The following is a 72,089-nucleotide window of genomic DNA, read 5'->3' on the forward strand; positions in this document are numbered from 1 at the left end:
CCATCTAAAATGGATCTTCCTATTTGCAAACACACTGTCCAAGAGTAAATACAGATGCCAGAGTAGATACAACGACTGATTACAAACCACAAACAACACCATTGCCTCCTGAACAGAAACAACGGTTAAACTATCCATTCACTGCCTAGTTCATATGGAAACTAAACGCTTCAGAACTTGTTACGGTTGAAGATTTCTACAATAGCAAAGTTACTGTTTGGTTTACACTTCATTATGCTTTGCTTTTCAACGAGTATTGTGATATTCTTATCTCGTAATTCTATACAAATACAGATGATGCATCGTTGGTAAAATGTCTGCCATTATTTTTATTCTACTTCGAACAATTAATTACAAGAAAATTATGCTAAACAGAACGATATAAGCCTAGTGATTTCTTGTGTTGTTTTCCATTCTCTGAAAGTGGTTCATTGCATTTAATACCTGTACATTGATGTTTCCATAGAATCATAAAAATACATACCATACCAGTAATTAAACATTGTAAAGTGTATTTCTTAACTACTCAAACGAATTGAACCCTGGGTTATTTTGAAACTATCGTTTATACTTATATTGTCATTAAACTTTCAGTACGTGTTCACATGATGCAGATCTAGAGACTTCGTTACATCAAAAAAAAATTGTCGTGTACAACTTAAATCTTTCTTCTACATATCTTCGACTGACAAGATTTTAAGTTTGGTAGTTTACAGTTACTAATACTACGATTGATAAACGTTGACTTTATATTTAGTTTTAACGATATCTTGGTAATAAATCTTGCAGGATTGTTATGAATCTTATGTGTCTAGTCTGATGTTGGTAATATGTGAGTGGTGTTCATTTGTATTCATAGTGTAGATAAAATGCCTCCTTTTATTTGTGTGTTCACTATCAGTGTCTGTATTTTAAATATGTAATTCGTTACAAAAAACGTTGTGAGAGACGTTAAAAACATCGTGTCACGCGAGTGAGATTCTATACACAGTCTGGTTTTGTGGTATCGTACAAACACTGTCGAGGTAATGCTTGGATTATTACGGAGAATAACTGATCATTGATGCTTATCGTCTGTTGTAAATTAATTTAGCTGATACATTTCATCATTCATCCTTATCGAATCGTTGTCATGGTTACCATAGTAGAAACATGGCATTGTAAAAAGTTAGCCTCAAATGTAATATTTTATTCAATTTTTACTTTATTATTCTGCTGTTTCACGGAATCAGCGAGTATTACTATGGAAACAAACACAATTCATTGAATTGTTTATTAATATTATGTTGTCATTAATATTATATTATATAAATTGTGAGATGCACCTAGCATTATCCTTGATATACTGTCTTTATACTGTGACTTTTTTACATTTTCAAGTTCATCTCTGATTTATACCAAAAAAACTGCGTTTTATTTCGATTTCCACTTAAAATTATTTAACTTTAACAAACAGTCAAATATAGTATAATGTAAATGAAAGTTTAGTTCTTAAACTAAAAAAGGTTTATTGGATTTGCTTAGTATGATAGAGGGACCGTGGTTTGTCCCTCAAAGTCTCGTAACAATCACTGAAGTTGTATTTTTGTATATAATACATAAATTAACGTCTTTTACATTTACCGACGCGATATCTCTCCATTCCCTGGTACATTTTACTAACCGGAGCAAACTTTTTTTGTCGGTATAGTGTCTCTGAGCACTGTCTATAAATTTGAGACACCTAGGACGGTCCGACGCCAAGCTAAATAGTTTTGAACTTCCTAACATGTACTAAATAAAGAGTTTAGAAAACGGCCCATTTGCATAATTGGGCCTTTTCAGCTCGACAAAACCTCTCAAATACGACATAGACTACGACAGCTGTTTGCTGTGACTTGTAATTCCTTTATTTAACCATAGACCATACACGAACCTTGCTATTTGATTATGTATAGCTCCTTTGCTACAGACACGGAGAAAATGTGGTAATTTGGGAGGGTCATGGAACGCGAAGAAAGGAGATACTCTTGTCAAGAGATAGAAACATGACTGTGTGTTTCCCGCAATAAAGATGTCAACATATTAATTAGTCCTCAATAGGGTGGAGACTCCATATATATTGGCTACGTTCTGATTTGAAGCCATATTCCTGCTCACGATCATGTATTAGGCATTGCTACGCAGTTGTTGTTAGTGTTTCGTTGAAAACACATAATCAAAAGTGAACATTTTCCTAAAATTAAATTCCCACATCACGACCGTACAACATCGGGAATTTTATACAAATTGTAAGTGAGTGTTACAAAACTATAAATAATGGTACTTGACGAACTCACGTCAACTATTTTCTTCCAGTCTATAGAACAGCCATTCACGACTAGTCACCTTGTGATACTCGTCCGGAGTCGTAGTTGACATTACATCATTTACTTAAACTACGTGTACCTTCACAATCTCGGTTTTATAACTTTAATAGACTTGTGGATCGCTCGATGCCAAATTCTTGACGGGTTTGTCGTTTAGACAGTGTCATCGTACGCAAAAATAAATAAGTCTTGAAAGATCTCAAACGGAACGAGCCGTAATAAGCCGATCGTTAGAGTCTGGTTGCCACAATTTATATGACTTTCACCCTAATTAATATAATATACTATGTGAAGAGGACGTTGTCAAAATCCACCAACAAAGTTCAAAGCTTGTCTAGGCTGGCTAAGGCCCCGGATAAAATCGTTTTATTAATGTAAACATCAAATGTTCGATCGGCTCAAACAATTCACCTGCAATACTGTTAGTTATTAGTTATATTTGTATTTTTTTTACATGCATGATACTTGAAAACCGTCATCTAAAAGATCGCCGTCGGGTAGAATGCTGTAGGCTGTACTTTAATTTTTTAACCGCTTGCACTGGTCAAAATCACCGTGCATATGTCCGGGTTGAAATTGGTGGTTTACATGCAAGGAGGTAGTTTATGCTTTTTTATTTAATTAACAACTGGTTTTATACAACAACCCAGCTGAGAGATTATGTCACGTCAGTCATTGCACAGAAGTCTTCTTGCAATGTCTGTTTTGCATAATTTATGTAAAGAACTCTTCTGTAATCAACAAACCTGTAGCTGTCAGTCTTCTTTACGTATGCAAATACTTGTACATAAACATTCAGGAATGAAACCATATGAAACACATCGTGTTAGAGTTCAAGTAATTGTTTTCCTTTCAAAGTTATTGATGGAAAAAATAAACGATTTTCAATAAATCTCAACCAAATGATGGAACATACCATGAAGCTTCATAATGAGCAAAAAAAAAAAAAAACTGAATGCCTTCCGTAAGGGTAGTCTTACAATTTCATGATTTATGCAAGAAATTTAGCTATACATCTGTGTTTATTTCAAGCCCCAGTGAAAGTTAGTTGTCAAAAACATTGCTCAAATGCCAGGAAAGCTTGTCATCCTCGACTGAACTCGGCTTTCGTGATCCCCAACCTACCCGGGATATGTACACCCGATTACAAGGCAAATAATAAACGAAATTGAAACCCGCATAACATTGCTATTACTTGTAGTTCTCTGCAGTCAGCCTTTCTAACGGCACCTTATTATCCATCATGGCAGCTCAAACTCTCTATTCCACGATAGCTGTCATGGCTACTCAGTTTTCAACAACTTCTGCCGGAATTGCATCCTTTCATATGGCACCTTGACACCTGGCCAAAAACTCTATCTTCTAGTATTACTGTTGCCCGACACTCCAGGAACATCGATCTTCACCTAACGATGGCGCTCTCCGTTGTTGCCTGTATAATGGGCGACAATGTCTGTGTCGATTGCAAATGCATTCTCTCGACCAAGTAATTTCTCCCGACCAAGCGCATGAAAAATAATTATAAATAAAATTCATCTAAAAAATATGGGCATTATAACAATATGTGGTTAGTCATCAGCACAGGTGAACAAATTGGACCTTTCACATCGTTACCATGCATTAGAGACTAATTAAATATCGCGTATTTATTTATTTATTTTTTCACCTTTGCATCGGTACAAAAAGAACTATAAAATAGAATAAAATATAGACAGCGAACAAGTACACATGACAATACAAAATCAAACAAAATCAACATGGAACAGAAATGGCACAAACACCCATGTAGGTGATTAATACCAACCAATCGTTCTCACTAACGAAGAGGTATGGCGACGTTTGTAGAGAACCAAAACCAACAAGACCCTGGGTTCTGATTTAATAAAACCCATCATTTTGAAATAATCCCCTGGACACAATGAGTGTATACTAGTATATGTACCATAATTAACCAGTCTCTTTAAGTGTAATATATCGTCAATACGTAAGACGTCATCATGCATAGTGTCTGTCACAGCGAATGGTTATGAACGATTATGCTAAGTAGCACTGCTCTTTTTTACAAGGGTGGAAAGGTAGCAAGTAACCCGACAATGCTAAAAACAAAATGTCATGTTACCTGAGAGGGAACAGGAAATGGGGGAGTGGCGTTGTAGAAATATGTGTTCACCCACACATTGAAATTGTACCTTGTAGAAACCTGTTAAAACATGAAATTGGAAATGTCATAATATGACGTGAACTCGTACGATCTCATGAAATGATGTTGATGTATTTATTTCATCGAACACTGTCAAAGTGATACCAAGATTAACACGGAGATGATCAAATGTTTAAAATTAATTCGTGATACATGTTGTTATTCATCCTCATCGAACCGGTTACAATTACCTCATAAAAAACTAAGTTGTTTATTTATGATTAATAAAATCAGAGAGCGTTACTATGGAAACAAAAATGCAATTATGGAATAGAGTATTGAATTGGGTTTTAACATTTATGGACATTTTGAGTGACCAATGTATCTTGTATTTTCCTTATAAAATACACTGTCGTAAGCATTTGGTCTTAGACTATAAAATATAAATACCATGGGGCGTCGCTCACACACTCGTCAAACACGAGGAATAAAAAAAAGTGTTAAAAAAATTCAATGTGTAAATATATTATTATGCTAGCCTACTAAGTAAGTGTTCTGTCAGTTACTAATAGTGCTCAGATTAATTTTACTAAATATTAAACCAAATGTCACTTTTTATTTTTAAAACCAAATTGACACACAAGCTAAAGACCTTGTAGTTGCGTCTTTAAAGAATAACTGTGATTCAATCAAATCGAAGAGACATCATGAATTCATTGTCTATAAAAAGAATGTGTGTTGTCAACATATTTTAAAGGTAATGTTATATTCAGTAAAAGGCCGACTTGAATTAATTAATTCGATACATGAATTAGAATGATACCGGAACTAGTTCCAGACATGAACTGAATCTCAATCAGGCCACTAGACAAGCAAAGAATAGTGCATTGGTACGAATGCTCTTTTAAGAACCACATTACAGATATGCGAGTGAGTGAGTGAGTGAGTGAGTGAGTGAGTGAGTGGGTGGGTGGGTGAGTGAGTGAGTGAGTGAGTTATTTATAGTGACTGAAATCAACACAGAACTGTTATCTATGCTGACTGAAATCAACACAGAACTGTTATCTATAGTGACTGAAACCAACACAGAACTGTTATCTATAGTGACTGAAATCAAAACTTAACTGTTATCTATAGTGACTGAAATCAACACTGAACTGTTATCTATAGTGACTGAAATCAACACAGAACTGTTATCTATAGTGACTGTAATCAACACAGAACTGTTATCTATAGTGACTGTAATCAACACAGAACTGTTATCTAATAGTGACTGGAACCAACACAGAACTGTTATTTATAGTGACTGAAACCAACACAGAACAGTTATCTATAGTGACTGAAATCAACACAGAACTGTTATCTATGGTGACTGTAATCAACACTGAACTGTTATCTATAGTGACTGAAACCAACACAGAACTGTTATCTATAATGACTGAAACCAACACTGAACTGTTATCTATAGTGACTGAAACCAACACTGAACTGTTATTTATAGTGACTGAAACCAACATTGAACTGTTATCTATAGTGACTGAAACCAACACAGAACTGTTATCTATAGTGACTGAAATAAACACAGAACTGTTATCTATGGTGACTGAAACCAACACTGAACTGTTATCTATAGTGACTGAAACCAACACAGAACAGTTATCTATAGTGACTGAAACCAACATAGAACTGTTATCTATAGTGACTGGAACCAACACAGAACTGTTATCTATAGTGACTGAAACCAACATAGAACTATTACCTATAGTGACTGAAACCTACACACAACTATTATCTATAGTGACTGTAATCAACACAGAACTGTTATCTATAGTGACTGGAACCAACACAGAACTGTTATCTATAGTGACTGAAACCAACACAGAACTGTTATCTATAGTGACTGAAATCAACACAGAACTGTTATCTATAGTGACTGAAATAAACACAGAACTGTTATCTATGGTGACTGAAACCAACACAGAACTGTTATCTATAGTGACTGAAACCAACACAGAACTGTTATCTATGGTGACTGAAACCAACACAGAACTGTTATCTATAGTGACTAAAATCAACACAGAACTGTTATCTATAGTGACTGAAATCAACACTGAACTGTTATCTATAGTGACTGAAATAAACACAGAACTGTTATCTATGGTGACTGAAACCAACACAGAACTGTTATCTATAGTGACTGAAACCAACACAGAACTGTTATCTATGGTGACTGAAACCAACACAGAACTGTTATCTATAGTGACTAAAATCAACACAGAACTGTTATCTATAGTGACTGAAATAAACACAGAACTGTTATTTATAGTGACTGAAACCAACACTGAACTGTTATCTATAGTGACTGAAATCAACACAGAACTGTTATCTATAGTGACTGAAACCAACACTGAGCTGTTATCTATAGTGACTGAAACCAACACTGAACTGTTATTTATAGTGACTGAAACCAACACTGAACTGTTATTTATAGTGACTGAAATCAACACAGAACTGTTATCTATGGTGACTGAAACCAACACTGAACTGTTATCTATAGTGACTGAAATCAACACAGAACTGTTATCTATGGTGACTGAAACCAACACTGAACTGTTATCTATAGTGACTGAAATCAACACTGAACTGTTATCTATAGTGACTGGAACCAACACAGAACAGTTATCTATAGTGACTGAAATCAACACAGAACTGTTATCTATGGTGACTGTAATCAACACTGAACTGTTATCTATAGTGACTGAAACCAACACAGAACTGTTATCTATAGTGACTGTAATCAACACAGAACTGTTATCTATAGTGACTGGAACCAACACAGAACTGTTATCTATAGTGACTGTAATCAACACAGAACTGTTATCTATAGTGACTGGAACCAACACAGAACTGTTATTTATAGTGACTGAAACCAACATTGAACTGTTATCTATAGTGACTGAAACCAACACAGAACTGTTATCTATAGTGACTGAAATAAACACAGAACTGTTATCTATGGTGACTGAAACCAACACTGAACTGTTATCTATAGTGACTGAAACCAACACAGAACAGTTATCTATAGTGACTGAAACCAACATAGAACTGTTATCTATAGTGACTGGAACCAACACAGAACTGTTATCTATAGTGACTGAAACCAACATAGAACTATTACCTATAGTGACTGAAACCTACACACAACTATTATCTATAGTGACTGTAATCAACACAGAACTGTTATCTATAGTGACTGGAACCAACACAGAACTGTTATCTATAGTGACTGAAACCAACACAGAACTGTTATCTATAGTGACTGAAATCAACACAGAACTGTTATCTATAGTGACTGAAATCAACACAGAACTGTTATCTATGGTGACTGAAACCAACACAGAACTGTTATCTATAGTGACTGAAATAAACACAGAACTGTTATCTATAGTGACTGAAATCAACACAGAACTGTTATCTATAGTGACTGAAACCAACACAGAACTGTTATCTATAGTGACTGAAACCAACACAGAACTGTTATCTATAGTGACTGAAATCAACACAGAACTGTTATCTATAGTGACTGAAACCAACACTGAACTGTTATCTATAGTGACTGAAACCAACACAGAACTGTTATCTATAGTGACTGAAATCAACACAGAACTGTTATCTATAGTGACTGAAATCAACACAGAACTGTTATCTATGGTGACTGAAACCAACACAGAACTGTTATCTATAGTGACTGAAATAAACACAGAACTGTTATCTATAGTGACTGAAATCAACACAGAACTGTTATCTATAGTGACTGAAATCAACACAGAACTGTTATCTATAGAGACTGAAACCAACACAGAACTGTTATCTATAGTGACTGAAATCAACACAGAACTGTTATCTATAGTGACTGAAACCAACACTGAACTGTTATCTATAGTGACTGAAATAAACACAGAACTGTTATCTATAGTGACTGAAACCAACACTGAACTGTTATCTATAGTGACTGAAACCAACACAGAACTGTTATCTATAGTGACTGAAATAAACACAGAACTGTTATCTATAGTGACTGAAACCAACACTGAACTGTTATCTATAGTGACTGAAACCAACAAAGAACTGTTATCTATAGTGACTGAAATCAACACAGAACTGTTATCTATGGTGACTGTAATCAACACTGAACTGTTATCTATAGTGACTGTAATCAACACAGAACTGTTATCTATAGTGACTGAAATCAACACAGAACTGTTATCTATGGTGACTGAAACCAACACTGAACTGTTATCTATAGTGACTGAAACCAACACAGAACTGTTATCTATAGTGACTGAAATAAACACAGAACTGTTATCTATAGTGACTGAAACCAACACTGAACTGTTATCTATAGTGACTGTAATCAACACAGAACTGTTATCTATAGTGACTGAAATCAACACAGAACTGTTATCTATAGTGACTGAAACCAACACTGAACTGTTATCTATAGTGACTGAAACCAACACTGAACTGTTATTTATAGTGACTGAAATCAACACAGAACTGTTAACTATAGTGACTGAAATCAACACAGAACTGTTATCTATAGTGACTGAAACCAACACAGAACTGTTACCTATAGTGACTGAAATCAACACAGAACTGTTAACTATAGTGACTGAAATCAACACAGAACTGTTATCTATAGTGACTGAAACCAACACGGAACTGTTATCTATAGTGACTGAAATCAACACTGATCTGTTATCTATAGTGACTGAAATCAACACTGATCTGTTATCTATAGTGACTGAAATCAACACAGAATTGTTATCTATAGTGACTGAAACCAACACAGAACTATTATCTATAGTGACTGAAACCAGCACAACTATTATCTATAGATAAGAAATTGAAATTATGAAAACTACAGAGAAAGAAAGATAGTCAAACAAAAGGAACTAAAAAGAACAATGTATATACTTACGAAGATATTTCTGTTTAGAATGTTGCTGTAAGTTGTGCAAAATTTGCTTTGGTTCATACTGTTCTAAATGTTGGGATATAAAATCATCTCCCCTATGGCATACGTTCCTAGTACTGAGACATAATGCGAGAGATCTGATTTATTGTGAATGTAGTCTGTGCTCGCCTTTAAATTCAACTTTTCATCTAAAATGTTTGCTAAATATCTACATTCAGTCACACGTCCTACTTTATCTTTGTTAATACAAATATCGTCCAAGTGAAATCCTAATCTATCCAGAAATGATGTGATTCGTGTTTTGACGTGATTTCAAACCATGAATACGTGTTTAAGAAATCAACATTTAAAATTACATGTTACTTAGGAATTTAGTGTTTAGGGTGTTGATATCGAAATTCGAACATTCATTTTTTGAAACGCAATCAAAATCAAACCACTAACAACGTTTCACGTTTCGACGTTTACTGGAAAGTTAGGGGGCACCTTTTACTCGTACTATCTGAAGTTTCTTAAAGTTTGCAGTTTGGCGCCTTGTTTATTTAAAATAATATGAAAGCAAAGATCAAAGTGAAAACAACAAGAAACATATACCGTCCGAACATGAACATATCCTGTTGGACGTCCTAAATGTACAAATAAATTTAATTTGTAATAATCCATGTCTACAGCAGGACCTTATTTCAGGCGCATATTGACTGACTGACACCATCCATATCCATCCATCCATCTATCCATCCATAGAGTGACGGTTTTTTGTACATTAGAAAATAATTATTTTAGATATTGAGTTATTGTCAGCGTTATTGTTAAAAATAATCAAATGTATTTTTGTGATGTCATTCCGGCAGTGTTATTCGTTTAAATATGTTTTGTGTCGTGTGACCTAGACGGAAATTCGAACATTCCTATTACAACCTAGAAAAGAATACCTTTTCTCATAACTAATCAGCACAAAAAACACCACCCCTTTCCAGCACATCATTGCTGAATCGACCTAACATTACGTTTGTGTAATAACTGTTAACGAAAGCAAGGTTGCCGTGTCGCTGGACTTCTCTGTGCGATCGACCTGTTAACAGGGCCGTAGCCTGACCAAATTGCCAAGGGGGGCAGCACTTTGTCTTGGTGCAATCATACATTTTAAAATTTAGAAAGGTGCTAATTTACATAAATTTGCATACAATTTACATAATATCTATTTTAGCACACGCAATTAAATATCATATGTAAGGAGAGAAAAAATAAAAAATGCTGGTCAACGGGTAACCTAACCCATCACATTGGGTAGGTAGGTCGATTTCATTTTTTCACAATGCTTGACAAGAATAATACAAACCATATATAATGTTAGCAAAATATTTCAGGTCGAGTTTAGATAGAACTTATTCAGTCATCTTGATACTATCTCATGCAATCTGTCCGCATAGCTACAGTTAGGAAATGTACACAATTTACGGTTAAATAAATGGTGTAGTTCCTCTCACTCTCTCTTCTTAAAAATGACAAGCCCGCCAAATGAAACTCAAGCATTATTTTAGCCACCTCTTCTGATATAAAATCATATATATGGTACAATGATGCATAAGAGATAGCCAACTACAATAATACTCCGAACGAGATTAATTTACAAAGGATGTGGATTGCACATGCATAAAGAGATGTCTCTAATTTGCTCTACCTTTACAGGGAGGTACTTAGCCAGACACATTCCATCTTGTTTTGGGGAAAGACAATTATCACGTGCACCTTGATTGCTACTGATTGGAAGGAGACAACTCCAAGGGTGAACAAAAAATTAAAAAAAGACAGTGTAGGAGCCCATTTAGAGGCATAAAGTATCAAACCATAGACATAATTTAAAGTCTTCCAATGCATGAATATGGTAACAAAATACCAGAATTGAAACAATTATGCTATGTATTACATATTATCTGGAAGTGTATTTTGTTGTGGCTAAGCTGAAAGATATTATGCGGATGTGCACTTTGTAGATGACTTCTCCTGAAGTTTAATTTCGTTCCAAAAAATCCAAAAGCAAAACATTTCAAAACATTCAGACTTTTGATGGCCCAATGACTGCTAAACCCACTGCAATGGTGGTAAACTTTTGTTCAATTCGTTTGAGTGCACATTGGACATGCAACAGCTTAATTTAATCCCAATTCATGCTTGTATGCATCAGCAGAGCCAAGTAAACCACTGTATAAGATATAATATAATTTGAAATAGACTCAAATGTGTATTGTGTATATGAACTATTGCAATATCCTTAATTTTGAAAAAAAATGCAAGCCCGCAAGAGGATATATTGCCCATCACCAGAAAAAATATATGAGTAGGTTGAACAGCTTTTTCATTTTTTTTCTGGCCGAATGTCGTATCTTTCAAAGTAGTTGCCGAAAAGATGTCACATTCAAAGAATAAAAATGGATTTTGTTTTCTCAAATAAGTAACACAACAAAATAATCATTTTCTTTTAATACCCAACTCCTGAAACCTTTATGGCCGCGTTTATGTTGGAACTCAAGGGGTGAACTCAGTTGATTCTCCTTGTCATCATTATAATGGAAATGGAAGTTTGATTTTGATGTCGAAGGTACAGCTCTGTTTACAAATTTAGGGCCATACTTTCCATAGCAAATTGTCGCTTCAAAATGAATTGGAGAATAACGGTAGTGTCAGTGTGTAGTGAGATAATTATATCAAACATTTTAACCAAAGACAACGTCGAATACACTTATTGAAAGTGGATCTTTAAATAGTTGATCTTAAACTGCGTACCTAGTTCAATAGTTTTTCAGGGCCACCAAATATTCCAAAAAGAGATCTGCCGTTTTATCAGTATGAACTCTTTAAATACAAGATCGAGCACACCTTCGAAGTCACTGCATACAGCATAGCAGGCGACCTCACGTTGAACGGCCTTTTCCGTCTTTTTTGAGTTCCACTCGCTGACATTATAATTGCGACTTGCTATCTTCAAATGAAGGAGACCTTCAAGACTACTGTTACTCGAGGAAAATGCACAGTGCATGTGCGCACTTCTTTTAATTTGCTGCAAAAAGTTACAATGTTTAACTGGACACATTTTAGTCAAAGTAAAGCCACCGTACAATAGAGATATAAGATACATAATAGCGAGGAGTCAGTGTACAGTCAATAGTGACCCATCAATTTAAATCGCGCATGCTAGGAATCGTCACGTAGCTAACGATTTTTACTAACATCGCTATGTATTCAAAAAGTAGCTTTTTCCTTTCTTTTTTTCCCCAAAATCTCAGGGGGGCAGCTGCCCCCCTTGCCCCCGCAGGCTACGGTACTGGTTAAGGCTGTTAGTACTACGAGCTTAGAACACATACTAAGTCTAATAGACTTGACACAGTGTAGCGAACGATCAAATTTTATTACAATACGTTTAACCCTTGGTTGAAACTAAGTCATTCGCCAGCTAGTAATTAGTATTCAGTTCTTATCCTAAATCGCACAGATCAGTCTGTGATGTTAGACTTCATAAGGCTGAGCAGCAAAGCTGACGATGCAAATTCGCATCGACAGGGAGGTTTTCGAATTGAAAGTGACACGTGTCGGCTGGTAAAACGCACGACAAGACATCCACTTGTGGAAGAAAATACGTTACGGTGAAATCAGACAGGTCTTGTAGCAGGAGGACGCTATTTTCACAAGCATAGAACTTTTGCAAGATGGAAAACTTATGAAGAATATTATTAAACCAGTATTCTGACATAGTTTATTATATCCTAGGTGTGATTACGTCGTACTCAACCTGGACGGTTTTCTATCGATTTATCGTGCCACGTCATACCCGATGATCGACGGGATATTAAAGAAGACGTTGTTTGGTTCGCTTCCCTGTGATCTCTCTTTGATTCGAGCCTAGTGGCACAAATGTTGCAATAATGTAGCGATAAAATGTGCCCCCCCCCTATCAGCTCAAGAAAGTGAAACTTTGTTCATGTTTTGATTTGCGATGAGCTTCGAAATATGAATGTTCAAAAATTGATATCAACATCCAAAAAACAACTTCGAAATTACATGTATTTCTAAATATTGATTCTTAAAAAAACGTATTTGGGTTGTCGGTGGCCGAGTGGCTAAACCACTTGCCTGTTATCACTGTGGTCAGGGTTCGAACCCCATTCAGGGTTCGATTAAATTTACCACGCTGTAAGTAAGAAGAGTGTCGTTCAGTTTGACTCTACCGAACAACGCAGGTTTTCCCCGGGTACATTAACACTGAACCCATGAGGGATGGCCCTCACTGGACTTCTTGGGAGACAAGTTTTTATATACTTAAATACAGATTATTAAAATACGTCAAAAAACGAGTCATATCATCTCTGGATAGATTAGGATTTCAATAGGACGTCGTTAGTCACGCATCAAAATAGTTTATTTTAATAATTAAACTTAAAGTAATACATAAAATAATACAATATAATAACAAAAAAATGCAATAATTATTGTCATTTGTTAACAGATATATATAATAAGTCAATGAAATGTTTATTTAAAGTTGATGATTTTTATTTTAATTGTCATTTTTTTTATAGATGTGTCAGCTAGATTACAGTATTTCGATACTTTAATGACGAATGCCGATGCCATGTCTGACTGTGAGAGTAGGAATATGATACTAGTGAAAGACACAGACATTGTCAAACATCAGGAGATTGCAGCCTTTTTGATGAATACCAACTACTTTACCACACATAATGGGGGCGGAGGTTGGATTGATGCAAAGGTTGATTGGGATGATGGTACAGTAACCACTAGTGATAATCAAATTCTGACCTATACACCCTTTGATGACACCCACAGCAGTGGTATATATTGTATATATATGTAGTAAGTATCACAAATGTAAATTGTTGATAAATACATTACATAGAATCAGTTCGCCTGTATCATTAATTCTAATCGTCACCATGGTGACAGTCAGTATTAACATATACATACTTTAGTGTACTTACTAATTTGAATCATTTACAAGAATCTAAAAATATTACATACTAACAAATATACAGTATGTGAACAAAAATAGGTATTAAATAAATATATACTTATATACTAGCAAATTAATACAAAGGATATTAAATATAAAAGTTGTCATTTTGTGTATCTAACAAACGTGAAATATTTACCTGTCAGTTGACTTTATAAACACTTCATCATAAGGCGTAAAATGGTGTAGTTCCGATTACATTCAATTTTAAAATAGGTGGGGTAGGTAGATTCTTTTATTTCATTTTTTCATATTTTTTTTCATGTGTGAGTGTCTAGTTCATGTTTTCCATTGTTTTCCAAATGGTCTTTGTGTTGTTTATTTCTTCCTATCAGATGTACAGCCATTACAGACTGGAAGAATAATTTTATATTGTCTTCTTAAGTCTCTATATCAGTTTCCGCACCCACTATTTCTTGCGATTTTATTATTATTTTTCTCGAATACGTAAAATAAAAATTAGCGTCGGCGTGAAAAACTAGGTGGGGGTCGGGTAACTGGAACCAAAAAACAGTTTTTATTTGGCCTAATTACTAGCATATACAGAAGGCATATAATCACGCACAAGCACACACGCAAACACACACAGAGAGACACACACAGACAGGCACACAGACACACAGACACACACACAGACACACACACACATACATACATACATACATACTCACACCCACACACACACACACATTACTACGTTAATGGTGCCGCGACATGTCAATGCGAGCTCTTGTTATTTTGTTCGTATTAGTATTTGTCGATAATTTTATGAATAGTACCCCAACATTTTACAGATATGATCGCGAACAGTTACTGCATATTGGGAAGAACGTTGGTGAGTTGCAGTTATAACCTAACCCAGTTTTCAATATAAATGAAACATTTTCCGACGCCACGGAAGGTAGCTGTACAGGTAGTAGGGCCAACTACACACGGCGGGAGTGAAGGTGAGGTAAACAAGAGCCAATAAACTACGTCGTCGAAATCAACGACCTCCACTACGAAGTATCTTCTTAGCCAATGTTCGTTTTATTTGCAACAAAGTCGACGAATTTACTTGTTGCATACAGAAAAGAAGAGACTTTATTTTTGTTTTACGGAAACATGACTCCATTCTACAATTCCTGACTCAGCTGTACAACCACCTGGGTTCACAACATTCCGATCCGACCGATCTTTCGAGCATCCAAACAAAGTGAACGTGCACGTGGTGATGTATGTTTCATGGTAAATAATTTGTGGTGTAAAGCCGTCAAAGTACTTCAACACACATGTTCACCAGAATTGGAAACCTTAACTATCAAATGCAGACCATTTTATCTATGAAGAGAACTTTCATCTGTCATCCACACCGCCGTATACATTCCTCCTCGGGTAAACTCTGTCTCTGCCATCAACCAATTGTCGGATATCGTAGCCCGGAACGAAAATCAGAATCCAGAATCTGTATCAATCATAACTGATAATTATAATAAACCTAGCCTTATAAGTGATCTCCCAAAGTACATCCAACATATAAAATGTGTTACTAGATGAGAGAATACATTAGACCATTGCTATTCAACTATACAGAATGCATATGAGTATATACCACGCGCACCTTTCGGTTCCATCCTACCGATTCGTCAGTGGTCAGACACCGATATCGAAAGTTTGCGTGCCTGCTTCGATGCTACCGATTGGGATGTATTTCACTGAAGAATCTGCAACCAACATCGATGAGTACACAGAGACTGTCGTCGGCTACATTAAATTCTGCGAGGATATGCGCATTCCACTTAAAACGGTTACCAAGTATCCAAACGACAAACCCTGGTTTGACAAAATTATAAAACATAAACTGATAGCCAAACAGATAAATAGCCCACAATTCAGGTAACAAAGAAAAATACAAACAAGCCAAATATGACGTCAGAAAAGTCACATTGTCAGCGAAACGGAAGTACAGAGACAAACTCGAAAACGAGTTAATATCGAGTAATCCATCTAAACCTACATCAACGATGACGAATAACAAAAACCTGGCTGATGAACTGAACACTTTCTACAGTCGTTTTGACAATCAAAGTAACAAAGTCAGTACTCATGAAATTAATATTACCGTTGCTAACATTTTGTCAATGTCTGAGAACGATGTAAGCCATATTTTTTTCGCACATGAACATTTGGAAAGCGGCTGGCCAGGCCCAGACTAGATATCCACGTTATATTCTCTTGTTACTCACTATCGCGGGGTCCAAGTTGCTTTATGTACCCGCTAATATAAGTGGCAACCACTCCAATAAATAACCAACCCCAGTGAAACTGTATAAGAAATACATAGGTAACACAAAGTCAATACAATACCTTAAGGGAGGACTTTGTGTAAGAAACTTGATTAAAAACACGTAAATGGTGATAAATACTGGATAAATCTTCTTCTTGTATAATGTCACATTCATCAGTAATAAGGATTATATGATAAATAGAAAGTAACTTACATCGTTGGGGCTGCTTCGACCGAGCGTGAAATGGTCCGTGTTCAAGTTAAAAAGCCTTTGTCTCTACCGAGTAAACTTAATAAGTATGTTACGTAACAGTAAAAAGAAAGAATCTAAATAGGATCAAAGTGTGTTTGAGGGCGCCATAAGTATAGGCCGAATGAGGTCAAAGTAAAGAGTATTTGTATTCATGACACTCACGATTGCGAATTAAGTGAAGGATCATTGATAGACAAATTTGCAGATGACACAACCGTAGCAGGCTTTAATCTGAATAACAATGAGTCAACATATCGAGAGCTGGTGGACAAACTTGTTGACTGGTACTGTTATAATAATTTAATTACAACTAAATGTCAATAAGACAAAAGAGATGATTGTAGACTTTAGAAAGAATAAGGTTGATCATATTCCTTTGACAATTCTTGATAAGGATGTTGAAATAGTTCACACTTTCAAATTCTAGGTACGATCCTTTCTAATGACTTGCATTGAGAAAGCAATGTTAATCATATTGCCAAGAAAGCTCAACGATGCCTTTATTTCCTCCGACGTCTAAAAAGGTTTTGTTACCAACAAAATTCGACCACCAGACTGTCATTGAGAGTGTCATTACATTCTTCATTACAGCCTGGTATGGTAACACCACTCAAAGAGATCATTTTAAACTTAATAGAATAGTTAGGACAGCAGCTAAGATTATTGGCGGAGAACTTCCAACCTTAGAGTCTCTTTTTACAACCCGCACTACCAGGAAGTCAAAGTCTATCATTAGTGACATTTATCACACGGCTCACCCCTTGTTGGATGTGTTACCGTCCAGTACACGTAATAGGTCTTTTAAAACCAAAACCAAAACCAAAACCAATCGTTTCAAAAACAGTTTTTATCCAACAGCTGTTCGTATTGTAAATGAATCGTAATGTTGTTGTACTGTCCTGTTTTTACTGAATGTATTCTTTGTTTTAGTAATCTCTAAATATTGTTGTTTGAAATGTTTTTTTACTCGTTTTTCCGAGAACCACTACATATTTCATTGCCTGCCTCGGTAAATTCAGGCACGCTAACAAGTTCCTACTTAATAATACGTAACTTTTTGTTTATATACAATATTGTGTACACACGGCAGTCAAAGACCTATTTGACTGCAAACACACCTAAGTAATAAAGCATGTAAAGTCAACGACTACAATATTACACGAGACGATCCTTCTGGAAGTCCTGGTGAAATGGTCCGTAGTGTAAATCCACAATGTAATAACGTACTCATCTTCTTTCATATATATATATATATATATATATATATATATATATATATATATATATATATATATATATATATATATATATATATATATAATTGACTGGATGTAGATAAAACCACATAAAAGTGCTCAATACGGGTAGTAGAGCGAATTATATACCTACCCCTGATGAGTGAGGACTACGCACCTCACAAAACAGTTCTGTAGGGTCTATAGCATATAATTTGGTTCAAATTTTCAAAACCTGTATATATATATATATATATATATATATATATATATATATATATATATATATATATATATATATATATATATATATATATATATATATATATATATATATATATATGAATGTAAGTGTCTCGCTGGAGAGAAAGGGGCTCGATGCACATATTAGTATAAGAGCAGTATAGACTTAATTCAAAAGAATAAGGATGTAATAAGTTGTTACTCTGAATGTCATGCTTCTAGCGATCTTCAGACAACTAAATTGGTGACATGATACGCTAGCCACGGCCAAATTTAGTCGTGATGAACAGCATCGTTGCAGATTTGAGAACCAACATTATATTGAACATCCGTGTCACATCTTTACACTAAACATTCAGTTCATTTTTACATTTCATCTCAGGTTTTTAAATTATGCAACAAGTGGTGAATATATCCAGGTATTGTATTTCAAGTATACTGAAAAATGACGAAGATCACACAATATACCGATTTGAGATTTATGCAAATTATGCAAATAAGCTTGTTTTTTATCTTTGGAAGTTGCTAATTATCAAATTAGTACTTAAAGTGTATTGTATCATTAACAAGTAGTTGTTTTCAAAATATATCCAGGTATTGCATTTTGAGTATATTGAAAAATGAAGATCACACAAAATACCAATTTACTATTTACGATATCAACCATAAAACCTTCCCTCTGAGGCAATGCACGGTTATGTTTAAAAAATGCCATCTGGCAACTGGACTATGTGGTAATATGAATATTCAGAGATTTTACCACCTATTTCGACGAAAGGAGACAGCGAGTTCAAGAACTACCTAGAGTAGTTTAAACCATTTAATGTGTGGGGGGCTATCAGTACCGTAGCCTGTGGGTGGTGGTGGTGGGGGAGCTGCCCACCCCTGAGATTTTCGAAAAAAGAAAGAAAAAACCCGACTTTTTGAATACATAGCGATGTTATTAAAATCGATATTTACGTGACGATTCCTAGCATGCGCGATTCAAATTGATGGTTTGCTAAAGTAAAAAGTGACTCCTCGCTAATATGTATTTTATATCTCTATTGTTCGCTGGCTTAAAAGTCGGTGATATCAATTTATTAGTCAATTTGTACAAACGCTATTTCATTTTTGGCAATCGATAATTCAATCTGGACAGTGACAATCCTTCCAATGCAGTTGAATCAACGCATATGTTGAAGTCTGCACAAAGCACCCCAGCACGCTTGGAAGTTTGGAAACCGTAATACCAATGTCTACTAAGCTAGGTATGCTCTTGACAAGTTATATGACCTAGGTCATGACCCTGCAGAAGAATTAAACTCGAGTCGTCTCTTCACATACGAATGCGAATACTCAACAAACATTAACACTTACACAGTATTAGGGAAAGTGGTGCTCCAGTGCTGACCGTGTCGGCGCATTTGTTTAATGCAAAGGTTGAAAGCAAGATACATGACATATGACGTACGTAAGTGTTATTGGTCAGATTACGAAAGCAAACTGCTGGCGTTCTTTACATACGATACTACTACTACTACTACTACTACACAATCGTACAAATGATGCATATGGCTGTCCAGGAAAAACCAGAGATAAAAACCCTTACAAGTTACATTTGGGAAAATGCACTCATGAAACCTGTGCCCGATACCATGCCAAATATGCTTGCAAAGGTGAAGGGCATCGCCTTACTAATGTGAAAACTGAATGCTGCTAGTTTTATAAACCCAACCGTACACCTGTCACACCCGGCATTCCTACACCTAATTAGCTGATAAGCCATTCGCACCTGCTTGCGGAAAAGACAACAATTTCCCGCTTTATGCCCTTTATCTGTCATAATGTTGACACATTGTTTGACATGTACGGGATTAGCAGTCCTCTACCGGAGCTAATATTAAAGTTTGTGTAGCGGGTTATAACCACCTCCTTGTCTGAGTTGCCGCTGAAGTCTTATCAGTATTGGATAGTGTAAGACAAAGGGGGACTTAGAAGGTGTGAATTGGGTTGACCTTTGTAGTTCAAGTAAAACCAGTCCGGCAAAGTCAGAAACCATATGCCTGTGAAACGCTGTTGATCGGCTTGCTGTGCAGTTTATCGATATTGAAATGTTCAAACGGGGAAGTACTCACTCGCACTGCTGTTCCAATCGTCAGTCTGTTCCATTTAAGACTATAACGTTGAATTAGCCGACCAACTAGTTTCTTCTCAAACCATCTCTTCTACGAGGTACCGTACCGACTTGGATTGTGTTGAGTAGAACTCACAACGAAACATACGTATCTGGTTCAACGAACGCCAAGCTAACCACTTGGTTGATTTTATTACATGACCAATCTCCGTCTCCGCCTCTCCTCTCGAGATGGGCTAAAAACCCAACTTAAATACATTTCCAAGTTTACACAAAATCTCTATTCTTAGAGTATGACGTATTCTTAAGTCTTATGATGAAAGACATCATCCGAGATCTAATATCCAATCACCTTCCCTAGATTAGTAATACAAGTTCATATCTCAAAGACCATAAAATAGTCATGTCATAATAAAACTTGTTGACAGTTCAATCGTTACTGGTACAAACAACTCAGAAACACCCCATGTAGAGATGTCAAAGACCTATGTTGTTACGCAACGGAATGTCACTGTTTGTACAAAGTTTAAATGCTTTTTGACTTCAATTTAGAGTTCATATAGAAAATTTACCAAAATGTCCTAAATGGATATATTTTAGATTTGTGACTCGTAACACAGCGCCCACCTTCACTGTGAAGCGCCCTCGCTTCAACATAAATGATTGACATCTCTCCTCGCGAAAATTATCGTACTATCTTGCCTAACTAAGAAATATAAAGTAAAGAAAGTGAATTGTTAAAAAAATGAAACTAAAAATTCATACGCAATAGTTGAAATTATTAATGCAACATTGTTGTAAATTAAAGTGAATCAGTTATCATGTGACTTAACTAAATAAAGTTAAAATAAATTGCGTGTGATACAAATAAATCAGAAAGTTGTAAAGTGCCTTACTGCAAATCACCAGATAAGTAAAAAAAAGTATCATAATCAAAAATAACTCCAACTTTGACAAAACATTCTAATAACTACGTTGAACTAATGAAAAACAGCCAAATTTAATGATTTGAATAAATCTCAGATCAAATTCGAAATGAGTAATTGTTGCTGTGTAATAATATATGTAAAAGGAGTTGACTAAAATAATAAAATGTAAACATATCATACCTAGTAAGCTATCATATAATAAAGAGTATCTAAATGATAATCGGAAGTCAGTATGCCAGTCTAAGACAATATATCTCACGCATTATCACTAAGTTTTATCGCATCAAAGCATAGTATAAATTTGTAATATTCGCAAGCCATAAAGGTTACGTAATGTCGCAAGTAGCGGGGAGATGATGCCGTCTTATTGCATATATGTTCAAGGACGACATCAAACGCACCCTATTATAAACCATAGAGGATTCTTATCATGAAACAAGCCATTGAGAATGACATAGTCCCCGCTATGATTGGGTTTTAAGGAATTAGCACTACTCTGATCACGCAACAACACTTGTGAACCTAAATCAAACAGACTTAGATATGTTGTGTCTGCTTGTCGGACATGGAACATGCCTACGACAAGAAAGGATTGTTCGGGTATGGGGGATCATATCAATATGAAAATGGATATGCAAATGTATGTCATAGAACACTGTCCTAATACCAACTCTGAATGAGATCTGTTCAAGCATGTCTGAGTTATGGCTTTGGACATGGAAAATTCACAAACAAAATGGCTGCCAGGCAGCCATATTGGATCGTATCATGACGAAAATGGATATGCACATGTATGTCATAGAACACTGTCCTAATACCAACTTCGAATGAGATCTGTTCAAGCATGTCTGAGTTATGGCTTTGGACATGGAAAATTTGCAAACAAAATGGCTGCCAGGCAGCCATATTGGATCGTATCACAATGAAAATGGATATGCACATGTATGTCATAGAACACTGTCCTAATACCAACTTTGAATGAGATCTGTTCAAGCATGTCTGAGTTATGGCTTTGGACATGGAAAATTTGCAAACAAAATGGCTGCCAGGCAGCCATATTGGATTGTATCACAATGAAAATGGATATGCACATGTATGTCATAGAACACTGTCCTAATACCAACTTTAAATGAGATCTGTTCAAGCATGTCTAAGTTATGGCTTTGGACATGAAAATTCACAAACAAAATGGCTGCCAGGCGGCCATATTGGATCGTATCATGACAACAATGAATATGCACATATATGCCATAGAACACTGTCCTAATACCAACTCTGAATGAGATCTGTGTGAGCATGTCTGAGTTATGGCTTTAGACAGGGAAAATTCGCAAACAAAATGGCTGCTAGGCAGCCATATTGGATCGTATCATAAAACAAATTGACGTGCATATGTATGCCATAGCATGTTGCCCCTGTACCAAGTTTGAAAAAAATCGGTACAGGCATCTCCAAGAAACGGCTGCGGACGGACGGACGGACGGACGCACGGACGCACGGACGGACAGACGGAACCCAATCCATAAGTCCCCGTTCCGGACTTCGTCCGCGGGGACTAAATAGTCACAGTCAACGTCAATAGCTACGTCATTAAATACATATCTATATCACACTAAGTAATGTGCAAATGTCAATGGACTGTGTCAACCCATAAACACTCTGTAAATAACCTATGGAGTGTCAGAGGGCCCTATCGCAATATGTATTTCGTAATATTATTTAACCCACTTCACTGTGTGTCACATATAATACGGCAGTGTTCTCCCTGAACAAGGTAACAGGGGCGCCGCGCCCTCTTGTAAATTCTTGGCGCCCCCTTGTAAGTTTTGACGAAAAAAAAATGAATTGAATATTTTTTCAACAAACGGGGCAAAACGATTTACTTCTCTCGCGGTTTCGCTACGATCTCATGGTCGCCATTTTGGAAAGTCAAATATCTCGGTAAAGAGGCTACTGTCACTGATGTCAAACTTCGTGCGAATCACATTCACGCATACTTTCATCAAACTTGTCATTCATTCTATAGCTTTCAAACAGTCAACATGTCTTTCCTCCGTCATTTAGCTCAATGAAGATCAGGAGGTACACGGAATATTTTACACGTCGGCCCTTTTCAGGGCGAACTTGAACTCAGATCGTGGGATTGTTTGCATGTAAACACACACTTTCTCGAGTTTACGGTACAAAAACAAAATGAAATGCGAAACTTTGAAAGGCATGTGTTGTTCACCGACACTACTTAGATGATACTAAATAATATGTCACTAAAATGAACAAAATGGTACATTCTAGTTCCTTAACTATTTATTGAATTGTAATCGAAACGAAAATGGGCTAATATTTTCGTACCCATCGAACCACGATCGAACTTACGGAGATATCGGGTGAGATGCGATGGCCTCAACACAGATAAACACGTGGTGTCAATGTGGGCGATTCCATTGTTCATGGATAGGTGGGCCGTGACAAAAGTCTCGGAACGGTCTGTTTTTACGTGTACACTAAATGTACTACAAAATCTATGGTTTTCAGAGTCGCTGTGTCTATGAATTGCTTCTCTTAATATAAAAACACGCAAGTAAGATTTTCCATGGCTACGTCAGTATTGAAGTTGAACGCTAAGTTCCCCTCTGTCCCTTCCCTTTAGTTTAATAGTTCGGACGTTGCATGTGTCGTCATAGTACAATCTTTGACCTTTCAAAATCTTAGTGAGTCGTCGTAGCAGAAAGTTTTGTCGGATACCTGTCCCACTTGAAAACTATGTATTCCGATTCGTTTTATTTCATTTTCTTTTGATTGACTTCATTACCACCCATAGTGACACGAAGCGGTTTCGCCTTCTTTCAAAAAAGACCTGTGCTAACTGAAACTGCCATGCCGTATTGTCACCGACTATTTTTGTTTTCGTAAAAAAAACTGAACATGCTGAAGAGAACTATATCATGGCGAGGCATGTCTTACAGTGTGAGTTTTTTTTGACGTGGGAGCGTGACGTATTGAGTGTCCATTTGAACATGTGCAGCTGTGTTTGGCATGTACTATTAATTTTCCAGTTAGACACAACAATGGCAACAAAAATTGCAACATTAGTGTTGCGTCTTTTTTACATTGACTGTAACAGAGCCAGGGTACAAGTTCGTTAGTGGTCTATAATTATGTATCAAAATAAAAACAATCGACTCTCACTCAGTATAGTACGATCGTCAGTCGAGGGGTATGGCAAATGTAACAAAATTCGTTGCGTATAGGATACGGATCGTTCGATCAAATATGCATAAAAAATTAATTTCCATTGCGTACGGTATAATACGCATGGTTTTGCGTCACCGCAAATACTGGTCCGTCATTCTGAGCAGTTCTCAAGTCCGGGAATTAAATGATAAATTTAATGAGAAGTCAACTAGAAAAGAGTACATGTAGACGAATTGAATCACTATGGGAATATCAATAGATGGACCAAATCTGACACCGTTTACTTTGAACAAGCAGTCACCAATGGGGAAATTACAAAGACAGGAGAATTCTCACAGAAGTGAGACAAGTTACTCAGCTGTTATGCATAAAGGCAAAGTTATCTTCACCCTTGTGTTTGACTTTTGTTTGTTTTGGTAGTGGTATGGTGATGATGCAATGAAGCTCTTGAAAATGGATTTCGTTTTGTAGTAAACACTACAACTGTCCTGAAACATCTTGAAATTTGCTGCAATTTTTTACAGAAAGTTGAAGATTTTGTTTTGTTACACTCTTTCAGCATTTGTGTTAAAATGAGCTATTTGAGTAACTATTTAGGACAAACTATTAAAAAACTATTTTTTTGACACAGGTAAATTTGGCTAAATTCTGTCACTATTTAAACATTAAGATATCAAAACTCACTTTGACACTTTGACACTTCACATGATTGAAGTGGGTTAAAATGGCTAAATAAAGTGCCACCAAAAGGCAAAAGCCACCATTTCAAGATGCAAATTGCAAAAGTTCCTAGGCAGGAGGGGGGACACCCCCCTCCTGACCACCCACAAGCGTGCGCAAAACGCACGCAGTGCTTCGCTTCGCTCAGCAACAATTCCCCCCTCTTGTGACAAAATCCTGGGGAGAACACTGCGTATTATTCTTGAGAAGAGTAAACAAACGTAAACTAACCAATCTACAGAAAGAATGCATGCTTGTCCCTAGGTAAACAATATAACATTGTCCTGCGTCCAGGACTGAAATGGTTTGCCAAGGAACCTTCTGACTGTAAATGTAAGTCGGTAGTACTCTAAAACAGTCGAAATGCCAACTTTAACGTAACTCTAAACTATTATATACCTGTCAGCACCTAATTGAAACACATCCGCTATCTAACAAAGAATAATAATTATTTGAACTTGAAACTTTGTCGACAGATATAACCAAATAATCCAAATCAAACTATCAAACAAAGGGAACCTTCTTCACATAGAGGTGGTAAACATACTCAAGATATTGAGCTCAACAAATAAACAGTATTGCCACAAATGAAAAAACAACAACAAATGAACAACTCTATTTCACTTGAAGTTCAGCAGACATATGAAAGCATGAAATGAACAAACACATAAATGAAATGGAAGCTAGAATCATGAAAAGGAACACATGCGCCTCTGATCATTAAGACGTTGGAACTAATGTATTGAAATATTATGAAATAATACACACGCAGATGAAAATAAACAAATTACCTTTAAAGAGTTTTATGTCTGATGAGTTGCCAATAAACGAATATTTCCCGATCATAACATCACAATTATTCAGCGTCAGGCCTGACTGTACAAACACTCACTCAATCATACTGTGCACTCAAACATACTATAGTAAAGAACCCTAACAAAAATATACTAAGTAAACTCTATCAAACAGAATATTCATCAAAGCAACTCCAAGGATGAAAGGAAAAGGTAAAAGTAAGTACACGATGTGGTTGGATACAAGGTTTACAATTATGAGTTATGACAACAATTTTGTATGTAAGAATCGGTGAACACACTTTAGTTATATCCGATTAGCGGCCAAGTCAATATTATGCAATTGATCATCTTCAGACAGTGGTTTAAAAACACCTAGCCTTGTATTCTCCTCAAAGTAACATCATTGTCGCTTGCATTTGCAATTCTAATTGGAACTAAATCATTCTCAGTTTTAGCCAGTACACGCGCTGTTACTAAGCCGAGGTGACACAAAGATTTAATATTAGGCGTGGTGCCAAGTATTCCATCACCAACGTGAGATGGAAGCCGCGCAGATATAATACATTCTGATTTCGCGGGAATTAAATATTTGTCAGCTGATCGCATAAATAGCTTCGAACGAAGACGTAATTTATTCTTGGCCATATCTATAATCGCTCTATGCATTTTCATGAAATCGACACCTATGATTAGTGGCTTATTAAGATTGTCTACAGGGTGAGCTGGCATAAGGACACTACGATTATTTATAATAGCCGGAATATTAATTGAACCTCGAACTGGTAACCTACCACCTGAAGCTACTGTTATATAATCATGAGAAGACTTTACTATTTGTACACGTCTAAGTTCTGGTATTTCCTTCAATAATTTACTCGTAACTACTGTAACTGAAGAACCTGTATCGACCAAAGCATTAACATTCTTACCATAAATCCTAACATTAATCAAATTGCTATTATGCATCTTATCTGTACTAATACTGCTAAGCGTAGGTGAATTAATAGACAAGTTAGCATTACATGTATTACTATTTAACTGACGATCACTGTGCATTACACATGAAGGGCTAGTGTGTCCTGGCTTGTTACATAATCGACATACTGGTTCACCTGATCTGATCTGTTGACCTCCATAAGTTGGTCCATTTCTATTATTCTTAAGTTCTCGAGAGTATGGATCAGATTTGAAAGTGTTCTGTCTTACCGCATGACTTGTGAAATGTTGATCGTCCCTGTTTGGCTTGTCTTGTGATGTCATCTTCGAAATAAGCTGCTCATGTAGACGGGTATTCAAGTTGAGTGCGTCAGTAAGAGAGTCACATGTTTGCTGAAGGATGTCACGGTCGCTGGCCCCTGGATCCGATGTTGACTTTTCCACTCCCATTTTCCCTTGACCATCCAAATCCTGTACCATTTCTGCTAAACGTGCAAAATTCACTGCTTCTCTGAAGCTCGTTGGCTCTTTCAGAACAACAGGTCCAAATAACGAACGTCTCATCCCCTGCAAAAAAATACTCAATATTTCCTCACCATTAATATCTCTACCACAACGACACAATATGTCCCTTACACGAGACGCATATTCTTCAATATTCTCATCGTCACTTTGTTTGATTTTCTGCAAGTCTTGGTCCACCTTCCATCTTGGGCCCCCATCTTGAAAACGCCCTATGAAAGCCTGTCGCACGTAAGCCCAGTTGACTGCAACTTCTTCTGGTAATGATACAAACCAACGTTCGGCCTCTCCAGTGAGCAATAGAGTGAAGGTATGCAAACTTTGGCCATCGTTGTATCCTTTCAAACTGATAAAAGCATCGAATTTACAAAGCCATTTCTTCACTATTTCATCGCCTGTAAATTTGGGCGGCAATAGGTCAAGTCCCATTATGTGTTGTAAGTTGAAAAAACGTTAATCATTAATACATCAGTGTCCATATACATGTAGTTACGGCAAATGAACATACTGGGTGCGGTCCATCAAGTTCAATCATACAACTGTTACAGTGTATTACTCAAGTGTCAATCGTTCATTTCGGAGTTCATTAGTTTCGGAGAATACAATGTCAGTTCTAGAACCAGATACATGGCCAATGCCCGGATTCTCCACCATTGAAACGCTGTTGATCGGCTTGCTGTGCAGTTTATCGATATTGAAATGTTCAAACGGGGAAGTACTCACTCGCACTGCTGTTCCAATCGTCAGTCTGTTCCATTTAAGACTATAACGTTGAATTAGCCGACCAACTAGTTTCTTCTCAAACCATCTCTTCTACGAGGTACCGTACCGACTTGGATTGTGTTGAGTAGAACTCACAACGAAACATACGTATCTGGTTCAACGAACGCCAAGCTAACCACTTGGTTGATTTTATTACATGACCAATCTCCGTCTCCGCCTCTCCTCTCGAGATGGGCTAAAAACCCAACTTAAATACATTTCCAAGTTTACACAAAATCTCTATTCTTAGAGTATGACGTATTCTTAAGTCTTATGATGAAAGACATCATCCGAGATCTAATATCCAATCACCTTCCCTAGATTAGTAATACAAGTTCATATCTCAAAGACCATAAAATAGTCATGTCATAATAAAACTTGTTGACAGTTCAATCGTACCTGGTACAAACAATTCAGAAACTCCCCATGTAGAGATGTCAAAGACCTATGTTGTTACGCAACGGAATGTCACTGTATGTTCAAAGTTTAAATGCTTTTTGACTTCAATTTAGAGTTCATATAGAAAATTTACCAAAATGTCCTAAATGGATATATTTTAGATTTGTGACTCGTAACACCTGCACATGGAAGTATAGAAGAGGAGCCTCCATGGTCTCAAGAATGAAATGCAAGAGTACGACCCGGACCAAAATAATTTGCCAAAATTACGAGGAGAACTTAATTACGGAGAAAAATAGTTGTGGCGAGTAGTATTAAAAATAAGTCATACTACTGTACCATGAATGGAGCAGTGACTGCACAGTAAGGGTTTAAGGATGAAGTGCACAACTGTAACCATCACTGGGCAAAAAAGTTGATCTACTGAGCGTATATGTGTGCCGACGCACTCGTAGATTTAACATGTACAGAGATGTACTTGAATATACACAAACGCAGATCACATGTGTGCAGTAAATCTACGTAGCGTATATTACCATAGACGGAACATCCCAGTACGCTTAGTGTACGTTGTCGGTATATTAACGCCGACAGGAAGTGTGTCAGTGCGTATACTATCGCCGATAGAACGTAGATCTTCGTCAGACTAACGTACACGGAGTATACGTAGTACGTATATCCAGCATTGTACCGCCACGTTATAGGCCTGCTAACGTTCAAGATTTGCATAAAAGGTCAACTCCAAAGGTCAGTGTTGTGGTCAAAGGTCACAAGAATTCTAGCACGGCCGGTCCCAGCATGCACGGCACGCCCACGGGGTACCGGCCCTAGCTATAGGGTAGCTTTCTAGGGATACAGGTTGGGCCTGGTTATTGGCTTATAAACCTGCTTATTCAATAAAGATCTTTCTGTATTTTGCTGGTAACATCACCATCTTTTGGTCGTATTCACTTCTAATCTTCAAATTAACTGTAATTATGATTCTTTCAGTTCTCCATTACTTTATGATGGTGGATACTGGCAAATGCACATATACATGTATTTTGTATTCTAATACTTTGACAAAACAGATAAACCTTTGCTAGCAAGAAGGAAGCTAACAACAACAACAACAACAACAACAAACAAGTAAACAACAACAATGTAACATTTAATCTTTACAAATATGGGAAGGGGAAATTTAATTAACACTGCAATCACTTCTGAAATAACAAACAGGAAACTTTATTCATAAAAGAAAGTTGAACAGTAAATTTGACATTTCTTTTACAGGAGTAACATCATATTCCATATATCACGTACTGGTACTATGTTTTTACACTTTTTATGTTCTTTAAATGAACCAAGATGGATTCAATGTGTCTTTGACCCACTAAATTCCACAGAAGAATAACCCAAAATGTCAGTAGATAGAAATTGTTCTTTCCAACATATAGGTGGTACAGTGTGTAGCTAGCTGAGGACACATTGTTGATAAATATCACTGTACAAAATACAATTACATTTTACATGTAAACACTCCAGACTATAATTATGTAGATAAAAATGGGAATCTACACAACTGGTATAATGGTGCAACGTGCACACAAAAGCCAAATTGTTTACAATAACTAATATTTCACAAATGTTTTAGGAAAGTAAAAAAAAAATCATGTAAAATATCATTTTTGTATCGATTTGATATTGTTATATGTATGTAAATGTACACCAGATCTACTTTGTTATCAGTATATTCATTGTAACTGAGGACCCGTTTTTGACCAAAAAAAATCTTTGTATAAGATACAACATATTGCTCACTAAAAACTAATCAGGTTGCAGTGCAGAGATGATTTAGCTAGTTAACTATGCATACAGACTTGATAACAGAGAATCTCTCTACTTACATTTATTAGTAATCAAATAAATATATCGTGCTATTTTGTATCAACTAAACTATTTCATGATTCTCTCCAACATTAAATTGGTATATTCTGTTGTTGACAAAAAATATACAACTATATACTACTATACTACCAACATCCTAGACAAAGCAACATTGACACAACTAAATACATTTTCTATAGCATGTGGTAAAGTAAAGATACCACAAACCTGCAATCATGATAGTCCCTAGAATGTACACCTGAAGATCATGAAAGTCTGCAAAAATAATACTGGACAGTCAGATATACGTTTCTATTATGTAATAATAATGTCAAATGATAAATTATGTTCAGGTTTCAAAATAATCTATATGTATTACATGTATATATAAAATATTCAAACCAAATCTGTGTACACAAGCAAATACAGTTGGTGAAATATGCAGAATGAGGGTTGACAACAGACTATTGGTTGTCAAATTGATAACAACCAAACATTCATGTTATACACTTCTTTCCAATGTAATGTTGCATTAGTGAGAGTCTGTAACTGTAAAATCCATTGTTGACTTAAAAGTTACTTTACAATTACAACATTGATAGAGTTGGTTACATGTGCACAAAGAGACATGGTAACACACAGTATTCTGAATAGCCAACAACTCTCTCTGATTTGTACGCTCAGACATTATCTTTACATTTCAAGAAAAACTCACACATGTACAGAGTTTTGTAAAAACATCAAACCAGAACTATTAGAGATGTTTTACTGTATGTCTGTTTTCAGTGGTACAGAAATCAATGATGTTAGGTGATAGAAGAAAGCACTTTCGTGAATTGAATGCCCTTCAGAATATTTACAAAGAAAATATGGGGAAAAGTTGAAGCTGTTACAACTCCACTAAGGATATTGATATTTCTGAATGGGTAGAAAGAAACTTGCATGTTAAATCTCTTTACACAGTTCGACTATGTTGGTGATTTATTGACATTGAAAAGTATGTTATTTATGGCACATGTAAAATTTAGCTGTTAGACCTTTTTTTCGTAATGTTTCGTTTCATTTGTAAACACCCTTGTGCTATAAATTGTGCAATTATTATTGTAATGCTGTGTAACAGAGACTGGCATTTCCAGGGTTAGGTAGATTTGTACCAAATATTAGTTAAGAGCCTGATTGATATAGTAAAGGGTACAAAATACAAGTTGCGAGGAATTCTATATAGTACCACATGCATAGTTGCAGATAAAAATCTACATAACTACAAACATGGAAGTCTTGTGTGCCAAGTGTCCATTGTGTATTCAATATGGCAACAAGTTTGAGTCATACTCGCCAAGGTAAGAATGTTGATTTTTGCTTCCCAAAATCGAAAATACTTATTCATGTAGTGAGATTTCTACTTCCAAAAATCGAAAATATGTATTCCTATAGCGAGTGTTTCGGGATGAATGTGAGTTAACAGACAAACATGGAAAATTTCATTGATCAATTCCACCATTTGTGAGAGGAGTTAACAAGAAAAAATTTCTACCGTGGGGATGTCTTGTTCTAAAACACAAACGATTCCAATACGGATAAATGTACATGTATAGCATACCATAACGTAAGAATCAGATAAAAAATTAATAGTGTCAGCTGGCTGGCTTTAAGTGTTGCATGTGGCATAGGATATGCTAATGTGTAGCAATGTGTATTGGGCTCATCAACCCCACGGTAGAACATTTTTTTGGCTAACTCCTCACAAACAGTGGAATCGATCAATGAAATTTTCCATATTGGTCCGTCAACTCACATTCATCCCGAAACGCTCGCTATAGAATACATATTTTCGATTTTTGGAAGTACATGTAGAAATCTACTAATTCTTAGTACCTTAGTGACAATTACTCAAACTTGCCACAATGAATACCAGGAATACAGGACTTCCATGTTCATAGCTGGGTAGATTTTGAACTAACATCCTTGTACATGGTACTCTCTAGAATTTCTTCGCAAATTGTATTTTAGTACCCATTACATCCTAATGTCTTTCACATCATATCCTATCTGTGTACCAACACTAATAGTTGCTACATGCACACTCTACTTCAGTAGAGTTTAGTAGAGTTCTTTGAGAAGGTAGGTGTGGCCATTTCTTGTTGGTTCATTTGGTTATACTGATGAGAGCAACCAACTCTTTCTCATTTTCTGGTGTCCAGTGCTATTCGCCATCAGTACTCTTCAACATGCTGTTCTCTAAACCTTGGTGCTCATATAAAACAAACCCTGTTATTCATTGCTCCTGTCCTTGTCACAAATCTGGTCATCTACAAATACCATTTCCATTAAAAAAACTCATTCTTCTTCCCAGACTTCTCATCCCAGATGCTTGCTCAGCACTGACTGAAAAATAAAAAAGAATAACATTGTCAGTAATATTCAAAGTACACATTAGTTAGTGCATACTATAGTAACTTTGCTTAGTAACATTTATAAAGTTCTGCAAAGTATCCATTGTAGAATACTTTAAGTTTATCAACCTGACTCTTTACTTTTAGATTCTTTATTTACCCCATGCAATCTGAGCTTACAATGTACTTTATTTAGCACTGTAACTCACTTGTCAAACACTGAATGGTAAGGTACATTGTATATCATATGATATGTTAGGTTTTTCATAATAACGTGATCCTGAATCGGAGTGGAGATCTCTTGATTAGTTGCATCAAGACAATTTTATCATCAAATGTAAACATCAATATTGAGTCAGATGATATATTCATCAGAAGAAAAAATAAACATTGGTTTTGCAATAAAATGATAAAAGTGATGCAACATCACTTACAAATTACATTTTACTTCACTAAATATCCTTTGCAAGTAAATTGTTCAGCTCAAATGAGAGAGAAACCTACATTGTAGTTATGTATTTAGAACATATTTTTGATCCTGTTTATACATGATGTGCATGTACAAAATGTGTGTATATGAGTAAAACTGCAGACCATCACCATATCATCTATTTGAGATTATACTATGCACTCAAAAGGCATTTGTGGGAGGGAAAATCCTCTGGGGAAGGGGGAATATTTTCATGTATCAAAGATATTCCTCGCTTTGACTGTTTATTGCTGCCAGTAGTTTTGACTAACGTGTCCCCTCCATATCTTTGTCAGTCAGGGTTCAACTCATGGCAGTCAGTGGCTGTCGGGCCTGACCGCCACCCACACTTGCCGACCTTGACTCGGAGGTTAATGACTGTACAGTAACTACTTGACATGCATTTTTCTCTCTCCCCTTGTGTTGATCCATCATTGTCACCTAAGTTTTCTGCCCACATGAGCCTACTGACTTAAAAGACAATGAAGTATAAAAATGTTTTTGAGAGAAAAGAACAATGTATACGACAATTCATTACAATAATAACAAATACTTGACTATTTACAAAGACGAAGTGTGAACTGACCACAGCTGACACTACATTGCATATCTGCATCAGTGTTCTCCCCAGAAGGTTTTCACGTATCGGGCCCAATATCCTTTAATTTTCGTCGATACTTGATCAGTTGTCCCGATACGCTATTGGATTGCTTAGATTGCTTTGGTAAATTGCACGTTGACACTGCACTGTTCATCTGTCAGCTGACGCCTTTGTTGTTTTCAATGTATACTCGCAACATTTGTATTGATCCCTCACACATAAGCGACAAGTAAAACTAAAGAGTTTCTAATCAGTTCAAAGGACTATTCAACCCTCTACCACTACCAGACTGATTTCATTGAAGTTTGTCGTCAGTATTGTTTTCGATGGGAATAACCTGCGTAAACCTGCTAATGGTAGTCACATTCACTATGATTCACACTGTGGTACAGTCTTTCGGTAAATCAAAGGCAAAACCAGCCTATTCATAACGTCGGTTTGGCAGTAGAAGCATGTCGGAACTGACAGATTTTCTATAAAACCAAAAAATCAAACGATGTCATGCCATTTTGCTATGATACATTGTACAGTATAAAACTTCAACAAACACATGAAGTCAGCATTCAGTGTCTCGTTCTATGACTAACACCAAGTATCTCTCAACCCGAGAGCGATTTGCGTAGTTGGTTTACTCCCATGCTGTGAAGAAAGTTGAACAGACTAATGTATCTTTCGATAAAGTGACAATGTTATCTCCAATTATCAGTTTCATATAGTTCAATTTTACTCTGTAAACACTTTCAGTTTGTAGTTTGACATTGTAGACTGGTACATCATATGACTACGATGAAAGTATGGATTTTCCAATATGGTGGCCATGGCGTTACAAACTATCGCGAGTTTTTGAAGTCCTCAATAGGGAAGTATAGTAAGTCTCGTGTATCACGAAATTTCGGACTAACACGATGTCTGGTAGCTGAAAAATGATATAAAATAACATCAGGCTGCTGATGTACAGGTTCGCTGGGGCCCACGCAAGTGGAAACTCACTCGTGGATTTTAATTTGCGCGAGCGGTAGGCCTCAAAAGGCATTCCCTGCATATTGTATGCCTATTGATAAGAATAGTGACGGCAAAATTCAATTAAATCTGTCTGGTAGTGGTAGAGGGTTGAATAGTCGTTTGAACTAATTAGAAACTCTTTAGTTTTACTTGCTGCTTATGTTTGAAGGATCAATACAAATGTTGCAAATATACATTGAAAACAACAAAGGTGTCAGCTGACAGAGTGACAGATGGACGTCAACCAATCTGATTAAAATCCGATGTAGATCGTTCATTGTTAATGTTATCTTACCTTCGTTATTTTGCCTGGATTGACCTTCGCAGTACATGTTTACATTTTTATTCTGATCGCCTCCTCTACACCTGAACTGGAGCCCATGCCCACGCCGTTCTGCTAAGTGAGCCACACAGCCAATCAGTTTGCGTCTTACTTCAAAGTACTATGGGCATTGTCACGGGCACATGCATTGAATATCAACAAACAACATGGCATTACTTGTACACATAGGCAACTGACAACGTACAAAGTATTTGAACTGTAAACAATTCAGTGACTGTATTACCCTATATGTACAGTAATTAAAGAATTCTTGTTTAGATGCATTTCGTCTTATCTACATGTACATGTTAGTTACATTGGAACACGTTTCTCGGGTAGTGTTCATGTTAATCTCAGCGAACGTGTACGTGTTCTCTGTAGTACTCTTCTCCTCGAACGTAAAGTAGTCATGAAATATTGAACGATTCATAGAAATATTTGCCACAGTTGTGCTATATGAACTCAGAAATGGGGAAATTTAAGAAATAATTTCTAAAAAAAAACGTCCTTATCGTGAAAATTTTGGTTGCTTTGCATTGTGTACTGTACACCATAAACTGTCTGTGTGTCCCCTAGACGTTCTGTCTCACAAGCATCTATAATAATTACAGAGTATGCGTTCATCCTTATAACATGTATGTACGAGTCTACATGATAACGCTATGTTCGAATGTATTCAGACGAAATGTATAGAGGTACATGTACCATCATATATCATATAATCACTGAATTTGTTTACAGTTGAAACATTTAGAACATTGTCAGGTGCCTGTGCTTGTGCACATGGAGAAAGTCATTTTGTAGTGACCGTGTCCGTTTGTAGTTTCATTCGATCCTAATGTAAGGTCACTTTTGATTGGCTACCAGCACGGGCTAGCTAGAACGGTGTGGGCATGGGTGCCAGCTCAGATGTATATGTAGAGGAGGTGATCAGGATAAACATGTAAACATGTACCACGAAGGACAATCCAGGCAAAATAATGAAGAAATAGCAATGAATGATTAGCCAACATCTACATCAGATTTTAATCAGTTTGAATGTCAACATGCAATTTACCGAACTCTAAACAATTGAATATGATTGCGTATTGGGACAACTGATCACGTATTGACGAAAATTAAAGGATATCAGGCCCAATACATGTACATGAAAACCCTGGGGAGAACACTGGATCAGATCTGGTGCTGACAATCAGCTGTTCCCCTAACAGATTTGGATGTATATTCAAATGAGCATTTCAATACGTATTTGTATCTCTCAGACTCTCTACATGTACTTGAAAGTGTTGCATTTCAAGTAAGTGTTGTGAGTCCATAGATTTATTTTGTGTTGTTTCCAAAATAACTCTTCTTTTGAATGTTCAGATTTTGTGTGTTGTTGCAAAATTCTTTTAATGTTTTGCCTATATCAAAGATTTTGTATACTTTATCTTATCTGCATACCATTCACCAGGTTACACCCCCATTGAAAATGGTCTGCTCCAAGCCTAAGTTAAAACATAATTTGCATAAAATACATATATACTTACATCAAAAATCGCCGAAAATCCAAGCGGTAACTCTTGCATTCCAAATACCAACAGTCCTCATCCCCTAAGTTACAGCTTATTTGGTCAGACAAGCATTGATACAACCATTATCATGATTATGCACGGTCCATATTCAAGTTGCAAGTAGAACCTCACAATCACGCTGGTCGATCATGGCCGGCCGGCTTGGTCAAGAGTCAGATCTGACCAGCCACACACAGCGATCATGGCAGGTCGCGGGTCGATATTCTGTCCCGTGAGGTTTGAGTGAGGCCCAAATAGTATCCAGTTATGGTTCATAATCGTGGTCATAGAAGTGGCTTGTTGTTTCTCCGTGAAATCTGCTCAAACTTGAGGTAAAACAGGCTCGGCACAACTTTAGAAAATGCACCAGTATTTGAAATCGACGCGGTACGAATTGCATGATGGGGACTATACCATTATGTGAAGGGGTGAATAGAATGAAAAGTGACTGATAAGCTTTAATATAATACGTGACTTTGTTATTATACTGAGTCTGCACTAGACCATAACATCTTTAATTGTTCACCTTGTCATGTTTCTGTTTAGAATTTATACATTCTTTTTTGCATGTTGTTCTAAAATAACCATATGGCCAAGTAACCCCCTGGCCAAGGAGTGATGTACGAAAACAACCACATGAATGCTAAGAAAACATGATTTTATTATTTACCAATACCTAAACAGAAGTTCCTGAAATAAAGATACCTTTTTCTCCTTTTGTTAGGTCGTTACGACTATGTACTTGACAAACGCACACGTCAACCAATTTCTTATGACTTGGATGATAAGCACACGCGTTTACACTTATTGTAGCTTAGACAGACATTACTTCATTTACTTGTGCGTGCAACTCTCGGTTTTAAAACATCCGACATAGCTTTGAAGCAAATTCTAGGCTTTTTGAAATGAGTAAAAGTTATTTCAATAACTGCTAAAGCAAACTATTTATTTCTGGTCTCTTTTGCTGTATCTGGTAACGGCCAATGACAATGTTAACTTTGTTCGTACTCGAAAACCGTGCGTAAAACTGGGCTGCATCTTTTTCTAATTCTCTGTTTCTTTTTCACAAGTCCGCAACCTTAGCGAAGTAAACGTGTTTGGAAACAAAATATCCGACATATCCACCGAGATATACGGCAACCGATGCCTTGTTTCGCATAATCTATCCAACAAAAAGTTAGTCAGATTACCGACATCGCTATGTTAGATCTAGGTAAGCTTGGTGATCTGAATTTAAGAGGGAACAACCTGCGAGAGTCACCTAGGATAGGGAAGTTTGTGAGAGGGGTATCCAAGTAGTCCGTGGATTCCAGACGCAGCAGCGACGACATGCATCGCCGAAAAAAATTCCCGCCTCCACACGGCCCCTTACCACGACAGGTAACAATTATCCACTTAGACGGGATTTGTTTGTTACTGTGTGTAATGATAACTTCACATCAAGGGAACCTAGACCTGGTTTTATAAGAGACAGGGGTATACATTTCTACTCATTTAAAAAATAAATAAATACATTGTCATAGAAAATCAAAACCTTTCAGCGAAAGTTCTGAGAATTGAAAACTCGCTCCAAATGTTTCGTAACATGAAGTTACATTTGGTAACAGATGTATTTACTGTCACATGAGTTTTTTTCTGGACACACAAGCACAAAGTCAGATACACACACACACACACACACACACACACACACACACACACATACATACATACATACATACATACATACATACATGTATTACATACATGTATTACATACATACATACATACATACATACATACATACATACATACATACACCCACAGTTATACAGTCCGAATAAAAAATTACAATCCGACGTTTCGAATCAAAATTCTTTATCAATGCTATCAAGGCACGATATACAGCAGGTAACAACCCGACTATACATGGAAAAGAACGACACCACGAGAGTATTTATCAACGGTAGGGTATGACAAAAATATTTAAAAGTATGTGCACCAAAAAGAAGTTCCCTTTAGAGCACGCTTGAAAGATAGAATAAGCGTAGTTAGATATTAGGGAAATAATCTAATAATTCCATGGGGATTCAGTGTTCCAAGACGAAAAAAATGATTTCCTCCTCCTTCAACATCAATCGATCCTTGTCACCAGAAACCTTACACATTCCTGAAGTAGACATTTGATACATTATGATCGTTGGTAATAATATGCATAGATACGGGATAGTTACGATTCGTTTGTCTGGTAAGACGGAGATATTCCACGAAACGGTTACCAAGACGACGTACAGTCGGACCTATATATAAAAAAACACCACATTTCTGTCATTTAATGTAATATACTACGTTAGTACTAATACAAGTAAATCTACTCGTAACAGCCACACTGTTCTCAGGGCAAAATCATGATTAGTATTAATAATCAATCTTTCAATCATCTTTATTGCATAACAACATGCCATAGGAAGCACGGTAAAGCATACAAAAATGACATACAGAAATAAAGTGAGTACAATACAGTCATTTAGCCAACTGCTGGAGGACTGTTTACATCAATAAGAAATTTTCCGAGGGGAAGTTTATCATCAGAGGCCAAAATGTGCAAAAACAACATGTGCCACATCGAGTACGACTGCATGGAAATAAACCAGCATTAACTTCCAATCCATGTATGGACCACCGTATCTCTAAGATTGGTATCACGACGCCAAGCTGCTTCACGAAATAATGAATTGGTTAACCTATTAGAACGTAAGATATTAAAATGCGTGTATAGTATGTTCTTAACTGTAGTGGAAAAGGGATGGTATGTTAGAGCCAATACGGGACGATTGGTATTACTCTTGTGATCATGTGATTTGATACAAGCTTCCATAGACAAAGATGACATCTTTTGTAAAGTCGCATTGGTAACCGACACTGGATAACCACGTTGGTGGAAGTACGTGCAAAATTCAGCAGATCTTTCCCTGAAATCCAAATCGCTACTACAAATACGACGTAAACGAAGTAATTGTGAATAGGGAATGCAGTCTTTACACTTATTAGGATGTGCTGAACCATACTGCAAATATATTGGTGGAGGGTCTGTGGTAGGTTTAGTATAAACAGATATAGATTCACCATCATACATACATACATACATACATACATACATACATACATACATACATACATACATATTACATACATACATACATACATACATACAAATTATTTTATAAGTTAAAATCCAAAATAAATACCCAATCCCCATCCCACTTGAAGTTGTTTGGTGTTTCAAATATCTATTCGAACTTCAAAGCAACGATCATAATCAGAGAGTTGTTTCGCGAAACCAAGGAATCGTTATAACAGTTGTGTAAACTGTTATCAGCTGATCAAACAAATGAATTACAGAGACTTTATTTATCACTCCTTAAAAGTCAGGTCAGAAGCAAATAATATAATGGAACTATAACATATTTTGGTAAGTTTGTAATTGTATGTTTGGCCTAGGGACTCTGACTGCAATAAAGTGACTATATGGAATTGTAATAGTACATATTTATGCTTGCTGTATGACGAACACGGGGTCACTGAATGTACAAAAAAAACTTTCAATGACCCAAAACGCAATGTCATCAATTGTGTAGGGCACCATCAAAACTTGCATATGAAAGATATTCGGTTTTTGTAAGTTAGTTTGTGTGTGTATTGTGTGTGTGTGTGTGTGTGTGTGTGTGTGTGTGTGTTTGTTTGTTTCTTTTTTTTGTTTGTTCGTTTGCTTGTTTACATGTTGTTGTTTTTCCATCAGTGGTGAGCCGTTTTACTTACTCTTTACTGAAAACAATCTCGAGCATATGCAGACGTGACATCACTGTTTACCATCTAAGTTAACAGGAATTCTAGAGAGAAACGGTGACCGATACCACTATGGTCTCCCCATTAATACTAGGCACTGAAGAACATTCATTTGAAATACCAGTTGTAGACTTACAGCAGATCGGTTCTGCTGTCATATTCGTGCTGGCCCATGTACATTTTCAAGTTCCAGGACAAAATGCAGTGCTCCAGGGCCGGCCTGACGACCCAGTATAAAAGAGCGTTCCATTTATCTAATACGTTTTAATTAATGGTCATTATATCTTATATTTCCTTTAAACTAGACTTGCACTTAAAACTGCAACACTGTATCTGTTTTTCTATGTATAACCTAACAAGTTGTATGTATCCAGGACGGCAGCAGAATATGCATGGCCGCGAGGCAGGCGATAGAACGTTTTACTCCAATGTTCAATTTTCATTTGTTTTAATTCACCATCACATCCATTAATCAATACGAGACGCTGATGAGAAGTCACAGGCTGACGTTTTCGTCTTTTCGGCGAAGGTGTATTGCTCGGATATCTAAGTTTTTCAACGAAACTAACATTATGATGGAAAATTTTATCAGTCGCACAAGTGTACAGGATATCGCGATCTAGTGATGAAAGCCATAATGAGCTGACAGCTGGCCTTTTGATATTTCATTGTTGTACTGTTCTATACAAGGCATATGCAAATCAAAACTTTGTTTTTAACGGGGCATAGTTTTAACCATTGACGGTGATTTAACTCTTTGCAAAAGTCCGAAAGTTGTGGAGGAAAATGACACAGACGTCTGAATGATACATATCGAACATTGTGAAATGAAACGAAAACGATGTTTGGTGTGAATTATATCGAAAACCAAATTTGCACGTCACAGAACACTAATATATCAAATGCAAACGGATGTTTTGAGTAAGTTTTGTCATAGGTTGGACGCGATCACACTATTTACATTTTGATCACAGACTATCTGTGATTTGATTTTTAGGTGTTAATAGTCAAGTCGTCCACAACATTGCCGAGTAGTGCCGATTGGTACGCTTCCACGGCCGTATAACACCAAGAAACAGTTTCTTATAATTGTCTGTGATAATACATAGTCTAGCTGCGAGACATTCGGGCATCCCCCTTACTTCCGATACGACAAGCATCTCGTATCGGAAAGCCCGAGGGCCTAGCAGAAATAGACTAACGGTGAAAAGAGAACAACTCCACATTCAGAGACATTCGACAATGGCGGCACGTACGTATACGTAACGAATACGTAAAATATACAGTGTGCAAAACAAGACTGGAAGCTGGAACAAAAGACTTAAGTGTACGCTTAGTCTACGGAACTGTAGATTTCGGCAGACTTAATGTCTAGTATACTGTTCGTATACTTCAGTACACGAAGCGCATATGTGAGATCTGCAGATACAGTAGATTTACGTACATTCATGTCTATTCAACTTTTTGCCCAGTGCATTCAAAAGAAACGGTAAACATTTAAAAAACGAATTTTACACAGATCTTCAGATGAGCTACACTATAATATTAGACACGTCTCGTTGTTCAGTCATATCAGGGCTTGTGAATGTTGTATGGCTTATTTCTTCGCCGTGAACACTGCATGCTGTGTGTGTCCTCACCCGAATGTGTACACTTTTATCTCAGTTATTATCATCACCTAGCGTGGCAAGGGGTGAGACAGCGTGTACTTTATCTTAATCTAGTCTAGCAAGGGTGAGATGGACTAATCCTGCCATCCTGTGAACTTGTCGGGCATTTACACTTTTATCTCAGTTATTATCATCACCTAGCGTGGCAAGGGGTGAGACAGTGTGTACTTTATCTTAATCTAGTCTAGCAAGGGTGAGATGGACTAATCCTGCCATCCTGTGAACTTGTCGGGCATAAGTACAATAGACACCGGTGGAAAGATAAACAACGCGGCTCCGCCTTGTTGTTTATCTTTCCACCGGTGTCTATTGTATACTTAATGCGAATCGCGGGAAATTAGATTCTATTCACATCCGAATGCGATCGCGAATAACTCTACAAACACTTACAAAGTATTAGGGAAAGCGGTACTCCAGTGCTAGACATGATTTAATCTAAAGAACGGGAATAAAAGAACGGAAACTCTACAATCCTAAACTTTGGCTTACGGTTAGTCGCCTGGCTAACGAATCTTTGACATAGCCATCCTTTGCCGAGTCTGATTTCCCACGTCCATTACGTCTCCAGCAACGGTCGTCAATACCTGCATTTGTGGCGGCAGTGGCAACCCCGAACGTAATGAATGCAAACCGAAGGACTTCCCACTGTTATCAATCTCCTTTAGTCTAGAAACTATTGACGTCCTCGCTCTACTACAGCTTTTTTTTTTTAAATTTACAGACACACATTTACAAATATCCCTTGAACAGAAGACTGGCTTCAATAAAAAGTCCTCTGATTGCAAATTAATCTGTCCTCGTGAAATATACCTAAACAACATAACGTGAGGATAGGCAACTGAATCTACCTTGACGATCACTAGCTTGTTACCATGTCGGTATTGGTCTGTTTTACTGCTACGAATGTTCAATGTCAACAAATCTGAACTGAAAGATACATCACAGCACTTCAATTTACTGATCTCATCAAACCTTAGAAAACCTGAGAAGTTTAACAAAATCACGGCCAGGTCACGTAGGACCAGTAAATCACGCGAAAGTTGCAGTGTACCCAAATGTTCCTAGCAACCATGACCACGCTCTTAGCAACAATAAAACTGGAGTACATCATCAAAAAAGGGGGTACATTTTGGGCAAATAGAGATGTCATTTTGTAGGCAAATGAGTACACATTGCTAACATAACTATGTTGGATAGACAACTCCAGAGAGAGTTTGTATGCAAAATAGTTAATATTATACACCCCCAAAGAATAAATTGGGCAGTCCAAACTAAATTGCGCCCTCAGAGGCAGAGAGTTGCACATATTGAAATTAAATGTAACTCATGCCATCAAACTTAGCTTTTGACTTGGAATTTCAAAGTCTGTTCTTGGGGTGTAACATTTTTGTACAAAGTATTAAAGTTTATTCTTGGGGAAAACAGTTTGAGCCTCAAAAGGTAAAAATCCTGTTATGCAAATAAATTTTCTGCTCTTGAAAAAAAAAGTTTTGTCTTACAAATTTGAAGTTTTTGTTTTGATATTTCTATTTTGAACCAAAAAAATAATGTTTTGTCCTATGAAAGAAATTTTTTATCCTTGTACTGAATATTTTGCTCTCAAAAATTTAATTATTTCTTCCACAAATGTATTGTTCCTTTGTCATCTCTGGGCCGCCGTAGTAAAGTGACTGTTGGTCATCAAAGAACCGAGAGATAGCAAAAACTATTGGCCCTTATATGAAACTTTTGTACCTTAATTACTTGATACAGTTTATGACTCATATCAACAGAGGGCCTGTTATTAGCTATTAATGACGACACATACCTTACCATATAACGACCAAAGATGTTCTATAAAGCAGAGACTTGTCATCAGAAACCCTATCAATTATATGCAAACTATTGGGTATTCAATGTGTTGATACACATACAGAGATAATGGCGATACTGTGGATGAATGGTTCATTTATTTATCTATTAATTCAACATTATCTACAATCTCAAATCAATCACAGTTCTCCCCTATTACTGATTGATTCATCAAAGCTTGAACATCACATGATTCCCATTGAGGTTCAGATTTTGTCTTTGCCAATACGATTCCGCTAACACTATGTTTATATGTATGACATGATAGGCAAGTAATCCAAGTATACAAATACTAATCATGACGAAACAATGCACATTATCGTGAGATATCGCAGGATATCGAGTACTGAGGTGTTGTCGATGATAACAACCGACGACGAATCATGGACAACACCGAGGTAGGAATGCTATATCACATATACACATCGAGTATGAATAATACAAGGAAAACACCCCTAAAACACGTTAGACAACCCACAAATCTGTTGAAATCTGTTGCAGAAGTTGATATCAGAGTTTTTTGGTAGAATGATTAAACAATAAAACACTTCAGAATCATAGCAATTGAAAAACTCTACACACCAAATAAAACCTACCGTCAACTACGTGAATCATGGTGGATAAAAAAAAACTAGACACACTCACCAATGACATCAATAGAAAACAGTAACATAGCAACCAGTAGTCACCAGTACTCCACAGCTGGCCGAGTGTAATATTCATACCATTCCAAGACAAGAACACTAATTTGCATAACAATAACCACTGTCTTCAGTATTTAAAGTGTAACAGAACTTGACTTGCTGGACAGAACTGGAGACCAACCGATGAAGAGGAGCTCAGTCTCTTCGAAATATTTGGGTTAGAACTGTATGGTTCATGATATTATATATCATATATCATATATATATATATATATATATATATATATATATATATATATATATATATATATATATATATATATATATATATATATATAGGGTTGCTCTCTAAAATATCCACATATGAAACCATTGTTCAAAAACAGTATGAGATATGTATATACGGAAAAATCCTTGAAATAATTCTAGTCGAATGTTGCACCATACACACAGAACAACGATAAATTACTTAACATTTTTGCCAATTATTTTCGAAGAATACAATTTAAACTAATTGAAAACATATATACACTAAATGTACACTCGGGAGAACCTTCCACACGACTGATGATAAAATATAACATAGTATCACTGATCGTCAATGAATCCTCAAACTGTCTGATTTGACATGAAAACACTGACTGATTTGACATGAAAACCCCTCGGTCAATATAAATGTCAACTGTCCAGAAAAAAGGAGCAAAGCGGACATTAATCAAGTCTATGACATACACAGAGTATAATACATGACTATACCTCTTAATCAGCGGACTACGAGCAATTCTCTGACGGGTCGAGATTGGACTTTTAGGCAGTGGTTATAACTTATGGCAGGGAGTAGGAAAACATTTATGGTAAGAAGGGAGGGGGGATTACATTTTGATTATCTGAAAGTGTACGAAATATTTTGCCCATGAAAGAACCAAAAAAATTCTAAATACCTATATATTTAATGAGATGGGTGATGACTGCTATATGAATGTATTTGTGTAAACCTTAACAACTCTCTCTCTCGCTCTCTCTCTCTCTCTCTCTCTCTCTCTCTCTCTCTCTCTCTCTCTCTCTCTCTCTCTCTCTCTCTCTCTCTCTCTCTCTCTCTTTTCTGTCTGTCTGTCTGTCTGTCTGTCTGTCTGTCTGTCTGTCTGTCTGTCTGTCTGTCTGCCTGTCTCCCTCCCTCCTCTCTCTCTCTCTCTCTCTCTCTCTCCCCTCTCTCTCTCTTTTCTGTCTGTCTGTCTGTCTGTCTGTCTGTCTGTCTGTCTGTCTGTCTGTCTGTCTGTCTGTCTGTCTGTCTGTCTGTCTGTCTGTCTGTCTGTCTGTCTCCCTCCCTCCCCCACTCTCTCTCTCTCTCTCTCTCTCTCTCTCTCTCTCTCTCTCTCTCTCTCTCTCTCTCTCTCTCGCTGCTATAAAAATTAAATAGAAATATTTTCTCCGCTATTTTCATCACATTGATGAAATTCGCGACAATTCGATCAATAGACAAAACCTTTTATTAAATGTCCAAATCCAAAGTTTGATCGACTACAACAGCTCTCTATAGATAGTTGTAGTTATTCTGGAGAGGTTTAGTCGGTTTATTGACAAAATCATCGAATACGGCCTTCCTTAGAAATTTCGAAGAAAAGGGAATGTTTATTCTAAATCTACCAACAAAACTACCCGCACGTGATGAACGGTAACCAAACACTTTAATTGATGGCGCCTAACCGTTTAGTTACCTATCTACACTAAGCAGTTATTGGCTAATCAAATATGAATATGCATGAGAGGTGATTCATAAGGGTTTTACCCAGGGGCAATAATTGTGCCTTCTCACAGTTACCTGTCTACACTACGTACGTAGTTCTGTTTACTTTTATTTAGTTGTAGAGGGGTCGAGGTCCTCAGTCTCCTCTTTGTATTTTCCTCCACTTGGCCACTCTCTGCAATACGCATCAACCCACCTACGTACCCCAGCTTGAGAGCTTGACTAAGGTATTGAGTCTGCAAAACATTATTTATTCATTCAGATATATTCTTGACATTATAGGGTGTTGATCTTGCATTCTGGTGAATTTCTTGAATTCTGTCATCCAGTTTCACTATATGTATAGGCAGCGGTAGAGGGCGATGTTCATCCACGGTCAATCTGCAGCTTCCATATTGCTGACAAAATTTGAAAGAGACGTCATTTGGGTAGTGTCACTCTCGGCACTGCTGTGCTGGTTACCCAAGACGAGGGATGCAAGACATGTCTTGATTTAGTTTCTTTGAAAGTAGAAGGGGAGAATTGGTAGACAAACCGACAAAAGTCATTTATTCGTTTATCTATAATGTGATCCGATGGAACTTACAGTTACGAGTGCATATACGTAAACAAACTTTAGACTAAAGCGTTGTCTCATTAGATTTACATTTACATATCTCTGTAATTACTGTGTATACATATCAGTCAAATATTAACTATTATACCAGTCACACATGTGAAAGTATAATGCGACCCAAGTCAAAATGTTGTATGTATAACTAGCAATGCTACAGTGACCATCACATCTCTATTAATCTCCGTTTCCTATTTTGATGGGAGAAACCGATCCGCTTTTAATCTCATAATTTATGTTTTACGATAATCAAGATGGCAGGCAAATATGTCATATATGGATGGAAATGGTACCCAGTGTCATGTTCTTGTGGCTACCTCCCAGACTTTTTCGCCTGCCCGGACAAGCCGAATTAGATTACACAATTTTATTTCCACTGTTGGCTATCAGTACAACTGTGTTGATGTTAAGGGAACGACTACGGCAGCTAACGCACCTCGCTCTTGCATAAACATCAGAACTGAGTCCACTATCATCGAGAGTGGTGGTTTTCCTCATTTCGTTTTTCGTGCAAATACATCAATTCCTGCTGAATTGGGGTTTTCCAGGGAGTATGGTGTGTAAGAGGGGTCTCGTATTCGAGTCTATGGCCATTAAGTCAAGTGTGACGACTGAACCCGGTTTTAACAGTTCCCCAATATTCTGGTAATAATTCGACATCATTTGCTGACATTTTACGAGATGATTCACCGAAAGGTTAGCGGCTGATAGAATATACTCTATGTATATCAAGGTTGTCAACAGTGCCGTATAACTCGCAGAGCCTCGTTCGCTTCACCTTTAGTTCACACATTTCTGCACCTGTATATCATCAATTTATTGTCAACCTTGGCGTTGACTCTAGTATTCCTTACTATATACTTGGTGGAAAACTGTAATCGTATTCTTTACACAGCATTCTTCTTTTTATGATACAATATATTCAAATACCGATACATACTACATAGTAATTGTTAAATTATCCTTTTGTCGATTTGTCCTGATTTTGTAATATATTTGACCAATATCCATTTCTTTTGTGAACTCCTCCCGTCAGACAATACGTAGGGTATCTGAAATGCAGATTCCATGGCGTCATTTCCAACCCTTATTGTTACATAAGTTTTGGGTGGGGAGCACAGTGATATTTGTTGTGTGCGACCATTATAATCAGTCCATCTAGTTTTCCTGGTGATATACCCTCGATAAGCCTGCATAGGGTCCTTAAGTACCTTCATTCCAAGATGGAGGGAACAAACACGTACAGAGCCATACGACAGAGAGATTTAGTATTTAACAAGCAATTCACATTTTGTACCCTATATTAGATATAGTAAAATACGGCATAAGATACCCCCTCCCCCGACTAGTTAAGAAATGAGAGATTGCAATTAGCATAAATTATGTAACTCCCCTAGGCACTCCCATTTGTTTAATACATATATTTTACTCTTACGACAATGTATTCACCTTTACTGACCACTCTCATCTCAACAATAATACAAGTCAATTTGCTCAAAGTCCATTAAATACTCACCAGTCAATAATTCTATAACAATACTCAGATAAACTCATAGCCATGTTACATTAGGTCATCAGTCATCGTCGATAAAGTTGACTTATTATTCGTCGTCTCCGTCTCTCATCATATCTATCATTTCTATCGTCACGTCTGATACTTTACCAAAATCTAGCAATATTATGATGCCTAATTCTATTACATTTCCAATATCGCATATTTCACCTTCCTTTGCTCTCTCTGTAACTAGCACTGCTCGTACACTGTTACGTTCTAGGGTGGCTTAATATAATGTTTCAGTGTCTGGTAGTTGTGGGTAGATCGGCAGAACGTAAACGATTCTCCACTCTAACTGTCTTTCTTGGGTACCAGGATCTACGAGCTTGTCTAAGTTAGGAATTAGCCACACGGGTATCGTCACATACACATACGCTCTTACACTCAGGCAGAGAGAGACAACGGAACCGCACACCAACAGTTGCGTTGTATTCAAAATCTAAGAGTAAACTTTATTTCTTCAAGTCCCTAACATATAAGTTCTAGTTGTCACCTTGAAAATAAGGTGATGTCATCTTTTGTAAACATAACTGGTTATAATTTAATAATCTCTCACCTAGATTCATTGTTCTAGAATACACGGTGAACTTTCCACCAGAATATTTAAGATTGGGATTTGAGATCATGCCATATGTAAATGTTCACGCGTAAGACAAATGTTGATCACGCCATTGGAAAATTAAGTATTAATTTGAATTCGGTAATCAGCAAGTTATCTTGTTTACAAGAACTAATCTATGTTGTTTAATCAAAACACTTGACATTTGTTATCTAGCGATAAATGTAATTAGTATAGGATTAGTAAATAAGTAAATAAGTCAACATATTTTCTGATCATGCTGTTGTTAGCTCCTGTTTGTAACTAAATAGTTTAAATTGAACTATTCACGTTAATTTATTTAAAATGTGCCAAAATTCCGAATATGGTATTTGTGGATCGTAACAGTGCATCCAGGTGATTTTTAACTTTTACAATCTATTCTAATATTTTGTCATGTTCGCCTGACCCGACCAAGGAGAGCAGCATTTGTGGCACAGCAGGAGACGGGCTTTTTTGTACAGTGCACAAAGCTTTGCTATATTTTAGGGGATGTTTTACTTCTCTCAAACCCACACTAACATCTCATTGGGACGACTCTCAATTCAGCATTTTCCCACATTGGTCCAATTCGCATGACAATATTCAATTGTTTCTCAGAGATTTGTCAAACCCACAATTCAATCTCATAGGGATGACCCTCAAAGCTTTCCCAGACCATAACGATATGACTGAATGTAGTAATCACATGATAAACGTTCTGGTCTACTCCGTTTCCTTTACCTAGGAACTAAACTAACACGAGGACATAATTTTTCAAAAGTACAAGTTCGTTTATGGCTAAGCTTACCGTATTAACTCGTTGTGCTAGGCTTGTGTCTGTGGATTAAATAAAGTAAAAGGTTATCATATTTACGATAACTTTTTACTTTATTTAATTTAGTATAAATTAAAGCCAGGGTGTTTATATTATAATCCTTCATATAAGATGCAGAAAATATCCTTACATGATGATATCATTGTTTTCTATTTTCTATTTATGTAGTTGTGATGGTGATAGGTCAACGTGTAAATGGTTTAACTACGGCTGTGGTATTACTCGGCATTATACATGTGAAGATATAGGTAAGCTTTATAATAATTTCACTTAATTGTTTGTAATGCTAAAAGGTTAACTTGAATTATCTGAATTTAGTTATTGAAGATTATTATAATCAGAATAGAAATAGTTTTGATAGATAAAATCAAGTTTGTTGAAATATAATGGAAACGTAACAATCCTATAATTACGAGTGGAATGTTAATTTAAAATTTTCGTAACGAAAGGAAAATAAACTGTAAATAAATTGATGACAGGAACGATATAATAGTGCAGCAATTCTTCAGTGAGGTTCAGTAAATCTAAATAATAGGACCCACATACAGGAAATTAACGAAATCCAGAATTATAGGGAAGATTCTATAATGTAGTATACACGATAAAGGTTCACACACGATGGGCAACAATTTGACGGATATCAAGTGAAAACAGCCCGAATCAAAGCAGCCTCACACAGTGCAAGTATACAAGCAGTTTCCCAATTTTGCGTTCGGAGCTTGCATGGAATACATGTACTTGGAAAGTCGTTGCGGCAAACGTCATTGAATCATTAGGTCATTGAATAAAGATAACGGTAATAAATTTTACAAACTCATTGTTCGTGTGTTGTGTGAAGCTTCTGTTTCGGACGGCATCTTTCGCTGGTTTTACACTAGAGATACTTATGGGTTGACATCTTCAATGGACTAATACCTACGAATTGGCACCGACAGCAACCACGGCGTACACTGAAACCCTCAAACTCTGCATAGTATATGGTGACTGCCTGGACCAACGATGATCACATCCAAGGATCGCTCACAAGAAGGTGTGCTAGAACGACTGTTCTGAAAGACTTAGAATAACACTGACACAAATAACTAACTAGGACGCCAACACATTGCAATGACACTGGCAACGTTACAAATTTACGCTTTTACTTTAATTGTACAGGAGGATCACATATTATAATAGGCCAAAATCATACTAAAGAATGTATTCCTATGCAACAGGTAACATCCAAATTAAACTAAAGTATAAACACACTTCCCGTCGAGGGCGCTGTATACATCTCAGCCATATAATCTTTTCCAATTTATCAAACCCATTCTTATTATATATAGCACTATCTTTGGAATCAACAAATCTATTTGAATGATGTTACCATGTCTACTTATGTTTTCATCATATCTCTTATGCCTACATATTGAACATATGATTTTGTTGATGTATATTCAAGGAAAAAAAGATGCAGGTTATGTAAATGTCGAGATGAGATTTTATACTTGTCTAATATCACAGGAAATGTATGACATGTTATAAATATTCGGTCTGATTAAAAGTGGACAAGTCAATTAGGGTATTGTCATTATTTATGACTGGGGGTGTCGTCGGAAGATTTTTTTTTTGAAAATCCACAAAATTGGAATGAATGACCCCCTGCCTGGCTTGACAGAATTGTTATTACCCCCCCCCCCACACACACACACAGACACAGTCATAACTGTTACTGGAGTACTACAAACATTATACAAATTGAGGGGGAGAGAGAGGGGAGAGAGAGAGAGAGAGAGAGAGAGAGAGAGAGAGAGAGAGAGAGAGAGAGAGAGAGAGAGAGAGGGAGAGAGAGAGAGAGAGAGAGAGAGGGAGGGAGGGAGGGAGGGAGGGAGACATTCATACATACGTGCATGCATACATACATGTATACATACATACATACATACATACATACTTACATACATACATACATACACACACACATACATACATACATACATACATACATACATACATACATACATATACATACATACATACCAAAAATTTTATTCTTGAAATTACATTTCTACATAACATGATGAATATAGTTTATTTCAAAGGTAAGAGGTAACAATGAGTGCAGATTATTCCCAAAGTAGCTAGTAAAATTTGAAATTAGGCGGTATTAGTTGAATCAAAGTTTGACGGAGCTAAGTAGGGGTTGGTACGAATACGGGAGGGGGTTTCCGGAGATTTGTTGAAATTCAAGGACTAAATGAAGGTGCTGTTTTAACACGTCAACGTAGTAATAATACTACGTAAAATTTGAATAAAAAAGGGAGCAGTGTGATGCTGGGTTCAGGAGAGGGACCCCCCCCCCCTTCGCGCGTGTGTGTGTGTGTGTGTGTGTGTTCTCGAGTGTATTAGAAAATAATTTGAGTAACCCCCACCCTTTCACTCTCCGATCTTTAAGTAACCCCCTTCTGGCTTAGCACTTGTTGGGTCCCCCTCTCCCCCTCTCCGATTCTTCCGACCCTCGGGTCATAAATAATGACGGCGCCGTTAATCTACGTTAAAATTTTATAACCTACGTTTCACACACGAAGTCTTCTTTGGAGTAAAAATAGGAGTTTTAAAAGTAGGCGGCGGTATGTACAAGGTAATTTGGTTTTACTTAGTTACAACCATGTCTAGAGGAACCTTAACAATAAGGAGGGTCATTTTTACAACAACGTGTGTGTATGGATCGTAATCCACGTCAACAGTCAAACTTGTCAAGTGATAAGTCAGGTACATAAAGTGATAAGTCAGGTACATCAAGTGACAAGTCACGAACGTCAATTGACAAGTCAGGAACGTCAAGTGATAAGTCAGGTCCGTCAAATGACAAGTCACGAACGTCAATTGACAAGTCAGGAACGTCAAGTGATAAGTCAGGTCCGTCAAATGACAAGTCAGGAACGTCAAGTGATAAGTCAGGTCCGTCAATTAACAAGTCAGGAACGTCAAGTGATAAGTCAGGTCCGTGAATTAACAAGTCAGGAACGTCAAGTGACAAGTCAGGTCCGTCAAATGACAAGTCAGGAACGTCAAGTGATAAGTCAGGTCCGTCAATTGACAAGTCAAGAACGTCAAGTGATAAGTCAGGTCCGTCAATTGACAAGTCAGGAACGTCAAGTGATAAGTCAGGTCCGTCAAATGACAAGTCAGGAACGTCAAGTGATAAGTCAGGTCCGTCAATTGACAAGTCAGGAACGTCAAGTGATAAGTCAGGTCCGTCAATTGACAAGTCAGGAACGTCAAGTGATAAGTCAGGTCCGTCAATTGACAAGTCAGGAACGTCAAGTGATAAGTCAGGTCCGTCAAATGACAAGTCAGGAACGTCAAGTGATTAAGTCGATGTCAAGTGATAAGTCAATTTGTACGAACGTTATATCATTTTGGGCAATCGATAATTCAATCTGGACAGTTGATAATTCATAGCGTGCAGTTAAATCAAAGCGTACGTTGAAGTCTGCACAAAGCACCCCAGCTAGCTTGGAAGTGAATACACGTCAACCGACGACTACTTTGCAGAACGCATTTGAAATCGTAGTCTACAAAGCTAGGTATGCTCGTGACAAGTTATATGACCTAGGTCATGATCCGGAAGAAAAACATTACCCGTCTTACATCCAGTAATCATGGACGACTTAAACTTTGTGCGTGCGCTCGCATATCTTTGCCAGTTTAGGCATTTTGCGGAATGACCTTCAAAATGATGTTGAAGTAGTAGGCCGAATTCAATGTCTTGTACGTCTACTGCGTCAGTTGAATGCCATAGGTATGTGTAGTAACGAAGTTGTCCAACTCGTTCAAGAAGCTCTACATGAACTTGAATTTGAACAGTTGGATCATGATAATACCAACATGGCCAACGAACGGTATCATTCCACACTGATTTCAAGCCGAATTGGAAGACCATCCTAGTATAACATACCAGCGAAACAGCTGAAATTCCTAGTGGGAATGGGTTTCACAACTGTGAAAATTGCGAACATGTCGAGTGTCAGTGATCAACCATACAACGCCGACTGAGACATTTTGGAATAATGATAGGTGAGACTTACTCAGGACTAACTGATGAAGAATTAGACGAGAAAGTCCGTGAAATACAAAGAGATTTTCCTAACTGTGGCTATAGACGAATGATTGGTTTTCTGCGCTCGAGAAATCTTCGTGTACAACAAAGTAGGGTTAGAGATACCCTTTAAGAATTACAGAGTTGATACGCACGGTGTTCTGATGCGGGCACTTGAAGTACGTTCAGTAAGCAGAAGGCAATATCACGTCCACTCACCTTTAGCTCTATGGCACATTGATGGAAATCACAAACTTATTCAGTAAGTTTTAAAATATTACTTCGTTGTTTATTGTGCAATCATTTTTTATACATAGTTTTTATGGTTTTGTTGTGTCTTGATGATGATGATGATGATGATGATGATGATGATGATGATGATGATGATGATGATGATGATGATAATATTATAAACATAGAGAAAAAAAAACCCATACAAATGCAAGAATATCAAAAATGTATATCATAGACAATTGTACTGCACATTACAAACCAGTAATTTTTCAAAGGGTTAATTTATAGTATGTGTCTGTATATGGGTGCTGTCTCTCTGCTTGTGCTGTCATTTACTATCCCTTTTTGTTTGCCTGTAAGTATGTATGTCCATCAGTGTCTCTCCATCCATCCATCTGTCTGTCTGTGTTAGGCACTCTCTCTCTCTCTCTCTCTCTCTCTCTCTCTCTCTCTCTCTCTCTCTCTCTCTCTCTCTCTCTCTCTGTCTCTCTCTCTGTCTCTCTCTCTGTCTCTGTCTCTCTCTCTGTCTGTCTGTCTGTCTGTCTCACTCTCTCTCGCCCTCTGACACACTCTAACTGTTCATTTAAATATATATGTAAAGTATATAATATATATATATATATACACATATATATATATAGTGTGTGTATATATTATTATTATTTAATATTTAATAATTAGCATTACTGAACAGAGGTTCACTTGTGCTATAACCTATAAGCATGGTGACATGTCTGTGTGTGCATGTCTCTGTGTGTGTGTGTGTGTGTGTGTGTGTGTGTGTGTGTGTGTGTAAATGACATACAATTGAAAACTGTCAGACTGATTGGCCTAGTATTTGGTGGTGAGGGTGTGTAGATTGAAAATTGTTCAAATGAAAATGATCACAACAGAGATGTGAATTTTGGGTCAAAATATGTGATTCATGGTGTGGGAAAATGCCTCGACCAGGCCTAGAAATGAAAGGTTAGTTATTGTTTTGTTAATGTCGTTTAAATCTGTTGTGGTCTACTTGACATCTCAATGTCAATGTGTCAATGCATAAAGTTTAACCTTGGTTTGCGGTGGCTTGGAAATTTTAGCACAGCTGAATTAAATCATAGACACTGTCTATGATTAAAACAGGTGCATTCATGCTACAGGCATGATAAATAGTCTTGCCCATGAATATCTGTCTGTCTGCCTATATGTGTGGTTGATTTAAATTTAAAGAAACTTAGAATGTATGTATGTATGTATGTATGTATGTATGTATGTATGTATGTGTGTGTATGTATGTATGTGTGTATGTATGTATGTATGTATGTATGTATGTATGTATGTATGTGTGTGTGTATGTGTGTAGATGACTTAAATGTAAAAGCCGCCCAATTGATTGCCCTAGCATTTATATCTATATCATGTATACTAGTGGTGTTTTTGTGCAATATGTATTCTGGCTTAGCATTTATGACCCATTTTAGTGTTCCTTTATATAATTTTGAGTATTTCAATCATGCCATTATTGTGTTTTATACTTATAGGTGGCGTTTTGTTATTCATGGAGGAATTGATGGTTACTCCAGAAAAGTCATTTTTTTAAAACTGTATGGGTCAGTGGTCTTTTAGCCTTTGCAAATTCCAGTGGTACAGTTGGAAGGGAGGTCTTCCCATCCACAGAACAAGTAAGTATAAATATATCTATACAAACCTGTTAGTGTGTTAATAAGACTACTTAGGGAAACTGACAAAACATACCTAAGGATACAGGGTTGTAGACATACCTGTATTAGCCCTATGGTGGTATAGCCACACACATATCTAGTACAGGGTTGTAGACATAACTGTATCAGCCATGTGGTGGTATAGCCACACACATATCTAGTACAGGGTTGTAGACATTACTGTATTAGCCATGTGGTGGCACTGGTATAGCCACACACATACCTAGTACAGAGTTGTAGACATAACTGTATCAGCCATGTGGTGGTATACCCACACACATATCTAGTACAGGGTTGTAGACATTACTGTATTAGCCATGTGGTGGTATAGCCACACACATGATATCTAGTACAGGGTTGTAGACAAAAGTGTATTAGCCCTATGGTGGTATAGCCACACGCATATCTAGTACAGAGTTGTAGACATAAGTGTATTAGCCCTATGGTGGCACTGGTATAGCCACACACATATCTACTGGTAGTACAGATTTGTAGACATAACTGTATTAGCCCTATGGTGGCATAGCCACACATACCCAGTACAGAGTTGTAGACATAACTGTATTAGCCATGTGGTGGTATAGCCACACACATATCTAGTACAGGGTTGTAGACATAACTGTATTAGCCCTTTGGTGGTTTAGCCACACACATACCTAGTACAGAGTTGTAGACATAACTGTATTAGCCATGTGGTGGTATAGCCACACACATATCTAGTACAGGGTTGTAGACATAACTGTATTAGCCCTATGGTGATATAGCCACACACACATCTAGTACAGGGTTGTAGACCTAACTGTATTAGCCCTATGGTGGTATAGCCACACACATACCTAGTACAGAGTTGTAGACATAACTGTATTAGCCCTATGGTGGTATAGCCACACACATATCTAGTACAGGGTTGTAGACATAACTGTATTAGCCCTATGGTGATATAGCCACACACATATCTAGTACAGGGTTGTAGACCTAACTGTATTAGCCCTATGGTGGTATAGCCACACACATACGTAGTACAGAGTTGTAGACATAACTGTATTAGCCATGTGGTGGTATAGCCACACACATACGTAGTACAGAGTTGTAGACATAACTGTATTAGCCCTATGGTGGTATAGCCACACACATACGTAGTACAGGGTTGTAGACATAACTGTATTAGCCCTATGATGGTATAGCCACACACATATCTAGTACAGGGTTGTAGACATAACTGCATTAGCCCACAGCTGTTGTAGCAGCCTTGGATAACATATCCAATAACGGCTTTGGTGTACGCAAGACTGAGTCATACTTTAATTCAACCTGTTTAGCAACTTGTATTCCAACAATCATATATTTCTTAGCATGGATGTGGAAAGTGGCAGTTTGAACATCATGAACTTTTTTCCTGACCGCCATGTACTGGCAGTGTGAGCAATACTGTATTATGGTTAAGAGTATTTCCTGCAGCTATATGAATCATGATTGATGCTCAACATACATGCATCTATGGTTCAGAGATGTGTATTATGTACAGTCTATGCATAGAGATGAAATGCATATCTGTGTAGTAGGTATACTTCTGACAACCATGTGGAAGAGCAGTAGCAAAACATACCCTGCAACATGGACATGATATACAATGTTCCTATGTAATCTTGCATATGTTAGTTGGCATAACATTTAATCCTGCATGTATTTCAATCTCACATATTATTCCTTTAAAATGTTCCTAGATACTCACACCTACTTTTCTGTCACAGTCTCAGTTTGTCAATTAAGTGTTAAAATGTAGATTGTATGTGTGATGGAATTCAATTGTTTTGCCTCAATACTTCATGATGTGCAGAAATTTGTATTAATTCTTTATTTGCAACATTTACATGTCATATATCCAGTGAGTTGTTTTACTATAATTGTTTTATTATTTTTGATAAGTATGTAGTATTGACATTCATATACAGTACCGTCATACATACATATGGACAGAACAACACCTATTGGCAGGGTTGTATTATTGAAGCTATTAACAACTTAATTTTCTTCTATTTAGACCAAATTCTTTTGCAACAGTAAGTTTGGCAAAGTCAGGTTTCCATTATCTCATTTTCAATTTTCATTTGACAGGATTTGGAATATGGTGTTGATTGGGAAGGCCCAACTCCAACAAATGGACCAGAACTTGTAAGTGTAACAGTTCCTGATGTGACAATACCACTTGAAGAGGAGAAATATAGAGAATTGTGCATGTTGATCGACCCACTTGCAGAATTATCAAGTAATGGGATTGATATACATGTATATGTAGTTAACATAGTTAACTCTTGCCTGTCATGATAAAGTACCAATGGTTGAATATTGGTAACAAACTAATGGAGTATTCAAAAAGATCAAGGTCATGTTATATTTGATGTCAAGACACTGACTAAAGGACAACAAAAAGACAGGGAAATATGAGTATTTTTATAAATTGCAGGTTCTAGTAAGTCATTGTATGGTTTTACATCATCTACAAATGTACATCATCTACATACACGAGAAATAGAAAGTTGTGGTGTTTTAGGGCTTCTTTCATCCAGAACATGGTTTATTTACCTTTATTTAATTTATTTTGTGCTCCCCTTTGGCCTTAATTATTAATTTACAACAATGAATAAGTTCTAAACCAGAATGCATACATTTACTTAAATTTATGTTGCCTCATCACTATGCACGTTCAACAAGTCAATCTCTATGGGCGTTTCTAGTCATTCGAAACATGTGAAGTGTAAACGATGTATTGTATTCAGCTGTTTGATACAGTAATGGAACTAAGTGGTATTTCCATAACTCTTGAACAATCATGAAAAGTGTTGTGTGCAATTCTTATTGACCTATATTCTGTCCAACCTTATCAATGATTATGCACAACTGTTAGGCAAAAATATTGTTTTCAGTATTTCAGCCAAAAAAGTGGTTTCAGATCCTTATGTGTCATTGCTCTCATAGGGCACCTAGGGGGCTTACCTTACGACATTCAATGCAGCAGAAGATCTGCACAGGTTTATCGCGCATTCATTGTGATATGATCCTATATCAATCTAGATATTCATAGAATTTGATGCTTTTTGGGGGTTTGAACCGACAACAGGTCTATAGATGGCTTTGACAGTGATATAGTACCACAGATAGTAATTGTACTTTGTGATAGTGCTGTCATGTCATTTATTGTGAACATGTACCATTATTTTAACAAAAATGTATCATGGTATACATGTATATTTTAATAAAATGAATAAACATTTCATGTTGACCAAGAATAACTTGCAGATGCATGTATGTTATGATTTCATAGTGCATGCTTTGGTGTACATGTAATGTTCTATTGCATTATCAGACACAGAAATGTTTTAATTCCCTAAAATTATTATGACAGTACAGGACACAAGAATTTTCTGAGAACATTTTTATTACAATTAAGCTCAAAATATCTCAAACTTCTCAAAAAACTAAATACTTTTTTAAAGGACTTACTGAAATTAACCTATTAAATGCATCAAAGTTAAGGCTAATTTTGTCCCAACTATCTAACTGATTAAAGTCTTTGACAAGTAACTCATCATCAGAAGTTGTCACCTCAATCATAAGTTTTCACATCTGTTCTAAAAGAAAGTGCAATGATATAATTTAAGCAGCATATGAATCGACTATCTGGACTTCTTAATGTACAACCGAAGCAGTAACCCATTGTTGTTTCCAAGATATTGTCACTTAGCCCCGAAATCTAAGCTGTAATCAGTGTAGTGAGAAGCATTAGAGAGGATTGGTGACATCAAAAATGGAAAGAATTACTTCAAGTTTATGCAATACATTGAATTGGAGAAAACACAACTAAATTTCTAAGGTTACATTGATCATAGGTAGACACTGGATTAAGTTTTGTGTGTTGTAGAGGAAAAAAAATAATGTTAGAAATTATGAAAACAACTAATGCATTCGTCTTGCCATCTATGTTTCTAAAAATGTGGCAAAAATTACATTTCTGGCAACTTACTACCAACTGTGATTAAACTTACACCAGTCCAGTGAATGTATAGTATGTATAGCAGTAAAGGTGACAAAAACATGAAACCAACAGCTTAAATTCATACAGTACCTCTGTGTCACTAACTCCAGTGTTTGGTTCAACGTCAGATTGGTCCTCACTTTCACTGATGGACAGATCATCAACATCTACAATACAAACTTTTTGATGATTTTCCAAACAGCCTATAGTAACTTCCTTTCCACAATTCATACAGGATACTTTGGCTGCGTTACTTTCTCACTCTTCCTAAAGCAGAAAAAAATTACAAATAATTAAATCTTACTTGATTATTCAATGTTTAATTAAAAACAGTAGTTACAAACATTTATCAAGCTATACAGGTCTTCTTTAGGGCCACAAGCTTGACTAGTTCCTAGGAACTATTTTTACAATATCTATTTTGTGTAATTTTGATATTTTGTATATTTGCGGATAAATCTAGAGTATTTTGTAAGTCTGTAAATTTCTGGCAATAAAAGTTTTTATATTAATATAAATTAGTATTTGTTAAATGCTGATATCAGATTTTTTTAAGGTGGTATGTATGTCAAAGGTACACAAGTTCACTGTGCCAGCTTTCCACCTTTCTATTGCTGGGGTTCCCATACCTTAAACACCGGGATATGGCCAAGGTCAGTTAAAATGTAATCGATACACACAAATCAAATAAAATTTTCACCCTTTTGCCAAATCTGATGTGTGCTGAAATGAGTGTCTAAGAAAAATAAATCACCATTCCAGTATTTTCAAAGCTTCAACCTATCATAAGATCAATCTGTATATGTTAGCTATGTGCCCCTTATGTATTAGTCTTTCTTTGTATAAATTTGTTTTAAAATCTATTTCCTTGACGTTCCTGACTTGTCATTTGACAGACCTGACTTATCACTTGACGTTCCTGACTTGTCAATTGACTGACCTGACTTAACACTTGACGTTCCTAACTTGTCAATTGAAGGACCTGACTTAACACTTGACGTTCCTGACTTGTCATTTGACGGACCTGACTTGTCAATTGACGGACCTGACTTAACACTTGACGTTCCTGACTTGTCAATTGACGTTCCTGACTTGCCATTTGATGTACCTGACTTATCACTTGTTAGTAAAAGATCCACCATGTCAAATAATGACTAATTACAGGCAGCTGAAAGAACAATAGCACTAACACATTATTTGGCTAGTTTCATATTTTGTCAGTATTATTTGCATCGAATTAAGGTATCGAAAGTCTTTAGCTTTGCTATGTTGCTGATTATTCTATCAACCAACCAACCGACCAACCAACCAACCAACCGACCAACCAACCAACCAACCAACCAACCAACCAACCAATCGGTTGAGTATTGTATAATTTATGTTTATAAGGATCTAAAGGTGGAAGAAAGTAAGAAGTAAGGATTCACTTTGGAAGGGAGCGAACTGAAGGAAATAGCTAGTTCTAGACTAGGAGCTTCGAACTGCTCCGCGGCTACTTCTAAAATGATTCAAAGTTAACCATGAACACTGTGTGATGTCTGCTAGCTAATTATTTAAAGTCAATGTGATCCTGTGTACAAGTGGAGATATAAAAGTGATTCTAGTACAGTTACATGATCTGCTAGCTAAGTGGAAATAGGAGAGTAACACTTGTGGAAAACTAACACAGATCGAGATGCAAAGTTAACATTGGAGGTCGACACATTTGTTACACTAGAGACCAACCACGTTTTGTTACAGTAGTGACGGGATTACAATGAATATCAGATCAACATATTATCCCTCAAAATCAAATTAAAAGTCAGAATATAATTTAAAGAAAGGAACTACTGTATATGAAAAAATATATTATAAGAAATCCGACAGGAATTTCATATAGACCTATTAAAATGATTAATCTGAATAATTTGGTCTTGACCTTCAATAATCAAGGTCATGAACTCAATGCATAGATATACGTTGAAAACATTTGTACACACACTTGTATAGTGCAACCTGCTTTCTGAATTCAAACAAAAATATTGGGATTTATAGTAAAAGAAGATTTTGAAATTTGAAAATGCAAAAAACTAGTTTAAGTTTAGTAAAAGATTAGTTTAAAAAGTTTAGTTAAGATATACATGCAGAACTACTCAGAGATATCAGAAAACGTACCTGTGTGGCAACTATCACTGCAGAGTCACTGCAGAGTAGTATCAACCAGCCCTTCCAGCTCGTTGACTATATGAATAGATCAAAGTCGTGACATGAAATATGCATTCTTTTCAGTTAGAACAACATATTCTCCTCGTAACCAATAAACAATAACCGATATGTTTTTTGGCATTAAATACATAAATAATTTTGCAGTGATTTGCAAATAAAATACAACCACTAGAAAAAACTAAATGAAAACAATATTATGACCGTAAGCTACTTTTCTTTAAAGAAATACAATTGCGAGGTAAAGGCCAAAAGGTCATTCTATGGTCAAATGATTTTATCCTAACTTATTAATTAACTTGTCTATAAGTAAGTTTGTTTTAATAAGAAATGCCAACTCGTTCTGTTGTATATTGATTACGCAAAATCATTCGACTGTGTACACCACGGGCCTTTGCTAACTATAATGCACGAAATGGCTTTTCCAGAGTATATTATTCACCTGTTGGAAAATCTCTATCTCAACCACAGCGTAACAGTGAAAGCGGAAGTTGGCTGCAGCGACTCTTTTCCGCTAGGTAAAGGTGTCAGCCAAGTTGTTATATTATCTCCACATCTTTTAAATCTATACACTGTGGCTATTAGAAGGCAGGTTCCTGTGAGGTAGAGGGCGGGAAACGGTGGAGAGAGAGGAGTCGCTCGTAGTGTGGCTAAAAACGGAATGTCTTTATTTCCAAGTATAACAAACCAATAGCTAGAGTTTACAGGAAGTGAATAACAATTAATATTGGTATAAGAGATATATGATTGTGTCAATATATATGTACAACATCTTTTTATGTAAAGTATTACTGATATTTATGAGAACATTCTTAAAATGACCTTTGATGTTCATGACATTGCTTCGGGGGCGCAGAGAGTAAACTTGAATTGAAACATAATTTAAGGAATGGAATTTCTTATTTATTCCAATACTTTACTTATGTTTTAATGGCAAATGGAAAAGACAGTGAATATACCAAGTTTATATTGCTATCGGATCCTGTGAACCCAGAAAGTGCCTTCAATACCTTTATCAGTTCAGTCGGTCGTCAAAACGCATTTGGAAGCTAATCCGTCACCCTTAGCAACATATCTTGAGAGACACATATACGTGGACAACGTAGTTACCGGGACAACGGATTCTAAATCGGCTATCAAGTACTACAAAACCGCTAATTCGTTGATGCAATCTAGTGTATTTAAACTTCGCACATGGGTTTCTAACGATAAGAAAATGAATAAAATCGCACAACTAGACAGCGTACTTGAATCTAAAAACAATGTTAATGTTCTAGGTATGAAATGGATGACCCGCTCCGACGATCTAACCTACACGTCGAAACCAGTAGAATATAACATCCTTACCCCTCGACTATGTATCGCCCGTACACGTCAAGGCTAAATCGTTCATCCAAAAACTATGAAAAGATAAACTAGTGGGACGAACCCATTCCAGAATCTATGGAAAAGAAATGGAAAGAAATTATCGTCGATCTGAAGGAAATTCAAAACGTGACATTTCCGCGCCAATATATGTCAGACATCAACCCCATCAATAGTCTTGCTGCTAGACGTTCGGACTTTCTTTCGATACTATAAGCGAACGAAGTTCGCAGTGAGGGCTTGTGCCACGAAAACACGAGTTCACGGAATTGCTCATTAGACACGCCCACTTGAAAGTCTTCCACTCTGCAATACAGTCTACAGTCTACATTATTAACATATATTGTTCCATCCTCGATAGCGATGTTCGGTCGTGTGTCGTATTCTATCGGAAGAACATCTGAGGTCTAGCAGATAGACTACCCCATCAACTGCGAACTAAACGTGTTCTCTGACGCGAGCCCACAAGCTTATGGGGCAGCAGTTTAATTACGGTGTGAGAACAAAATATCGCTCATGATAGCAAAGACGCGTGTGAAACCATTGAAGAAAATATCTCTTCCGCGAATGGAGCTGATGGGAGCCGTAATCGCTACGAGACTAGCAAACCACGTAATCAGCGCACTACAGGGCCTACTTTCGTTCACAAAACAAGTACTTTGGATCGACAGCCAAATAGTAATTCACTGGATTACGGGACAGAAAAAGTTGCCTGAGTTTCTACAAAATAGAGTCAACAACATAAACAAATCCTCCTACCAAGTGAAATATTGTCCATCTAAGGACAATCCTGCGGATTTACTTATAAGGGGAATTACTACAACAGAACTCAAACAATCAAAGTTATGGTGGGATGGACCGACTTGCTTAGGCCAAGGTGACTGGCCGATATGTGAATTATTCGACAGCACAGTCTTACTACAACATGAAATTCGAGGAGAATCAGAAGATGCTACACATGTTAACAAGGATGAGAAACACGCTATTCACAGCATCACAGAAGTAATTGACTTAAATCGCTACAACTCGTTAGACAAACTACTGAGTTTTTCTGTTTGCAGTGGGATTCGAACCCGTGACCTCCGACTGCTAATCCTGTGCGCTAACCAAAAAATCGCGTTACAGGTTCACCCTCGCCAAAAGAAATAAGAGAAGCTGAAAATTTATGGATCAGAACAATACAAGCTCAAACCTTCGACAAAGAAATTGCAGCCTTGTCTAAAAAATCTACAGTGAAAGAACCGCTCGTGACACAACTTCGTTTATTACTAGACGGGAAAGGAAACCTTCGTTTAGGCGGGAGATTACACAATGCGCCCATCGACTACTACACTAAATTTCCCGCGCTTTTGCCACGAAAACACGAGTTCACGGAATTGCTCATTAGACACGCCCACTTGATAGTCTTCCACTCTGCAATACAGTTAGTCTATCAGCTAGCCCTCGGATGTTCTTCCGATAAAATACGACACACAGCCGAACAACGCTATCGAGGATGGAACATCCGAGCGGGCAGGCCCTCACATGCGAACTTCGTTCGCTTATAGGTATAGCATCAAAAGAAAGCCCGAACGTCTAGCAGCAAGACTACAATACAGTCTACAATGATGCACATTCGACAACGCTATTGGGTACCAAGTATACGCAAAGTTGTCAAGGTGGCACTTCGACAATGTGTGACATGCAAGAAGGTTAGTGGCAAATCATACGACATGCCGGGTATCTCCTCCATTACAATCATCCATCGCTACTATTACATGGACGCCTACTTAATACTCTACCCTACGAATTAACTGATGATGATACGCTATCGGACCCTATATTCACCATTCGTGATCAGACTACACTCGCCAAACGCAAACAATATATCGCCAATTTACACAAACACTTTTGGCGTAGATGGTCCATGGTACCAGCACTTCACGAATGTCATAACCCTAACGGTAAAACGAACAATATCATAAAGGTTGGTGACGTAGTTCTAGTACAGAGCGACGATAAATGACGCATCAATTGGAATCTAGCTATAGTACAAGAGCTACGATATGGCAACGGCGGACTCGTACGATCTGCAAAAATCAAAACTAAAGGTGGGCAAACAAATCGTCCAATTAATAAATTGTATCCGTTGGAACTAACATGCGACGACCCAACGAACTCTACAGAAAATGCACGCGTATGCAATTGGATACTACAGTCAATGACAATCAGATCGTGCAAAGAGAAAGACTTCCTATCAGACAAGTCGTTATTAACGTGAAACATAGGATAAAGAACTGGACTCGTCAATTACAAATTGACAGACAATGAACATTGAACTCATATTAGTTTAGGGTCATAAGTCTGACCATTTATTGAAACTCTTTATACATATTGTTACGTTCTGGGGTGGCTTAATATAGCGTTTCAGTGTCTACGTTTGGTTGTTGTGAGTAGCACGGCAGAACGTAAACGATTCTCCACTCTAACTGTCTTTCTCTGGTACCAAGATCTACGAGCTTGACTATGTTAGGTATTAGCTACACAGGTATCGTCACATACACGTACGCTCTTACACTCAGGCAGAGAGAGACACCGCACACCAACAGTTGCCTTGTAATCGAAATCTTGGAGTAAAGTTTATTTCTCCAAATCCCTAACATATAATTTCTAGTTGTCACCTTGAATTAAGGTGATGTCATCTTTGTAAACATTACTAGTTATAATTAAATGATCTCTCACCTAGATTCATTGTTCTAAAAGACACGGTGAACTTTCCACCAGAATATTTAAGATTGAGATTCAAGATCATGCCATATGTAAATTGTTCACGTGTAAGACAAATGTTGATCATGCCATTGGAAAATTAAGTATTAATTTGAATTCGGTAATCAGCAAGTTATCTTGTTTACAAGAACTAATCTATGTTGTTTAATCAAAACACTTGACATTTGTTATCTAGCGATAAATGTAATTAGCATAGGATTAGTAGATAAATCAACATATTATTTGATCATGCTGTTGTTAGCTCCTGTTTGTGAATAAGTAGTATAAATTGAATTTAATATTCATTCAGGTAAAATATGCCAAAATTCGGAATATGGTATTTCTGGATCGTAACACATATAATACGAGCTCAACTATTACTATATGCATGTACATTACATTACATTACATTACATTATATTACTTATTTGATTACATACCTTGCTGTATACTATTAATGCAAGACTTACTATTTTAGACGATATTATTTCACACTGATGCTTACAATAGGAAATTCCAATACTTGAATTCAAGTTTAATCTCTGCGCCCCCAGAGCAATGTCGCGGACATCAAAGGTCACTTTAATAGTGTTCTCATGAATATCAGTAATACTTTACACAAACAGATGTTGTACATATATATCGACACAATCGATATATCCCTTATACCAATATTGAACACATGTTGCCTGGCCATGAGGGCTATAGCACCAGTTTATTACACCCGAGGGACTGTGAGTTACCAGAATCACATGCTATTTCCCGAGACTAAAGTCCGAGGGAAATAGCATGTGATTCTGGTAACTCACAGTCACGAGGGGGTAATGAACGGGTGCTATAGCCCGAATATAGGCCAGGCAATATGTGTTGTATAATATACCTCATGCTGTGAACTCGTGGTGGCAGACGACATCGTCAGAAGCTGCCATTTTGACCTGCTGTGAACGCGCTGTGGTCACGTGACCATGTAAAAGTTGGAAATAAAGACTTTCAGTTTTAGCCACACTCCTCTCTCTCTCTCTCTCTCTCTCTCTCTCTCTCTCTCTCTCTCTCTCTCTCTCTCTCTCTCTCTCTCTCTCTCTCTCTCTCTCTCTCTCTCTCTCTCTATCTCTCATCTCCATCGTTTCCCGCCCTCTACCTCACGGCAACCTGCCTTCTAATGTGCCACATACGCTGAAAACATCATGCGGAAAGCACTGTACAACCGAAATTTGTAATAATTGCCGAAATTTGTAATAAACTGAAATTTGTAATAAAATTGCCGACATTTGTAATAAATTGCCGATATTTGTAATAAACTGACGACATTTGTAATACATTCTGTGAACGACAATTGTAATAAAAATTGCCGATATTTGTAATAAATTTCAGAAAAAAATGTGTAATAAACCTGCCGAAATTTGTAATAAAAAAAAGGTTAAGGGGGTTCCTCTCTGACTTTCAAAGAAATGGAGTTACTCATTCTAAACTTAGAAAGGATTTAAAATATCGTCATTACAGGCTTCCTAGAATTAATTTACAACAATTATGTCAGCCACTTGGATCTTTGAGTCTTTGTCAATCAATCAATCAATCAATCAATCAATCAATCAATCAATCAATCAATCAATCAACCAATCAATCAATCAATCAATCAATCAATCAATCAATCAATCAATCAATCAGTCAGTCAATAATAAGTCTACTTATCTACCTAGCTACTTACTTACCTACTAGTACCTACATTATATACCCAGCAGTACTCATGTACCGACCCATCAGTTCAAATCATAATTCACTTGATGAACACGTCGTGCTTTCTTGAACGAATGTAAATTTTGATAATTGGTGGACGTGTTGTTAAATTGACTTTGTCAAAAGATAACTTGTCGGTTGGTTGGTTGGTTGGCTGGTTGGTTGGTTGGCTGGTCGGTTGGTTGACTGACTGACTGACTGACTGACTGACTGACTGGCTGGCTGACTGACTAACGGAGGGATGGAAAGACGGGCGTATGGAGGGTAGCTAAAAAGTAATTTCAATCTGTTTTCTAACCTGATTTTATCTAGTTCTTAAATCTTACTTCCTCTAGTGTACAAGCGGCGAATGTATGAGTTGTTTGTGATTGTGAAGGCTTCTGAGTGATGAGTGAATATACGAACTAGCATCATCAATCCATCACTTGATCAACACTTCGTGGTTGTATGATCGAATGTATATATTTTAATCATTGCGGACAAAGTGTTGGTTGGTTGGTTGGTTAGCTGGTCGGTTGACTACCAACAAACTGATTTCTCTAGAAATCTTAGAAACGGCGATTTCACAACCAATTTAGAGTGCATTTGGGGGCAAAAATTGAAAGCTTCATAATGGCTTGAGAAGTAATTGGTATGAGTATTTTTTCATAACAAATTAGTTAGTATATCAATAAGTCTACAGGGACATATTCTTGTCCGTGAGTGTGAAGAGATTAATATGCATAAAGGCGAATATTTCAGACATCATACATTACGGACACTTGGTGTTATGGATACTGTATATCACTATATCTCACCCAAGTCTAGCGACACACATACCAGTTTCCAGGTTCGATTATTGTTGGTCTGTGAACTAATTGTACTTATGTATAAAAAGAAACATAATCGCTTGCCAATACATGTATTTGCCTGATGGTTTTATTAACACAAACCTATGACAGGCCAACCAACGATAAACTCTGATATATAAAGGAAGAATTTTGGATTTGAATCATAGAAGTAAATACATAACAATATAGTTCTGTATCAATTTTTGGTGCTAAATACCGGCGCAAAACTTCCCTGGCTTAACTTGTAGAATAAGTTCTTACACAGGGAATTTTGATAAAGTTTCTTAGATCCAGGTGTTTAATTTGTTGAAATCTAGGATTGGTGAAGATGAGGCACTTATTTTGTAAATTTTTATTGTCAGTTTTACTTCAAATGTCGTTTCAAATGTCGGCAATTGTGGTACAAATGTCGGCAATGTTATTACAAATGTCGTTAGTTTATTAAAAATGTCGTCAATTTTATTACAAATGTCGTTAGTTTATTACAAATGTCGGCAATTTTATTACAAATGTCGTTAGTTTATTAAAAATGTCGGCAATGTTATTACAAATGTCGGCAATTTTATTACAAATGTCGTTAATAAGTTATTACAAATGCCGGCAACGTTATATTACAAATGTCGGCAATTTGATTACAATTGTCGTTAGTTTATTACAAATGTCGTCAATTTTATTACAAATGTTGTTAGTTTATTACAAATGTCGTCAATTTTATTACAAATGTCGTCAGTTTATTACAAATGTCGGCAATTTTATTACAAATGTCGTCAGTTTATCACAAATGTCGGCAATTTTATTACAATTATCGTTAGTTTATTACAAAGGTCGGCAATTTTGTTACAAGTTTTCAACAACTTTATTACAAGTATATTCGTAATTGGTACAAGTCTCTGTAAATATACAAAACAAGTTGCAATGTTATATATAGTGGCCACAACAACATTTGTTTGTGCTATTATAAAACATTCTACAAGTTCAAAATTGAAATACACAAAATAATGATTTAATTGAAATGGAGATAAGATTTCATTATTTTAGAGAAAGGGATTGGGGAGACGTTATTCTCCCCTTTTTTCTGTCCTTCATCTAAATAAATCAGAACTCATGAACTCATTCCCGGCTCCACTGGTCAACTATCCCTGAAATCCCTTCCCTATCAGATTTAAAATGATGAACTACTACCCATAGTGCACAGCTCACTAAACCATGCACATCCTCGAAAACGCCACTAAAATTGAATAGATTAATGAAGAATAGAAAATCACTGTAATGATATGGAAGGGGGCTGCTGTACTCTAACATTGATAGTATAAGTCAAATCGATACACATCAGTGGCGACAAATCTCACAAATTTCATGTAAATGTCATGCGAACACATATTTTCTAATATATTCTGTCGAATTGCTCAGTATCCACGGCAGCTTGCAAAATATAACAAAACTCCGCTACGAATTACACAGTGTACATTCATTCATTCATTCATTTATTAATTAATTCATTCATTCATTCATTCATCCATCCATCCATCCAACCATCCATTAATTAATTTGTTCGTTCGTTCGTTCGTTCATTCATTCATTCATTCATTCATTCATTCATTCATTCATTCATTCATTCATTCATTCATTCATTCATTCATGCATTCATTCATCCATCCATCAATTAATTAGTTCCTTCAAGTGAATGGCATCCACCCATCAATTAACTAATTAATTAATTTGTTCGATCATTCATTCATTCATTCATTCATTCATTCATTCATTCATTTCTTTGTTCGTTAATTCGTTCGTTTGTTTGTTCAATCATTCTTAAACTTCCTCATCACATACCATACATACATACATACATACATACATACATACATACATACATACATACATACATACAAACATACATACATACATACATACATACATACATACATATTACATACATACATACATACATACATACATACATACATACATATATGCGGATTGATTGAAATAATAATAACTTGTTTAATTGTTCAATTAATTATTATATTAATCAATTCAATTAATGCTTGTTAAATCCACTTTCGTTTGACGTGATGTTTTTGCGATCTTGTATTTCTTTATTTAGATAACCCATGTTTTAGTGTGAAAGCAAGGACCCTCCTTAATGTAATTTTTTATTACAAATTTCGGCAATTTTATTACATTTTTTTCTGAAATTTATTACAAATATCGGCAATTTTTATTACATTTGTCGTTCATAGAAATTATTACAAATTTCGGCAATTATTACAAATGTCGGTTTTATTACACGAAAAACGTGATTTTTATTACAAATATCGGCGTTATTACAAATTTCGGCAATTATTACAAATGTCGGTTGTACAAAGCACTCGGTCATGAAGAAAGAATATCCATTGGAGGCAAAGTGTTACAGGAAGTGAGGTACGCAGACTATACGACTCTTCCTGCGAACATCATAGAAGACATGAACCATTCGTTGCAGAGACTCAAGAAAGAGAGCGAAGCAGCTGGACTTTACCTGAACATCGACAAAACAAAAATAATGAATTTGAACGGTGGTGCAGACTCCAGCCAGAACATTATCGTGGACGGCGTACAGGTAGATGAGCTCGAGAATTTCAACTTTCTCGGTTCTTTGATCACGGTAGATGGTGACTGCGACTGAGAAATTGACACGTGTTTAGCGTTGGGTCGATCGGCAGTGGGCAAGCTCACAAAAATCTGGAGAAGCCATGACATCCGCAAAGTTACAAAAAAATGTCTGATGCGCACACTG

The sequence above is a fragment of the Glandiceps talaboti genome, chromosome 6 (assembly GCF_964340395.1).
Source record: "Glandiceps talaboti chromosome 6, keGlaTala1.1, whole genome shotgun sequence".
In the NCBI taxonomy this organism is placed as follows: domain Eukaryota; kingdom Metazoa; phylum Hemichordata; class Enteropneusta; family Spengelidae; genus Glandiceps; species Glandiceps talaboti.